Below are 71,472 nucleotides of genomic sequence, written 5' to 3'. Positions count from 1 at the left end.
ACGGCTTTCACACACACTTATCTCTCAGAACTGAGCATGTGGAGAGACGTTCGTTCATCCAGCACAAAGGGAACGGGTTGCAGGAGAAACCCTTACTCTGGTTTCTCAGTCTGTTTCCTAGTGCCGGTTTGAAGTGCCTGCCGTTTTCACTGTAAAACCGAGTTGGAGCTTGTTCCTCCCCATATATATGTATGGAGTGGAGTTGGCAACTGAAAAGAAACTTTGTGTTCCCTTCAAGCTAGGTGAAGGACGGCTTTCACACACACTTATCTCTCAGAACTGAGCATGTGGAGAGACGTTCGTTCATCCAGCACAAAGGGAACGGGTTGCAGGAGAAACCCTTACTCTGGTTTCTCAGTCTGTTTCCTAGTGCCGGTTTGAAGTGCCTGCCGTTTTCACTGTAAAACCGAGTTTGAGCTTCTACCTCCCCATATATATGTATGGAGTGGAGTTGGCAACTGAAAAGAAACTTTGTGTTCCCTTCAAGCTAGGTGAAGGACGGCTTTCACACACACTTATCTCTCAGAACTGAGCATGTGGAGAGACGTTCGTTCATCCAGCACAAAGGGAACGGGTTGCAGGAGAAACCCTTACTCTGGTTTCTCAGTCTGTTTCCTAGTGCCGGTTTGAAGTGCCTGCCGTTTTCACTGTAAAACTGAGTTGGAGCTTGTTCCTCCCCATATATATGTATGGAGTGGAGTTGGCAACTGAAAAGAAACTTTGTGTTCCCTTCAAGCTAGGTGCAGGACGGCTTTCACACACACTTATCTCTCAGAACTGAGCATGTGGAGAGACGTTCGTTCATCCAGCACAAAGGGAACGGGTTGCAGGAGAAACCCTTACTCTGGTTTCTCAGTCTGTTTCCTAGTGCCGGTTTGAAGTGCCTGCCGTTTTCACTGTAAAACCGAGTTGGAGCTTCTACCTCCCCATATATATGTATGGATTGGAGTTGGCAACTGAAAAGAAACTTTGTGTTCCCTTCAAGCTAGGTGAAGGACGGCTTTCACACACACTTATCTCTCAGAACTGAGCATGTGGAGAGACGTTCGTTCATCCAGCACAAAGGGAACGGGTTGCAGGAGAAACCCTTACTCTGGTTTCTCAGTCTGTTTCCTAGTGCCGGTTTGAAGTGCCTGCCGTTTTCACTGTAAAACCGAGTTGGAGCTTGTACCTCCCCATATATATGTATGGAGTGGAGTTGGCAACTGAAAAGAAACTTTGTGTTCCCTTCAAGCTAGGTGAAGGACGGCTTTCACACACACTTATCTCTCAGAACTGAGCATGTGGAGAGACGTTCGTTCATCCAGCACAAGGGAACGGGTTGCAGGAGAAACCCTTACTCTGGTTTCTCAGTCTGTTTCCTAGTGCCGGTTTGAAGTGCCTGCCGTTTTCACTGTAAAACTGAGTTGGAGCTTGTTCCTCCCCATATATATGTATGGAGTGGAGTTGGCAACTGAAAAGAAACTTTGTGTTCCCTTCAAGCTAGGTGCAGGACGGCTTTCACACACACTTATCTCTCAGAACTGAGCATGTGGAGAGACGTTCGTTCATCCAGCACAAAGGGAACGGGTTGCAGGAGAAACCCTTACTCTGGTTTCTCAGTCTGATTCCTAGTGCCGGTTTGAAGTGCCTGCCGTTTTCACTGTAAAACCGAGTTGGAGCTTGTACCTCCCCATATATATGTATGGAGTGGAGTTGGCAACTGAAAAGAAACTTTGTGTTCCCTTCAAGCTAGGTGAAGGACGGCTTTCACACACACTTATCTCTCAGAACTGAGCATGTGGAGAGACGTTCGTTCATCCAGCACAAAAGGAACAGGTTGCAGGAGAAACCCTTAGTCTGGTTTCTCAGTCTGTTTCCTAGTGCCGGTTTGAAGTGCCTGCCGTTTTCACTGTAAAACCGAGTTGGAGCTTGTACCTCCCCATATATATGTATGGAGTGGAGTTGGCAACTGAAAAGAAACTTTGTGTTCCCTTCAAGCTAGGTGAAGGACGGCTTTCACACACACTTATCTCTCAGAACTGAGCATGTGGAGAGACGTTCGTTCATCCAGCACAAAGGGAACGGGTTGCAGGAGAAACCCTTACTCTGGTTTCTCAGTCTGTTTCCTAGTGCCGGTTTGAAGTGCCTGCCGTTTTCACTGTAAAACTGAGTTGGAGCTTGTTCCTCCCCATATATATGTATGGAGTGGAGTTGGCAACTGAAAAGAAACTTTGTGTTCCCTTCAAGCTAGGTGAAGGACGGCTTTCACACACACTTATCTCTCAGAACTGAGCATGTGGAGAGACGTTCGTTCATCCAGCACAAAGGGAACGGGTTGCAGGAGAAACCCTTACTCTGGTTTCTCAGTCTGTTTCCTAGTGCCGGTTTGAAGTGCCTGCCGTTTTCACTGTAAAACCGAGTTGGAGCTTGTTCCTCCCCATATATATGTATGGAGTGGAGTTGGCAACTGAAAAGAAACTTTGTGTTCCCTTCAAGCTAGGTGAAGGACGGCTTTCACACACACTTATCTCTCAGAACTGAGCATGTGGAGAGACGTTCGTTCATCCAGCACAAAGGGAACGGGTTGCAGGAGAAACCCTTACTCTGGTTTCTCAGTCTGTTTCCTAGTGCCGGTTTGAAGTGCCTGCCGTTTTCACTGTAAATCCGAGTTGGAGCTTCTACCTCCCCATATATATGTATGGAGTGGAGTTGGCAACTGAAAAGAAACTTTGTGTTCCCTTCAAGCTAGGTGAAGGACGGCTTTCACACACACTTATCTCTCAGAACTGAGCATGTGGAGAGACGTTCGTTCATCCAGCACAAAGGGAACGGGTTGCAGGAGAAACCCTTACTCTGGTTTCTCAGTCTGTTTCCTAGTGCCGGTTTGAAGTGCCTGCCGTTTTCACTGTAAAACTGAGTTGGAGCTTGTTCCTCCCCATATATATGTATGGAGTGGAGTTGGCAACTGAAAAGAAACTTTGTGTTCCCTTCAAGCTAGGTGCAGGACGGCTTTCACACACACTTATCTCTCAGAACTGAGCATGTGGAGAGACGTTCGTTCATCCAGCACAAAGGGAACGGGTTGCAGGAGAAACCCTTACTCTGGTTTCTCAGTCTGTTTCCTAGTGCCGGTTTGAAGTGCCTGCCGTTTTCACTGTAAAACCGAGTTGGAGCTTGTACCTCCCCATATATATGTATGGATTGGAGTTGGCAACTGAAAAGAAACTTTGTGTTCCCTTCAAGCTAGGTGAAGGACGGCTTTCACACACACTTATCTCTCAGAACTGAGCATGTGGAGAGACGTTCGTTCATCCAGCACAAAGGGAACGGGTTGCAGGAGAAACCCTTACTCTGGTTTCTCAGTCTGTTTCCTAGTGCCGGTTTGAAGTGCCTGCCGTTTTCACTGTAAAACCGAGTTGGAGCTTGTACCTCCCCATATATATGTATGGAGTGGAGTTGGCAACTGAAAAGAAACTTTGTGTTCCCTTCAAGCTAGGTGAAGGACGGCTTTCACACACACTTATCTCTCAGAACTGAGCATGTGGAGAGACGTTCGTTCATCCAGCACAAGGGAACGGGTTGCAGGAGAAACCCTTACTCTGGTTTCTCAGTCTGTTTCCTAGTGCCGGTTTGAAGTGCCTGCCGTTTTCACTGTAAAACTGAGTTGGAGCTTGTTCCTCCCCATATATATGTATGGAGTGGAGTTGGCAACTGAAAAGAAACTTTGTGTTCCCTTCAAGCTAGGTGCAGGACGGCTTTCACACACACTTATCTCTCAGAACTGAGCATGTGGAGAGACGTTCGTTCATCCAGCACAAAGGGAACGGGTTGCAGGAGAAACCCTTACTCTGGTTTCTCAGTCTGTTTCCTAGTGCCGGTTTGAAGTGCCTGCCGTTTTCACTGTAAAACCGAGTTGGAGCTTGTACCTCCCCATATATATGTATGGAGTGGAGTTGGCAACTGAAAAGAAACTTTGTGTTCCCTTCAAGCTAGGTGAAGGACGGCTTTCACACACACTTATCTCTCAGAACTGAGCATGTGGAGAGACGTTCGTTCATCCAGCACAAAAGGAACAGGTTGCAGGAGAAACCCTTACTCTGGTTTCTCAGTCTGTTTCCTAGTGCCGGTTTGAAGTGCCTGCCGTTTTCACTGTAAAACCGAGTTGGAGCTTGTACCTCCCCATATATATGTATGGAGTGGAGTTGGCAACTGAAAAGAAACTTTGTGTTCCCTTCAAGCTAGGTGAAGGACGGATTTCACACACACTTATCTCTCAGAACTGAGCATGTGGAGAGACGTTCGTTCATCCAGCACAAGGGAACGGGTTGCAGGAGAAACCCTTACTCTGGTTTCTCAGTCTGTTTCCTAGTGCCGGTTTGAAGTGCCTGCCGTTTTCACTGTAAAACCGAGTTGGAGCTTCTACCTCCCCATATATATGTATGGAGTGGAGTTTGCAACTGAAAAGAAACTTTGTGTTCCCTTCAAGCTAGGTGAAGGACGGCTTTCACACACACTTATCCCTCAGAACTGAGCATGTGGAGAGACGTTCGTTCATCCAGCACAAAGGGAGCGGGTTGCAGGAGAAACCCTTACTCTGGTTTCTCAGTCTGTTTCCTAGTGCCGGTTTGAAGTGCCTGCCGTTTTCACTGTAAAACCGAGTTGGAGCTAGTACCTCCCCATATATATGTATGGAGTGGAGTTGGCAACTGAAAAGAAACTTTGTGTTCCCTTCAAGCTAGGTGAAGGACGGCTTTCACACACACTTATCTCTCAGAACTGAGCATGTGGAGAGACGTTCGTTCATCCAGCACAAAGGGAACGGGTTGCAGGAGAAACCCTTACTCTGGTTTCTCAGTCTGTTTCCTAGTGCCGGTTTGAAGTGCCTGCCGTTTTCACTGTAAAACCGAGTTGGAGCTTCTACCTCCCCATATATATGTATGGAGTGGAGTTGGCAACTGAAAAGAAACTTTGTGTTCCCTTCAAGGTAGGTGAAGGACGGCTTTCACACACACTTATCTCTCAGAACTGAGCATGTGGAGAGACGTTCGTTCATCCAGCACAAAGGGAACGGGTTGCAGGAGAAACCCTTACTCTGGTTTCTCAGTCTGTTTCCTAGTGCCGGTTTGAAGTGCCTGCCGTTTTCACTGTAAAACCGAGTTGGAGCTTGTACCTCCCCATATATATGTATGGAGTGGATTTGGCAACTGAAAAGAAACTTTGTGTTCCCTTCAAGCTAGGTGAAGGACGGCTTTCACACACACTTATCTCTCAGAACTCAGCATGTGGAGAGACGTTCGTTCATCCAGCACAAAGGGAACGGGTTGCAGGAGAAACCCTTACTCTGGTTTCTCAGTCTGTTTCCTAGTGCCGGTTTGAAGTGCCTGCCGTTTTCACTGTAAAACCGAGTTGGAGCTCGTACCTCCCCATATATATGTATGGAGTGGAGTTTGCAACTGTAAAGAAACTTTGTGTTCCCTTCAAGCTAGGTGAAGGACGGCTTTCACACACACTTATCTCTCAGAACTGAGCATGTGGAGAGACGTTCGTTCATCCAGCACAAAGGGAACGGGTTGCAGGAGAAACCCTTACTCTGGTTTCTCAGTCTGTTTCCTAGTGCCGGTTTGAAGTGCCTGCCGTTTTCACTGTAAAACCGAGTTGGAGCTTGTACCTCCCCATATATATGTATGGAGTGGAGTTGGCAACTGAAAAGAAACTTTGTGTTCCCTTCAAGCTAGGTGAAGGACGGCTTTCACACACACTTATCTCTCAGAACTGAGCATGTGGAGAGACGTTCGTTCATCCAGCACAAAGGGAACGGGTTGCAGGAGAAACCCTTACTCTGGTTTCTCAGTCTGTTTCCTAGTGCCGGTTTGAAGTGCCTGCCGTTTTCACTGTAAAACCGAGTTGGAGCTTGTACCTCCCCATATATATGTATGGATTGGGGTTGGCAACTGAAAAGAAACTTTGTGTTCCCTTCAAGCTAGGTGAAGGACGGCTTTCACACACACTTATCTCTCAGAACTGAGCATGTGGAGAGACGTTCGTTCATCCAGCACAAAGGGAACGGGTTGCAGGAGAAACCCTTACTCTGGTTTCTCAGTCTGTTTCCTAGTGCCGGTTTGAAGTGCCTGCCGTTTTCACTGTAAAACCGAGTTGGAGCTTGTACCTCCCCATATATATGTATGGAGTGGAGTTGGCAACTGAAAAGAAACTTTGTGTTCCCTTCAAGCTAGGTGAAGGACGGCTTTCACACACACTTATCTCTCAGAACTGAGCATGTGGAGAGACGTTCGTTCATCCAGCACAAAGGGAACGGGTTGCAGGAGAAACCCTTACTCTGGTTTCTCAGTCTGTTTCCTAGTGCCGGTTTGAAGTGCCTGCCGTTTTCACTGTAAAACTGAGTTGGAGCTTGTTCCTCCCTATATATATGTATGGAGTGGAGTTGGCAACTGAAAAGAAACTTTGTGTTCCCTTCAAGCTAGGTGAAGGACGGCTTTCACACACACTTATCTCTCAGAATTGAGCATGTGGAGAGACGTTCGTTCATCCAGCACAAAGGGAACGGGTTGCAGGAGAAACCCTTACTCTGGTTTCTCAGTCTGTTTCCTAGTGCCGGTTTGAAGTGCCTGCCGTTTTCACTGTAAAACCGAGTTGGAGCTTGTACCTCCCCATATATATGTATGGAGTGGAGTTGGCAACTGAAAAGAAACTTTGTGTTCCCTTCAAGCTAGGTGAAGGACGGCTTTCACACACACTTATCTCTCAGAACTGAGCATGTGGAGAGACGTTCGTTCATCCAGCACAAAGGGAACGGGTTGCAGGAGAAACCCTTACTCTGGTTTCTCAGTCTGTTTCCTAGTGCCGGTTTGAAGTGCCTGCCGTTTTCACTGTAAAACCGAGTTGGAGCTTGTACCTCCCCATATATATGTATGGAGTGGAGTTGGCAACTGAAAAGAAACTTTGTGTTCCCTTCAAGCTAGGTGAAGGACGGCTTTCACACACACTTATCTCTCAGAACTGAGCATGTGGAGAGACGTTCGTTCATCCAGCACAAAAGGAACGGGTTGCAGGAGAAACCCTTACTCTGGTTTCTCAGTCTGTTTCCTAGTGCCGGTTTGAAGTGCCTGCCGTTTTCACTGTAAAACCGAGTTGGAGCTTGTACCTCCCCATATATATGTATGGAGTGGAGTTGGCAACTGAAAAGAAACTTTGTGTTCCCTTCAAGCTAGGTGAAGGACGGCTTTCACACACACTTATCTCTCAGAACGGAGCATGTGGAGAGACGTTCGTTCATCCAGCACAAAGGGAACGGGTTGCAGGAGAATCCCTTACTCTGGTTTCTCAGTCTGTTTCCTAGTGCCGGTTTGAAGTGCCTGCCGTTTTCACTGTAAAACCGAGTTGGAGCTTGTACCTCCCCATATATATGTATGGAGTGGATTTGGCAACTGAAAAGAAACTTTGTGTTCCCTTCAAGCTAGGTGAAGGACGGCTTTCACACACATTTATCTCTCAGAACTGAGCATGTGGAGAGACGTTCGTTCATCCAGCACAAAGGGAACGGGTTGCAGGAGAAACCCTTTCTCTGGTTTCTCAGTCTGTTTCCTAGTGCCGGTTTGAAGTGCCTGCCGTTTTCACTGTAAAACCGAGTTGGAGCTTGTACCTCCCCATATATATGTATGGAGTGGAGTTGGCAACTGAAAAGAAACTTTGTGTTCCCTTCAAGCTAGGTGAAGGGCGGCTTTCACACACACTTATCTCTCAGAACTGAGCATGTGGAGAGACGTTCGTTCATCCAGCACAAAGGGAACGGGTTGCAGGAAAAACCCTTACTCTGGTTACTCAGTCTGTTTCCTAGTGCCGGTTTGAAGTGCCTGCCGTTTTCCCTGTAAAACCGAGTTGGAGCTTGTACCTCTCCATATATATTTATGGAGTGGATTTTGCAACTGAAAAGAAACATTGTGTTCCCTTCAAGCTAGGTGAAGAACGGCTTTCACACACACTTATCTCTCAGAACTGAGCATGTGGAGAGACGTTCGTTCATCCAGCACAAAGGGAACGGGTTGCAGGAGAAACCCTTACTCTGGTTTCTCAGTCTGTTTCCTAGTGCCGGTTTGAAGTGCCTGCCGTTTTCACTGTAAAACCGAGTTGGAGCTCGTACCTCCCCATATATATGTATGGATTGGAGTTGGCAACTGAAAAGAATCTTTGTGTTCCCTTCAAGCTAGGTGAAGGACGGCTTTCACACACACTTATCTCTCAGAACTGAGCATGTGGAGAGACGTTCGTTCATCCAGCACAAAGGGAACGGGTTGCAGGAGAAACCCTTACTCTGGTTTCTCAGTCTGTTTCCTAGTGCCGGTTTGAAGTGCCTACCGTTTTCACTGTAAAACCGAGTTGGAGCTTGTACCTCCCCATATATATGTATGGAGTGGAGTTGGCAACTGAAAAGAAACTTTGTGTTCCCTTCAAGCTAGGTGAAGGACGGCTTTCACACACACTTATCTCTCAGAACTGAGCATGTGGAGAGACGTTCGTTCATCCAGCACAAAGGGAACGGGTTGCAGGAGAAACCCTTACTCTGGTTTCTCAGTCTGTTTCCTAGTGCCGGTTTGAAGTGCCTGCCGTTTTCACTGTAAAACCGAGTTGGAGCTTGTACCTCCCCATATATATGTATGGAGTGGAGTTGGCAACTGAAAAGAAACTTTGTGTTCCCTTCAAGCTAGGTGAAGGACGGCTTTCACACACACTTATCTCTCAGAACTGAGCATGTGGAGAGACGTTCGTTCATCCAGCACAAAGGGAACGGGTTGCAGGAGAAACCCTTACTCTGGTTTCTCAGTCTGTTTCCTAGTGCCGGTTTGAAGTGCCTGCCGTTTTCACTGTAAAACCGAGTTGGAGCTTGTACCTCCCCATATATATGTATGGAGTGGAGTTGGCAACTGAAAAGAAACTTTGTGTTCCCTTCAAGCTAGGTGAAGGACGGCTTTCACACACACTTATCTCTCAGAACTGAGCATGTGGAGAGACGTTCGTTCATCCAGTACAAAGGGAATGGGTTGCAGGAGAAACCCTTACTCTGGTTTCTCAGTCTGTTTCCTAGTGCCGGTTTGAAGTGCCTGCCGTTTTCACTGTAAAACCGAGTTGGAGCTTGTTCCTCCCCATATATATGTATGGAGTGGAGTTGGCAACTGAAAAGAAACTTTGTGTTCCCTTCAAGCTAGGTGAAGGACGGCTTTCACACACACTTATCTCTCAGAACTGAGCATGTGGAGAGACGTTCGTTCATCCAGCACAAGGGAACGGGTTGCAGGAGAAACCCTTACTCTGGTTTCTCAGTCTGTTTCCTAGTGCCGGTTTGAAGTGCCTGCCGTTTTCACTGTAAAACCGAGTTGGAGCTTGTACCTCCCCATATATATGTATGGAGTGGAGTTGGCAACTGAAAATAAACTTTGTGTTCCCTTCAAGCTAGGTGAAGGACGGCTTTCACACACACTTATCTCTCAGAACTGAGCATGTGGAGAGACGTTCATTCATCCAGCACAAAGGGAACGGGTTGCAGGAGAAACCCTTACTCTGGTTTCTCAGTCTGTTTCCTAGTGCCGGTTTGAAGTGCCTGCCGTTTTCACTGTAAAACCGAGTTGGAGCTAGTACCTCCCCATATATATGTATGGAGTGGAGTTGGCAACTGAAAAGAAACTTTGTGTTCCCTTCAAGCTAGGTGAAGGACGGCTTTCACACACACTTATCTCTCAGAACTGAGCATGTGGAGAGACGTTCGTTCATCCAGCACAAAGGGAACGGGTTGCAGGAGAAACCCTTACTCTGGTTTCTCAGTCTGTTTCCTAGTGCCGGTTTGAAGTGCCTGCCGTTTTCACTGTAAAACCGAGTTGGAGCTTGTACCTCCCCATATATATGTATGGAGTGGAGTTGGCAACTGAAAAGAAACTTTGTGTTCCCTTCAAGCTAGGTGAAGGACGGCTTTCACACACACTTATCTCTCAGAACTGAGCATGTGGAGAGACGTTCGTTCATCCAGCACAAAGGGAACGGGTTGCAGGAGAAACCCTTACTCTGGTTTCTCAGTCTGTTTCCTAGTGCCGGTTTGAAGTGCCTGCCGTTTTCACTGTAAAACCGAGTTGGAGCTTGTACCTCCCCATATATATGTATGGAGTGGAGTTGGCAACTGAAAAGAAACTTTGTGTTCCCTTCAAGCTAGGTGAAGGACGGCTTTCACACACACTTATCTCTCAGAACTGAGCATGTGGAGAGACGTTCGTTCATCCAGTACAAAGGGAATGGGTTGCAGGAGAAACCCTTACTCTGGTTTCTCAGTCTGTTTCCTAGTGCCGGTTTGAAGTGCCTGCCGTTTTCACTGTAAAACCGAGTTGGAGCTTGTTCCTCCCCATATATATGTATGGAGTGGAGTTGGCAACTGAAAAGAAACTTTGTGTTCCCTTCAAGCTAGGTGAAGGACGGCTTTCACACACACTTATCTCTCAGAACTGAGCATGTGGAGAGACGTTCGTTCATCCAGCACAAGGGAACGGGTTGCAGGAGAAACCCTTACTCTGGTTTCTCAGTCTGTTTCCTAGTGCCGGTTTGAAGTGCCTGCCGTTTTCACTGTAAAACCGAGTTGGAGCTTGTACCTCCCCATATATATGTATGGAGTGGAGTTGGCAACTGAAAATAAACTTTGTGTTCCCTTCAAGCTAGGTGAAGGACGGCTTTCACACACACTTATCTCTCAGAACTGAGCATGTGGAGAGACGTTCATTCATCCAGCACAAAGGGAACGGGTTGCAGGAGAAACCCTTACTCTGGTTTCTCAGTCTGTTTCCTAGTGCCGGTTTGAAGTGCCTGCCGTTTTCACTGTAAAACCGAGTTGGAGCTAGTACCTCCCCATATATATGTATGGAGTGGAGTTGGCAACTGAAAAGAAACTTTGTGTTCCCTTCAAGCTAGGTGAAGGACGGCTTTCACACACACTTATCTCTCAGAACTGAGCATGTGGAGAGACGTTCGTTCATCCAGCACAAAGGGAACGGGTTGCAGGAGAAACCCTTACTCTGGTTTCTCAGTCTGTTTCCTAGTGCCGGTTTGAAGTGCCTGCCGTTTTCACTGTAAAACCGAGTTGGAGCTTCTACCTCCCCATATATATGTATGGAGTGGAGTTGGCAACTGAAAAGAAACTTTGTGTTCCCTTCAAGCTAGGTGAAGTACGGCTTTCACACACACTTATCTCTCAGAACTGAGCATGTGGAGAGACGTTCGTTCATCCAGCACAAAGGGAACGGGTTGCAGGAGAAACCCTTACTCTGGTTTCTCAGTCTGTTTCCTAGTGCCGGTTTGAAGTGCCTGCCGTTTTCACTGTAAAACCGAGTTGGAGCTTGTACCTCCCCATATATATGTATGGATTGGAGTTGGCAACTGAAAAGAAACTTTGTGTTCCCTTCAAGCTAGGTGAAGGACGGCTTTCACACACACTTATCTCTCAGAACTGAGCATGTGGAGAGACGTTCGTTCATCCAGCACAAAGGGAACGGGTTGCAGGAGAAACCCTTACTCTGGTTTCTCAGTCTGTTTCCTAGTGCCGGTTTGAAGTGCCTGCCGTTTTCACTGTAAAACCGAGTTGGAGCTTCTACCTCCCCATATATATGTATGGAGTGGAGTTGGCAACTGAAAAGAAACTTTGTGTTCCCTTCAAGCTAGGTGAAGGACGGCTTTCACACACACTTATCTCTCAGAACTGAGCATGTGGAGAGACGTTCGTTCATCCAGCACAAAGGGAACGGGTTGCAGGAGAAACCCTTACTCTGGTTTCTCAGTCTGTTTCCTAGTGCCGGTTTGAAGTGCCTGCCGTTTTCACTGTAAAACTGAGTTGGAGCTTGTTCCTCCCCATATATATGTATGGAGTGGAGTTGGCAACTGAAAAGAAACTTTGTGTTCCCTTCAAGCTAGGTGAAGGACGGCTTTCACACACACTTATCTCTCAGAACTGAGCATGTGGAGAGACGTTCGTTCATCCAGCACAAAGGGAACGGGTTGCAGGAGAAACCCTTACTCTGGTTTCTCAGTCTGTTTCCTAGTGCCGGTTTGAAGTGCCTGCCGTTTTCACTGTAAATCCGAGTTGGAGCTTGTACCTCCCCATATATATGTATGGAGTGGAGTTGGCAACTGAAAAGAAACTTTGTGTTCCCTTCAAGCTAGGTGAAGGACGGCTTTCACACACACTTATCTCTCAGAACTGAGCATGTGGAGAGACGTTCGTTCATCCAGCACAAAGGGAACGGGTTGCAGGAGAAACCCTTACTCTGGTTTCTCAGTCTGTTTCCTAGTGCCGGTTTGAAGTGCCTGCCGTTTTCACTTTAAAACCGAGTTGGAGCTTGTACCTCCCCATATATATGTATGGAGTGGAGTTGGCAACTGAAAAGAAACTTTGTGTTCCCTTCAAGCTAGGTGAAGGACGGCTTTCACACACACTTATCTCTCAGAACTGAGCATGTGGAGAGACGTTCGTTCATCCAGCACAAAAGGAACGGGTTGCAGGAGAAACCCTTACTCTGGTTTCTCAGTCTGTTTCCTAGTGCCGGTTTGAAGTGCCTGCCGTTTTCACTGTAAAACCGAGTTGGAGCTTGTACCTCCCCATATATATGTATGGAGTGGAGTTGGCAACTGAAAAGAAACTTTGTGTTCCCTTCAAGCTAGGTGAAGGACGGCTTTCACACACACTTATCTCTCAGAAGGGAGCATGTGGAGAGACGTTCGTTCATCCAGCACAAAGGGAACGGGTTGCAGGAGAAACCCTTACTCTGGTTTCTCAGTCTGTTTCCTAGTGCCGGTTTGAAGTGCCTGCCGTTTTCACTGTAAAACCGAGTTGGAGCTTGTACCTCCCCATATATATGTATGGAGTGGATTTGGCAACTGAAAAGAAACTTTGTGTTCCCTTCAAGCTAGGTGAAGGACGGCTTTCACACACATTTATCTCTCAGAACTGAGCATGTGGAGAGACGTTCGTTCATCCAGCACAAAGGGAACGGGTTGCAGGAGAAACCCTTTCTCTGGTTTCTCAGTCTGTTTCCTAGTGCCGGTTTGAAGTGCCTGCCGTTTTCACTGTAAAACCGAGTTGGAGCTTGTACCTCCCCATATATATGTATGGAGTGGAGTTGGCAACTGAAAAGAAACTTTGTGTTCCCTTCAAGCTAGGTGAAGGACGGCTTTCACACACACTTATCTCTCAGAACTGAGCATGTGGAGAGACGTTCGTTCATCCAGCACAAAGGGAACGGGTTGCAGGAGAAACCCTTACTCTGGTTACTCAGTCTGTTTCCTAGTGCCGGTTTGAAGTGCCTGCCGTTTTCCCTGTAAAACCGAGTTGGAGCTTGTACCTCTCCATATATATTTATGGAGTGGATTTTGCAACTGAAAAGAAACATTGTGTTCCCTTCAAGCTAGGTGAAGAACGGCTTTCACACACACTTATCTCTCAGAACTGAGCATGTGGAGAGACGTTCGTTCATCCAGCACAAAGGGAACGGGTTGCAGGAGAAACCCTTACTCTGGTTTCTCAGTCTGTTTCCTAGTGCCGGTTTGAAGTGCCTGCCGTTTTCACTGTAAAACCGAGTTGGAGCTCGTACCTCCCCATATATATGTATGGAGTGGAGTTGGCAACTGAAAAGAATCTTTGTGTTCCCTTCAAGCTAGGTGAAGGACGGCTTTCACACACACTTATCTCTCAGAACTGAGCATGTGGAGAGACGTTCGTTCATCCAGCACAAAGGGAACGGGTTGCAGGAGAAACCCTTACTCTGGTTTCTCAGTCTGTTTCCTAGTGCCGGTTTGAAGTGCCTGCCGTTTTCACTGTAAAACCGAGTTGGAGCTTGTACCTCCCCATATATATGTATGGAGTGGAGTTGGCTACTGAAAAGAAACTTTGTGTTCCCTTCAAGCTAGGTGAAGGACGGCTTTCACACACACTTATCTCTCAGAACTGAGCATGTGGAGAGACGTTCGTTCATCCAGCACAAAGGGAACGGGTTGCAGGAAAACCCTTACTCTGGTTTCTCAGTCTGTTTCCTAGTGCCGGTTTGAAGTGCCTGCCGTTTTCACTGTAAAACCGAGTTGGAGCTTGTACCTCCCCATATATATGTATGGAGTGGAGTTGGCAACTGAAAAGAAACTTTGTGTTCCATTCAAGCTAGGTGAAGGACGGCTTTCACACACACTTATCTCTCAGAACTGAGCATGTGGAGAGACGTTCGTTCATCCAGCACAAAGGGAACGGGTTGCAGGAGAAACCCTTACTCTGGTTTCTCAGTCTGTTTCCTAGTGCCGGTTTGAAGTGCCTGCCGTTTTCACTGTAAAACCGAGTTGGAGCTTGTACCTCCCCATATATATGTATGGAGTGGAGTTGGCAACTGAAAAGAAACTTTGTGTTCCCTTCAAGCTAGGTGAAGGACGGCTTTCACACACACTTATCTCTCAAAACTGAGCATGTGGAGAGACGTTCGTTCATCCAGTACAAAGGGAATGGGTTGCAGGAGAAACCCTTACTCTGGTTTCTCAGTCTGTTTCCTAGTGCCGGTTTGAAGTGCCTGCCGTTTTCACTGTAAAACCGAGTTGGAGCATGTTCCTCCCCATATATATGTATGGAGTGGAGTTGGCAACTGAAAAGAAACTTTGTGTTCCCTTCAAGCTAGGTGAAGGACGGCTTTCACACACACTTATCTCTCAGAACTGAGCATGTGGAGAGACGTTCGTTCATCCAGCACAAGGGAACGGGTTGCAGGAGAAACCCTTACTCTGGTTTCTCAGTCTGTTTCCTATTGCCGGTTTGAAGTGCCTGCCGTTTTCACTGTAAAACCGAGTTGGAGCTTGTACCTCCCCATATATATGTATGGAGTGGAGTTGGCAACTGAAAAGAAACTTTGTGTTCCCTTCAAGCTAGGTGAAGGACGGCTTTCACACACACTTATCTCTCAGAACTGAGCATGTGGAGAGACGTTCATTCATCCAGCACAAAGGGAACGGGTTGCAGGAGAAACCCTTACTCTGGTTTCTCAGTCTGTTTCCTAGTGCCGGTTTGAAGTGCCTGCCGTTTTCACTGTAAAACCGAGTTGGAGCTAGTACCTCCCCATATATATGTATGGAGTGGAGTTGGCAACTGAAAAGAAACTTTGTGTTCCCTTCAAGCTAGGTGAAGGACGGCTTTCACACACACTTATCTCTCAGAACTGAGCATGTGGAGAGACGTTCGTTCATCCAGCACAAAGGGAACGGGTTGCAGGAGAAACCCTTACTCTGGTTTCTCAGTCTGTTTCCTAGTGCCGGTTTGAAGTGCCTGCCGTTTTCACTGTAAAACCGAGTTGGAGCTTGTACCTCCCCATATATATGTATGGAGTGGAGTTGGCAACTGAAAAGAAACTTTGTGTTCCCTTCAAGCTAGGTGAAGGACGGCTTTCACACACACTTATCTCTCAGAACTGAGCATGTGGAGAGACGTTCGTTCATCCAGCACAAAGGGAACGGGTTGCAGGAGAAACCCTTACTCTGGTTTCTCAGTCTGTTTCCTAGTGCCGGTTTGAAGTGCCTGCCGTTTTCACTGTAAAACTGAGTTGGAGCTTGTTCCTCCCCATATATATGTATGGAGTGGAGTTGGCAACTGAAAAGAAACTTTGTGTTCCCTTCAAGCTAGGTGAAGGACGGCTTTCACACACACTTATCTCTCAGAACTGAGCATGTGGAGAGACGTTCGTTCATCCAGCACAAAGGGAACGGGTTGCAGGAGAAACCCTTACTCTGGTTTCTCAGTCTGTTTCCTAGTGCCGGTTTGAAGTGCCTGCCGTTTTCACTGTAAAACCGAGTTGGAGCTTGTACCTCCCCATATATATGTATGGAGTGGAGTTGGCAACTGAAAAGAAACTTTGTGTTCCCTTCAAGCTAGGTGAAGGACGGCTTTCACACACACTTATCTCTCAGAACTGAGCATGTGGAGAGACGTTCGTTCATCCAGCACAAAGGGAACGGGTTGCAGGAGAAACCCTTACTCTGGTTTCTCAGTCTGTTTCCTAGTGCCGGTTTGAAGTGCCTGCCGTTTTCACTGTAAAACTGAGTTGGAGCTTGTTCCTCCCCATATATATGTATGGAGTGGAGTTGGCAACTGAAAAGAAACTTTGTGTTCCCTTCAAGCTAGGTGAAGGACGGCTTTCACACACACTTATCTCTCAGAACTGAGCATGTGGAGAGACGTTCGTTCATCCAGCACAAAGGGAACGGGTTGCAGGAGAAACCCTTACTCTGGTTTCTCAGTCTGTTTCCTAGTGCCGGTTTGAAGTGCCTGCCGTTTTCACTGTAAAACCGAGTTGGAGCTCGTACCTCCCCATATATATGTATGGAGTGGAGTTGGCAACTGAAAAGAAACTTTGTGTTCCCTTCAAGCTAGGTGAAGGACGGCTTTCACACACACTTATCTCTCAGAACTGAGCATGTGGAGAGACGTTCGTTCATCCAGCACAAAGGGAACGGGTTGCAGGAGAAACCCTTACTCTGGTTTCTCAGTCTGTTTCCTAGTGCCGGTTTGAAGTGCCTGCCGTTTTCACTGTAAAACCGAGTTGGAGCTTGTACCTCCCCATATATATGTATGGATTGGAGTTGGCAACTGAAAAGAAACTTTGTGTTCCCTTCAAGCTAGGTGAAGGACGGCTTTCACACACACTTATCTCTCAGAACTGAGCATGTGGAGAGACGTTCGTTCATCCAGCACAAAGGGAACGGGTTGCAGGAGAAACCCTTACTCTGGTTTCTCAGTCTGTTTCCTAGTGCCGGTTGGAAGTGCCTGCCGTTTTCACTGTAAAACCGAGTTGGAGCTTCTACCTCCCCATATATATGTATGGAGTGGAGTTGGCAACTGAAAAGAAACTTTGTGTTCCCTTCAAGCTAGGTGAAGGACGGCTTTCACACACACTTATCTCTCAGAACTGAGCATGTGGAGAGACGTTCGTTCATCCAGCACAAAGGGAACGGGTTGCAGGAGAAACCCTTACTCTGGTTTCTCAGTCTGTTTCCTAGTGCCGGTTTGAAGTGCCTGTCGTTTTCACTGTAAAACCGAGTTGGAGCTCGTACCTCCCCATATATATGTATGGAGTGGAGTTGGCAACTGAAAAGAAACTTTGTGTTCCCTTCAAGCTAGGTGAAGGACGGCTTTCACACACACTTATCTCTCAGAACTGAGCATGTGGAGAGACGTTCGTTCATCCAGCACAAAGGGAACGGGTTGCAGGAGAAACCCTTACTCTGGTTTCTCAGTCTGTTTCCTAGTGCCTGTTTGAAGTGCCTGCCGTTTTCACTGTAAAACCGAGTTGGAGCTTGTACCTCCCCATATATATGTATGGAGTGGAGTTGGCAACTGAAAAGAAACTTTGTGTTCCCTTCAAGCTAGGTGAAGGACGGCTTTCACACACACTTATCTCTCAGAACTGAGCATGTGGAGAGACGTTCGTTCATCCAGCACAAAAGGAACGGGTTGCAGGAGAAACCCTTACTCTGGTTTCTCAGTCTGTTTCCTAGTGCCGGTTTGAAGTGCCTGCCGTTTTCACTGTAAAACCGAGTTGGAGCTTGTACCTCCCCATATATATGTATGGAGTGGAGTTGGCAACTGAAAAGAAACTTTGTGTTCCCTTCAAGCTAGGTGAAGGACGGCTTTCACACACACTTATCTCTCAGAACTGAGCATGTGGAGAGACGTTCGTTCATCCAGCACAAGGGAACGGGTTCCAGGAGAAACCCTTACTCTGGTTTCTCAGTCTGTTTCCTAGTGCCGGTTTGAAGTGCCTGCCGTTTTCACTGTAAAACCGAGTTGGAGCTTGTACCTCCCCATATATATGTATGGAGTGGAGTTGGCAACTGAAAAGAAACTTTGTGTTCCCTTCAAGCTAGGTGAAGGACGGCTTTCACACACACTTATCTCTCAGAACTGAGCATGTGGAGAGACGTTCGTTCATCCAGCACAAAGGGAACGGGTTGCAGGAGAAACCCTTACTCTGGTTTCTCAGTCTGTTTCCTAGTGCCGGTTTGAAGTGCCTGCCGTTTTCACTGTAAAACCGAGTTGGAGCTAGTACCTCCCCATATATATGTATGGAGTGGAGTTGGCAACTGAAAAGAAACTTTGTGTTCCCTTCAAGCTAGGTGAAGGACGGCTTTCACACACACTTATCTCTCAGAACTGAGCATGTGGAGAGACGTTCGTTCATCCAGCACAAAGGGAACGGGTTGCAGGAGAAACCCTTACTCTGGTTTCTCAGTCTGTTTCCTAGTGCCGGTTTGAAGTGCCTGCCGTTTTCACTGTAAAACCGAGTTGGAGCTTGTACCTCCCCATATATATGTATGGAGTGGGGTTGTCAACTGAAAAGAAACTTTGTGTTCCCTTCAAGCTAGGTGAAGGACGGCATTCACACACACTTATCTCTCAGAACTGAGCATGTGGAGAGACGTTCGTTCATCCAGCACAAAGGGAACGTGTTGCAGGAGAAACCCTTACTCTGGTTTCTCAGTCTGTTTCCTAGTGCCGGTTTGAAGTGCCTGCCGTTTTCCCTGTAAAACCGAGTTGGAGCTTGTACCTCTCCATATATATGTATGGAGTGGATTTTGCAACTGAAAAGAAACATTGTGTTCCCTTCAAGCTAGGTGAAGAATGGCTTTCACACACACTTATCTCTCATAACTGAGCATATGGACAGACGTTCGTTCATCCAGCACAAAGGGAACGGGTTGCAGGAGAAACCCTTACTCTGGTTTCTCAGTCTGTTTCCTAGTGCCGGTTTGAAGTGCCTGCCGTTTTCACTGTAAAACCGAGTTGGAGCTCGTACCTCCCCATATATATGTATGGAGTGGAGTTTGCAACTGTAAAGAAACTTTGTGTTCCCTTCAAGCTAGGTGAAGGACGGCTTTCACACACACTTATCTCTCAGAACTGAGCATGTGGAGAGACGTTCGTTCATCCAGCACAAAGGGAACGGGTTGCAGGAGAAACCCTTACTCTGGTTTCTCAGTCTGTTTCCTAGTGCCGGTTTGAAGTGCCTGCCGTTTTCACTGTAAAACCGAGTTGGAGCTTGTACCTCCCCATATATATGTATGGAGTGGAGTTGGCAACTGAAAAGAAACTTTGTGTTCCCTTCAAGCTAGGTGAAGGACGGCTTTCACACACACTTATCTCTCAGAACTGAGCATGTGGAGAGACGTTCGTTCATCCAGCACAAAGGGAACGGGTTGCAGGAGAAACCCTTACTCTGGTTTCTCAGTCTGTTTCCTAGTGCCGGTTTGAAGTGCCTGCCGTTTTCACTGTAAAACCGAGTTGGAGCTTGTACCTCCCCATATATATGTATGGAGTGGAGTTGGCAACTGAAAAGAAACTTTGTGTTCCCTTCAAGCTAGGTGAAGGACGGCTTTCACACACACTTATCTCTCAGAACTGAGCATGTGGAGAGACGTTCGTTCATCCAGCACAAAGGGAACGGGTTGCAGGAGAAACCCTTACTCTGGTTTCTCAGTCTGTTTCCTAGTGCCGGTTTGAAGTGCCTGCCGTTTTCACTGTAAAACCGAGTTGGAGCTTGTACCTCCCCATATATATGTATGGAGTGGAGTTGGCAACTGAAAAGAAACTTTGTGTTCCCTTCAAGCTAGGTGAAGGACGGCTTTCACACACACTTATCTCTCAGAACTGAGCATGTGGAGAGACGTTCGTTCATCCAGCACAAAGGGAACGGGTTGCAGGAGAAACCCTTACTCTGGTTTCTCAGTCTGTTTCCTAGTGCCGGTTTGAAGTGCCTGCCGTTTTCACTGTAAAACCGAGTTGGAGCTCGTACCTCCCCATATATATGTATGGAGTGGAGTTGGCAACTGAAAAGAAACTTTGTGTTCCCTTCAAGCTAGGTGAAGGACGGCTTTCACACACACTTATCTCTCAGAACTGAGCATGTGGAGAGACGTTCGTTCATCCAGCACAAAGTGAACGGGTTGCAGGAGAAACCCTTACTCTGGTTTCTCAGTCTGTTTCCTAGTGCCTGTTTGAAGTGCCTGCCGTTTTCACTGTAAAACCGAGTTGGAGCCTGTACCTCCCCATATATATGTATGGAGTGGAGTTGGCAACTGAAAAGAAACTTTGTGTTCCCTTCAAGCTAGGTGAAGGACGGCTTTCACACACACTTATCTCTCAGAACTGAGCATGTGGAGAGACGTTCGTTCATCCAGCACAAAAGGAACGGGTTGCAGGAGAAACCCTTACTCTGGTTTCTCAGTCTGTTTCCTAGTGCCGGTTTGAAGTGCCTGCCGTTTTCACTGTAAAACCGAGTTGGAGCTTCTACCTCCCCATATATATGTATGGAGTGGAGTTGGCAACTGAAAAGAAACTTTGTGTTCCCTTCAAGCTAGGTGAAGGACGGCTTTCACACACACTTATCTCTCAGAACTGAGCATGTGGAGAGACGTTCGTTCTTCCAGCCCAAAGGGAACGGGTTGCAGGTGAAACCCTTTCTCTGGTTTCTCAGTCTGTTTCCTAGTGCCGGTTTGAAGTGCCTGCCGTTTTCACTGTAAAACCGAGTTGGAGCTTGTACCTCCCCATATATATGTATGGAGTGGAGTTGGCAACTGAAAAGAAACTTTGTGTTCCCTTCAAGCTAGGTGAAGGACGGCATTCACACACACTTATCTCTCAGAACTGAGCATGTGGAGAGACGTTCGTTCATCCAGCACAAAGGGAACGGGTTGCAGGAGAAACCCTTTCTCTGGTTTCTCAGTCTGTTTCCTAGTGCCGGTTTGAAGTGCCTGCCGTTTTCCCTGTAAAACCGAGTTGGAGCTCGTACTTCCCCATATATATGTATGGAGTGGAGTTTGCAACTGTAAAGAAACTTTGTGTTCCCTTCAAGCTAGGTGAAGGACGGCTTTCACACACACTTATCTCTCAGAACTGAGCATGTGGAGAGACGTTCGTTCATCCAGCACAAAGGGAACGGGTTGCAGGAGAAACCCTTACTCTGGTTTCTCAGTCTGTTTCCTAGTGCCGGTTTGAAGTGCCTGCCGTTTTCACTGTAAAACCTTGTTGGAGCTTGTACCTCCCCATATATATGTATGGATTGGAGCTGGCAACTGAAAAGAAACTTTGTGTTCCCTTCAAGCTAGGTGAAGGACGGCTTTCACACACACTTATCTCTCAGAACTGAGCATGTGGAGAGACGTTCGTTCATCCAGCACAAAGGGAACGGGTTGCAGGAGAAACCCTTACTCTGGTTTCTCAGTCTGTTTCCTAGTGCCGGTTTGAAGTGCCTGCCGTTTTCACTGTAAAACCGAGTTGGAGCTTGTACCTCCCCATATATATGTATGGAGTGGAGTTGGCAACTGAAAAGAAACTTTGTGTTCCCTTCAAGCTAGGTGAAGGACGGCTTTCACACACACTTATCTCTCAGAACTGAGCATGTGGAGAGACGTTCGTTCATCCAGCACAAAGGGAACGGGTTGCAGGAGAAACCCTTACTCTGGTTTCTCAGTCTGTTTCCTAGTGCCGGTTTGAAGTGCCTGCCGTTTTCACTGTAAAATCGAGTTGGAGCTTCTACCTCCCCATATATATGTATGGAGTGGAGTTGGCAACTGAAAAGAAACTTTGTGTTCCCTTCAAGCTAGGTGAAGGACGGCTTTCACACACACTTATCTCTCAGAACTGAGCATGTGGAGAGACGTTCGTTCATCCAGCACAAAGGGAACGGGTTGCAGGAGAAACCCTTACTCTGGTTTCTCAGTCTGTTTCCTAGTGCCGGTTTGAAGTGCCTGCCGTTTTCACTGTAAAACCGAGTTGGAGCTTCTACCTCCCCATATATATGTATGGAGTGGAGTTGGCAACTGAAAAGAAACTTTGTGTTCCCTTCAAGCTAGGTGAAGGACGGCTTTCACACACACTTATCTCTCAGAACTGAGCATGTGGAGAGACGTTCGTTCTTCCAGCCCAAAGGGAACGGGTTGCAGGTGAAACCCTTTCTCTGGTTTCTCAGTCTGTTTCCTAGTGCCGGTTTGAAGTGCCTGCCGTTTTCACTGTAAAACCGAGTTGGAGCTTGTACCTCCCCATATATATGTATGGAGTGGAGTTGGCAACTGAAAAGAAACTTTGTGTTCCCTTCAAGCTAGGTGAAGGACGGCATTCACACACACTTATCTCTCAGAACTGAGCATGTGGAGAGACGTTCGTTCATCCAGCACAAAGGGAACGGGTTGCAGGAGAAACCCTTTCTCTGGTTTCTCAGTCTGTTTCCTAGTGCCGGTTTGAAGTGCCTGCCGTTTTCCCTGTAAAACCGAGTTGGAGCTCGTACTTCCCCATATATATGTATGGAGTGGAGTTTGCAACTGTAAAGAAACTTTGTGTTCCCTTCAAGCTAGGTGAAGGACGGCTTTCACACACACTTATCTCTCAGAACTGAGCATGTGGAGAGACGTTCGTTCATCCAGCACAAAGGGAACGGGTTGCAGGAGAAACCCTTACTCTGGTTTCTCAGTCTGTTTCCTAGTGCCGGTTTGAAGTGCCTGCCGTTTTCACTGTAAAACCTTGTTGGAGCTTGTACCTCCCCATATATATGTATGGATTGGAGCTGGCAACTGAAAAGAAACTTTGTGTTCCCTTCAAGCTAGGTGAAGGACGGCTTTCACACACACTTATCTCTCAGAACTGAGCATGTGGAGAGACGTTCGTTCATCCAGCACAAAGGGAACGGGTTGCAGGAGAAACCCTTACTCTGGTTTCTCAGTCTGTTTCCTAGTGCCGGTTTGAAGTGCCTGCCGTTTTCACTGTAAAACCGAGTTGGAGCTTGTACCTCCCCATATATATGTATGGAGTGGAGTTGGCAACTGAAAAGAAACTTTGTGTTCCCTTCAAGCTAGGTGAAGGACGGCTTTCACACACACTTATCTCTCAGAACTGAGCATGTGGAGAGACGTTCGTTCATCCAGCACAAAGGGAACGGGTTGCAGGAGAAACCCTTACTCTGGTTTCTCAGTCTGTTTCCTAGTGCCGGTTTGAAGTACCTGCCGTTTTCACTGTAAAACCGAGTTGGAGCTTCTACCTCCCCATATATATGTATGGAGTGGAGTTGGCAACTGAAAAGATACTTTGTGTTCCCTTCAAGCTAGGTGAAGGACGGCTTTCACACACACTTATCTCTCAGAACTGAGCATGTGGAGAGACGTTCGTTCATCCAGCACAAAGGGAACGGGTTGCAGGAGAAACCCTTACTCTGGTTTCTCAGTCTGTTTCCTAGTGCCGGTTTGAAGTGCCTGCCGTTTTCACTGTAAAACCGAGTTGGAGCTCGTACCTCCCCATATATATGTATGGAGTGGAGTTGGCAACTGAAAAGAAACTTTGTGTTCCCTTCAAGCTAGGTGAAGGACGGCTTTCACACACACTTATCTCTCAGAACTGAGCATGTGGAGAGACGTTCGTTCATCCAGCACAAAGGGAACGGGTTGCAGGAGAAACCCTTACTCTGGTTTCTCAGTCTGTTTCCTAGTGCCTGTTTGAAGTGCCTGCCGTTTTCACTGTAAAACCGAGTTGGAGCTTGTACCTCCCCATATATATGTATGGAGTGGAGTTGGCAACTGAAAAGAAACTTTGTGTTCCCTTCAAGCTAGGTGAAGGACGGCTTTCACACACACTTATCTCTCAGAACTGAGCATGTGGAGAGACGTTCGTTCATCCAGCACATAAGGAACGGGTTGCAGGAGAAACCTTTACTCTGGTTTCTCAGTCTGTTTCCTAGTGCCGGTTTGAAGTGCCTGCCGTTTTCACTGTAAAACCGAGTTGGAGCTTGTACCTCCCCATATATATGTATGGAGTGGAGTTGGCAACTGAAAAGAAACTTTGTGTTCCCTTCAAGCTAGGTAAAGGACGGCTTTCACACACACTTATCTCTCAGAACTGAGCATGTGGAGAGACGTTCGTTCATCCAGCACAAGGGAACGGGTTGCAGGAGAAACCCTTACTCTGGTTTCTCAGTCTGTTTCGTAGTGCCGGTTTGAAGTGCCTGCCGTTTTCACTGTAAAACCGAGTTGGAGCTTGTACCTCCCCATATATATGTATGGAGTGGAGTTGGCAACTGAAAAGAAACTTTGTGTTCCCTTCAAGCTAGGTGAAGGACGGCTTTCACACACACTTATCTCTCAGAACTGAGCATGTGGAGAGACGTTCGTTCATCCAGCACAAAGGGAACGGGTTGCAGGAGAAACCCTTACTCTGGTTTCTCAGTCTGTTTCCTAGTGCCGGTTTGAAGTGCCTGCCGTTTTCACTGTAAAACCGAGTTGGAGCTTGTACCTCCCCATATATATGTATGGAGTGGAGTTGGCAACTGAAAAGAAACTTTGTGTTCCCTTCATGCTAGGTGAAGGACGGCTTTCACACACACTTATCTCTCAGAACTGAGCATGTGGAGAGACGTTCGTTCATCCAGCACAAAGGGAACGGGTTGCAGGAGAAACCCTTACTCTGGTTTCTCAGTCTGTTTCCTAGTGCCGGTTTGAAGTGCCTGCCGTTTTCACTGTAAAACCGAGTTGGAGCTTGTACCTCCCCATATATATGTATGGAGTGGAGTTGGCAACTGAAAAGAAACTTTGTGTTCCCTTCAAGCTAGGTGAAGGACGGCTTTCACACACACTTATCTCTCAGAACTGAGCATGTGGAGAGACGTTCGTTCATCCAGCACAAGGGAACGGGTTGCAGGAGAAACCCTTACTCTGGTTTCTCAGTCTGTTTCCTAGTGCCGGTTTGAAGTGCCTGCCGTTTTCACTGTAAAACCGAGTTGGAGCTTGTACCTCCCCATATATATGTGTGGAGTGGAGTTGGCAACTGAAAAGAAACTTTGTGTTCCCTTCAAGCTAGGTGAAGGACGGCTTTCACACACACTTATCTCTCAGAACTGAGCATGTGGAGAGACGTACGTTCATCCAGCACAAAGGGAACGGGTTGCAGGAGAAACCCTTACTCTGGTTTCTCAGTCTGTTTCCTAGTGCCGGTTTGAAGTGCCTGCCGTTTTCACTGTAAAACCGAGTTGGAGCTTGTACCTCCCCATATATATGTATGGAGTGGAGTTGGCAACTGAAAAGAAACTTTGTGTTCCCTTCAAGCTAGGTGAAGGACGGCTTTCACACACACTTATCTCTCAGAACTGAGCATGTGGAGAGACGTTCGTTCATCCAGCACAAAGGGAACGGGTTGCAGGAGAAACCCTTACTCTGGTTTCTCAGTCTGTTTCCTAGTGCCGGTTTGAAGTGCCTGCCGTTTTCCCTGTAAAACCGTGTTGGAGCTTGTACCTCCCCATATATATGTATGGAGTGGAGTTGGCAACTGAAAAGAAACTTTGTGTTCCCTTCAAGCTAGGTGAAGGACGGCTTTCACACACACTTATCTCTCAGAACTGAGCATGTGGAGAGACGTTCGTTCATCCAGCACAAAGGGAACGGGTTGCAGGAGAAACCCTTACTCTGGTTTCTCAGTCTGTTTCCTAGTGCCGGTTTGAAGTGCCTGCCGTTTTCACTGTAAAACCGAGTTGCAGCTTGTACCTCCCCATATATATGTATGGAGTGGAGTTGGCAACTGAAAAGAAACTTTGTGTTCCCTTCAAGCTAGGTGAAGGACGGCTTTCACACACACTTATCTCTCAGAACTGAGCATGTGGAGAGACGTTCGTTCATCCAGCACAAAGGGAACGGGTTGCAGGAGAAACCCTTACTCTGGTTTCTCAGTCTGTTTCCTAGTGCCGGTTTGAAGTGCCTGCCGTTTTCACTGTAAAACCGAGTTGGAGCTTGTACCTCCCCATATATATGTATGGAGTGGAGTTGGCAACTGAAAAGAAACTTTGTGTTCCCTTCAAGCTAGGTGAAGGACGGCTTTCACACACACTTATCTCTCAGAACTGAGCATGTGGAGAGACGTTCGTTCATCCAGCACAAAGGGAACGGGTTGCAGGAGAAACCCTTTCTCTGGTTTCTCAGTCTGTTTCCTAGTGCCGGTTTGAAGTACCTGCCGTTTTCACTGTAAAACCGAGTTGGAGCTTGTACCTCCCTATATATATGTATGGAGTGGATTTGGCAACTGAAAAGAAACTTTGTGTTCCCTTCATGCTAGGTGAAGGACGGCTTTCACACACACTTATCTCTCAGAACTGAGCATGTGGAGAGACGTTCGTTCATCCAGCACAAAGGGAACGGGTTGCAGGAGAAACCCTTACTCTGGTTTCTCAGTCTGTTTCCTAGTGCCGGTTTGAAGTGCCTGCCGTTTTCACTGTAAAACCGAGTTGGAGCTTCTACCTCCCCATATATATGTATGGAGTGGAGTTGGCAACTGAAAAGAAACTTTGTGTTCCCTTCAAGCTAGGTGAAGGACGGCTTTCACACACACTTATCTCTCAGAACTGAGCATGTGGAGAGACGTTCGTTCATCCAGCACAAAGGGAACGGGTTGCAGGAGAAACCCTTACTCTGGTTTCTCAGTCTGTTTCCTAGTGCCGGTTTGAAGTGCCTGCCGTTTTCACTGTAAAACCGAGTTGGAGCTCGTACCTCCCCATATATATGTATGGAGTGGAGTTGGCAACTGAAAAGAAACTTTGTGTTCCCTTCAAGCTAGGTGAAGGACGGCTTTCACACACACTTATCTCTCAGAACTGAGCATGTGGAGAGACGTTCGTTCATCCAGCACAAAGGGAACGGGTTGCAGGAGAAACCCTTACTCTGGTTTCTCAGTCTGTTTCCTAGTGCCTGTTTGAAGTGCCTGCCGTTTTCACTGTAAAACCGAGTTGGAGCTTGTACCTCCCCATATATATGTATGGAGTGGAGTTGGCAACTGAAAAGAAACTTTGTGTTCCCTTCAAGCTAGGTGAAGGACGGCTTTCACACACACTTATCTCTCAGAACTGAGCATGTGGAGAGACGTTCGTTCATCCAGCACAAGGGAACGGGTTGCAGGAGAAACCCTTACTCTGGTTTCTCAGTCTGTTTCCTAGTGCCGGTTTGAAGTGCCTGCCGTTTTCACTGTAAAACCGAGTTGGAGCTTGTACCTCCCCATATATATGTATGGAGTGGAGTTGGCAACTGAAAAGAAACTTTGTGTTCCCTTCAAGCTAGGTGAAGGACGGCTTTCACACACACTTATCTCTCAGAACTGAGCATGTGGAGAGACGTTCGTTCATCCAGCACAAAGGGAACGGGTTGCAGGAGAAACCCTTACTCTGGTTTCTCAGTCTGTTTCCTAGTGCCGGTTTGAAGTGCCTGCCGTTTTCACTGTAAAACCGAGTTGGAGCTTGTACCTCCCCATATATATGTATGGAGTGGAGTTGGCAACTGAAAAGAAACTTTGTGTTCCCTTCATGCTAGGTGAAGGACGGCTTTCACACACACTTATCTCTCAGAACTGAGCATGTGGAGAGACGTTCGTTCATCCAGCACAAAGGGAACGGGTTGCAGGAGAAACCCTTACTCTGGTTTCTCAGTCTGTTTCCTAGTGCCGGTTTGAAGTGCCTGCCGTTTTCACTGTAAAACCGAGTTGGAGCTTGTACCTCCCCATATATATGTATGGAGTGGAGTTGGCAACTGAAAAGAAACTTTGTGTTCCCTTCAAGCTAGGTGAAGGACGGCTTTCACACACACTTATCTCTCAGAACTGAGCATGTGGAGAGACGTTCGTTCATCCAGCACAAGGGAACGGGTTGCAGGAGAAACCCTTACTCTGGTTTCTCAGTCTGTTTCCTAGTGCCGGTTTGAAGTGCCTGCCGTTTTCACTGTAAAACCGAGTTGGAGCTTGTACCTCCCCATATATATGTGTGGAGTGGAGTTGGCAACTGAAAAGAAACTTTGTGTTCCCTTCAAGCTAGGTGAAGGACGGCTTTCACACACACTTATCTCTCAGAACTGAGCATGTGGAGAGACGTACGTTCATCCAGCACAAAGGGAACGGGTTGCAGGAGAAACCCTTACTCTGGTTTCTCAGTCTGTTTCCTAGTGCCGGTTTGAAGTGCCTGCCGTTTTCACTGTAAAACCGAGTTGGAGCTTGTACCTCCCCATATATATGTATGGAGTGGAGTTGGCAACTGAAAAGAAACTTTGTGTTCCCTTCAAGCTAGGTGAAGGACGGCTTTCACACACACTTATCTCTCAGAACTGAGCATGTGGAGAGACGTTCGTTCATCCAGCACAAAGGGAACGGGTTGCAGGAGAAACCCTTACTCTGGTTTCTCAGTCTGTTTCCTAGTGCCGGTTTGAAGTGCCTGCCGTTTTCCCTGTAAAACCGTGTTGGAGCTTGTACCTCCCCATATATATGTATGGAGTGGAGTTGGCAACTGAAAAGAAACTTTGTGTTCCCTTCAAGCTAGGTGAAGGACGGCTTTCACACACACTTATCTCTCAGAACTGAGCATGTGGAGAGACGTTCGTTCATCCAGCACAAAGGGAACGGGTTGCAGGAGAAACCCTTACTCTGGTTTCTCAGTCTGTTTCCTAGTGCCGGTTTGAAGTGCCTGCCGTTTTCACTGTAAAACCGAGTTGCAGCTTGTACCTCCCCATATATATGTATGGAGTGGAGTTGGCAACTGAAAAGAAACTTTGTGTTCCCTTCAAGCTAGGTGAAGGACGGCTTTCACACACACTTATCTCTCAGAACTGAGCATGTGGAGAGACGTTCGTTCATCCAGCACAAAGGGAAAGGGTTGCAGGAGAAACCCTTACTCTGGTTTCTCAGTCTGTTTCCTAGTGCCGGTTTGAAGTGCCTGCCGTTTTCACTGTAAAACCGAGTTGGAGCTTGTACCTCCCCATATATATGTATGGAGTGGAGTTGGCAACTGAAAAGAAACTTTGTGTTCCCTTCAAGCTAGGTGAAGGACGGCTTTCACACACACTTATCTCTCAGAACTGAGCATGTGGAGAGACGTTCGTTCATCCAGCACAAAGGGAACGGGTTGCAGGAGAAACCCTTTCTCTGGTTTCTCAGTCTGTTTCCTAGTGCCGGTTTGAAGTACCTGCCGTTTTCACTGTAAAACCGAGTTGGAGCTTTTACCTCCCTATATATATGTATGGAGTGGATTTGGCAACTGAAAAGAAACTTTGTGTTCCCTTCATGCTAGGTGAAGGACGGCTTTCACACACACTTATCTCTCAGAACTGAGCATGTGGAGAGACGTTCGTTCATCCAGCACAAAGGGAACGGGTTGCAGGAGAAACCCTTACTCTGGTTTCTCAGTCTGTTTCCTAGTGCCGGTTTGAAGTGCCTGCCGTTTTCACTGTAAAACCGAGTTGGAGCTTGTACCTCCCCATATATATGTATGGAGTGGAGTTGGCAACTGAAAAGAAACTTTGTGTTCCCTTCAAGCTAGGTGAAGGACGGCTTTCACACACACTTATCTCTCAGAACTGAGCATGTGGAGAGACGTTCGTTCATCCAGCACAAGGGAACGGGTTGCAGGAGAAACCCTTACTCTGGTTTCTCAGTCTGTTTCCTAGTGCCGGTTTGAAGTGCCTGCCGTTTTCACTGTAAAACCGAGTTGGAGCTTGTACCTCCCCATATATATGTATGGAGTGGAGTTGGCAACTGAAAAGAAACTTTGTGTTCCCTTCAAGCTAGGTGAAGGACGGCTTTCACACACACTTATCTCTCAGAACTGAGCAAGTGGAGAGACGTACGTTCATCCAGCACAAAGGGAACGGGTTGCAGGAGAAACCCTTACTCTGGTTTCTCAGTCTGTTTCCTAGTGCCGGTTTGAAGTGCCTGCCGTTTTCACTGTAAAACCGAGTTGGAGCTTGTACCTCCCCATATATATGTATGGAGTGGAGTTGGCAACTGGAAAGAAACTTTGTGTTCCCTTCAAGCTAGGTGAAGGACGGCTTTCACACACACTTATCTCTCAGAACTGAGCATGTGGAGAGACGTTCGTTCATCCAGCACAAAGGGAACGGGTTGCAGGAGAAACCCTTACTCTGGTTTCTCAGTCTGTTTCCTAGTGCCGGTTTGAAGTGCCTGCCGTTTTCCCTATAAAACCGAGTTGGAGCTTGTACCTCCCCATATATATGTATGGAGTGGAGTTGGCAACTGAAAAGAAACTTTGTGTTCCCTTCAAGCTAGGTGAAGGACGGCTTTCACACACACTTATCTCTCAGAACTGAGCATGTGGAGAGACGTTCGTTCATCCAGCACAAAGGGAACGGGTTGCAGGAGAAACCCTTACTCTGGTTTCTCAGTCTGTTTCCTAGTGCCGGTTTGCAGTGCCTGCCGTTTTCACTGTAAAACCGAGTTGGAGCTTGTACCTCCCCATATATATGTATGGAGTGGAGTTGGCAACTGAAAAGAAACTTTGTGTTCCCTTCAAGCTAGGTGAAGGACGGCTTTCACACACACTTATCTCTCAGAACTGAGCATGTGGAGAGACGTTCGTTCATCCAGCACAAAGGGAACGGGTTGCAGGAGAAACCCTTACTCTGGTTTCTCAGTCTGTTTCCTAGTGCCGGTTTGAAGTGCCTGCCGTTATCACTGTAAAACCGAGTTGGAGCTTGTACCTCTCCATATATATGTATGGAGTGGATTTTGCAACTGAAAAGAAACATTGTGTTCCCTTCAAGCTAGGTGAAAAACGGCTTTCACACACACTTATCTCTCAGAACTGAGCATGTGGAGAGACGTTCGTTCATCCAGCACAAAGGGAACGGGTTGCAGGAGAAACCCTTACTCTGGTTTCTCAGTCTGTTTCCTAGTGCCGGTTTGAAGTGCCTGCCGTTTTCACTGTAAAACCGAGTTGGAGCTCGTACCTCCCCATATATATGTATGGAGTGGAGTTAGCAACTGAAAAGAAACTTTGTGTTCCCTTCAAGCTAGGTGAAGGACGGCTTTCACACACACTTATCTCTCAGAACTGAGCATGTGGAGAGACGTTCGTTCATCCAGCACAAAGAGAACGGGTTGCAGGAGAAACCCTTACTCTGGTTTCTCAGTCTGTTTCCTAGTGCCGGTTTGAAGTGCCTGCCGTTTTCACTGTAAAACCGAGTTGGAGCTCGTTCCTCCCCATATATATGTATGGAGTGGAGTTAGCAACTGAAAAGAAACTTTGTGTTCCCTTCAAGCTAGGTGAAGGACGGCTTTCACACACACTTATCTCTCAGAACTGAGCATGTGGAGAGACGTTCGTTCATCCAGCACAAAGGGAACGGGTTGCAGGAGAAACCCTTACTCTGGTTTCTCAGTCTGTTTCCTAGTGCCGGTTTGAAGTGCCTGCCGTTTTCACTGTAAAACCGAGTTGGAGCTTCTACCTCCCCATATATATGTATGGAGTGGAGTTGGCAACTGAAAAGAAACTTTGTGTTCCCTTCAAGCTAGGTGAAGGACGGCTTTCACACACACTTATCTCTCAGAACTGAGCATGTGGAGAGACGTTCGTTCATCCAGCACAAGGGAACGGGTTGCAGGAGAAACCCTTACTCTGGTTTCTCAGTCTGTTTCCTAGTGCCGGTTTGAAGTGCCTGCCGTTTTCACTGTAAAACCGAGTTGGAGCTTGTACCTCCCCATATATATGTATGGAGTGGAGTTGGCAACTGAAAAGAAACTTTGTGTTCCCTTCAAGCTAGGTGAAGGACGGCTTTCACACACACTTATCTCTCAGAACTGAGCATGTGGAGAGACGTTCGTTCATCCAGCACAAAGGGAACGGGTTGCAGGAGAAACCCTTACTCTGGTTTCTCAGTCTGTTTCCTAGTGCCGGTTTGAAGTGCCTGCCGTTTTCACTGTAAAACCGAGTTGGAGCTTGTACCTCCCCATATATATGTATGGAGTGGAGTTGGCAACTGAAAAGAAACTTTGTGTTCCCTTCAAGCTAGGTGAAGGACGGCTTTCACACACACTTATCTCTCAGAACTGAGCATGTGGAGAGACGTTCGTTCATCCAGCACAAAGGGAACGGGTTGCAGGAGAAACCCTTACTCTGGTTTCTCAGTCTGTTTCCTAGTGCCGGTTTGAAGTGCCTGCCGTTTTCACTGTAAAACCGAGTTGGAGCTTCTACCTCCCCATATATATGTATGGAGTGGAGTTGGCAACTGAAAAGAAACTTTGTGTTCCCTTCAAGCTAGGTGAAGGACGGCTTTCACACACACTTATCTCTCAGAACTGAGCATGTGGAGAGACGTTCGTTCATCCAGCACAAAAGGAACGGGTTGCAGGAGAAACCCTTACTCTGGTTTCTCAGTCTGTTTCCTAGTGCCGGTTTGAAGTGCCTGCCGTTTTCACTGTAAAACCGAGTTGGAGCTTGTACCTCCCCATATATATGTATGGAGTGGAGTTGGCAACTGAAAAGAAACTTTGTGTTCCCTTCAAGCTAGGTGAAGGACGGCTTTCACACACACTTTTCTCTCAGAACTGAGCATGTGGAGAGACGTTCGTTCATCCAGCACAAGGGAACGGGTTGCAGGAGAAACCCTTACTCTGGTTTCTCAGTCTGTTTCCTAGTGCCGGTTTGAAGTGCCTGCCGTTTTCACTGTAAAACCGAGTTGGAGCTTGTACCTCCCCATATATATGTATGGAGTGGAGTTGGCAACTGAAAAGAAACTTTGTGTTCCCTTCAAGCTAGGTGAAGGACGGCTTTCACACACACTTATCTCTCAGAACTGAGCATGTGGAGAGACGTTCGTTCATCCAGCACAAAGGGAACGGGTTGCAGGAGAAACCCTTACTCTGGTTTCTCAGTCTGTTTCCTAGTGCCGGTTTGAAGTGCCTGCCGTTTTCACTGTAAAACCGAGTTGGAGCTTGTACCTCCCCATATATATGTATGGAGTGGAGTTGGCAACTGAAAAGAAACTTTGTGTTCCCTTCAAGCTAGGTGAAGGACGGCTTTCACACACACTTATCTCTCAGAACTGAGCATGTGGAGAGACGTTCGTTCATCCAGCACAAAGGGAACGGGTTGCAGGAGAAACCCTTACTCTGGTTTCTCAGTCTGTTTCCTAGTGCCGGTTTGAAGTGCCTGCCGTTTTCACTGTAAAACCGAGTTGGAGCTTGTACCTCCCCATATATATGTATGGAGTGGAGTTGGCAACTGAAAAGAAACTTTGTGTTCCCTTCAAGCTAGGTGAAGGACGGCTTTCACACACACTTATCTCTCAGAACTGAGCATGTGGAGAGACGTTCGTTCATCCAGCACAAAAGGAACGGGTTGCAGGAGAAACCCTTACTCTGGTTTCTCAGTCTGTTTCCTAGTGCCGGATTGAAGTGCCTGCCGTTTTCACTGTAAAACCGAGTTGGAGCTTGTACCTCCCCATATATATGTATGGAGTGGAGTTGGCAACTGAAAAGAAACTTTGTGTTCCCTTCAAGCTAGGAGAAGGACGGCTTTCACACACACTTATCTCTCAGAACTGAGCATGTGGAGAGACGTTCGTTCATCCAGCACAAGGGAACGGGTTGCAGGAGAAACCCTTACTCTGGTTTCTCAGTCTGTTTCCTAGTGCCGGTTTGAAGTGCCTGCCGTTTTCACTGTAAAACCGAGTTGGAGCTTGTACCTTCCCATATATATGTATGGAGTGGAGTTGGCAACTGAAAAGAAACTTTGTGTTCCCTTCAAGCTAGGTGAAGGACGGCTTTCACACACACTTATCTCTCAGAACTGAGCATGTGGAGAGACGTTCGTTCATCCAGCACAAAGGGAACGGGTTGCAGGAGAAACCCTTACTCTGGTTTCTCAGTCTGTTTCCTAGTGCCGGTTTGAAGTGCCTGCCGTTTTCACTGTAAAACCGAGTTGGAGCTTGTACCTCCCCATATATATGTATGGAGTGGAGTTGGCAACTGAAAAGAAACTTTGTGTTCCCTTCAAGCTAGGTGAAGGACGGCTTTCACACACACTTATCTCTCAGAACTGAGCATGTGGAGAGACGTTCGTTCATCCAGCACAAAGGGAACGGGTTGCAGGAGAAACCCTTACTCTGGTTTCTCAGTCTGTTTCCTAGTGCCGGTTTGAAGTGCCTGCCGTTTTCACTGTAAAACCGAGTTGGAGCTTGTACCTCCCCATATATATGTATGGAGTGGAGTTGGCAACTGAAAAGAAACTTTGTGTTCCCTTCAAGCTAGGAGAAGGACGGCTTTCACACACACTTATCTCTCAGAACTGAGCATGTGGAGAGACGTTCGTTCATCCAGCACAAAGGGAACGGGTTGCAGGAGAAACCCTTACTCTGGTTTCTCAGTCTGTTTCCTAGTGCCGGTTTGAAGTGCCTGCCGTTTTCACTGTAAAACCGAGTTGGAGCTTGTACCTCCCCATATATATGTATGGAGTGGAGTTGGCAACTGAAAAGAAACTTTGTGTTCCCTTCAAGCTAGGTGAAGGACGGCTTTCACACACACTTATCTCTCAGAACTGAGCATGTGGAGAGACGTTCGTTCATCCAGCACAAAGGGAACGGGTTGCAGGAGAAACCCTTACTCTGGTTTCTCAGTCTGTTTCCTAGTGCCGGTTTGAAGTGCCTGCCGTTTTCACTGTAAAACCGAGTTGGAGCTTGTACCTCCCCATATATATGTATGGAGTGGAGTTGGCAAATGAAAAGAAACTTTGTGTTCCCTTCAAGCTAGGTGAAGGACGGCTTTCACACACACTTATCTCTCAGAACTGAGCATGTGGAGAGACGTTCGTTCATCCAGCACAAAGGGAACGGTTTGCAGGAGAAACCCTTACTCTGGTTTCTCAGTCTGTTTCCTAGTGCCGGTTTGAAGTGCCTGCCGTTTTCCCTGTAAAACCGAGTTGGAGCTTGTACCTCTCCATATATATGTATGGAGTGGATTTTGCAACTGAAAAGAAACATTGTGTTCCCTTCAAGCTAGGTGAAGAACGGCTTTCACACACACTTATCTCTCAGAACTGAGCATGTGGAGAGACGTTCGTTCATCCAGCACAAAGGGAACGGGTTGCAGGAGAAACCCTTACTCTGGTTTCTCAGTCTGTTTCCTAGTGCCGGTTTGAAGTGCCTGCCGTTTTCACTGTAAAACCGAGTTGGAGCTCGTACCTCCCCATATATATGTATGGAGTGGAGTTAGCAACTGAAAAGAAACTTTGTGTTCCCTTCAAGCTAGGTGAAGGACAGCTTTCACACACACTTATCTCTCAGAACTGAGCATGTGGAGAGACGTTCGTTCATCCAGCACAAAGGGAACGGGTTGCAGGAGAAACCCTTACTCTGGTTTCTCAGTCTGTTTCCTAGTGCCGGTTTGAAGTGCCTGCCGTTTTCACTGTAAAACCGAGTTGGAGCTTGTACCTCCCCATATATATGTATGGAGTGGAGATGGCAACTGAAAAGAAACTTTGTGTTCCCTTCAAGCTAGGTGAAGGACGGCTTTCACACACACTTTTCTCTCAGAACTGAGCATGTGGAGAGACGTTCGTTCATCCAGCACAAGGGAACGGGTTGCAGGAGAAACCCTTACTCTGGTTTCTCAGTCTGTTTCCTAGTGCCGGTTTGAAGTGCCTGCCGTTTTCACTGTAAAACCGAGTTGGAGCTTGTACTTCCCCATATATATGTATGGAGTGGAGTTGGCAACTGAAAAGAAACTTTGTGTTCCCTTCAAGCTAGGTGAAGGACGGCTTTCACACACACTTTTCTCTCATAACTGAGCATGTGGAGAGACGTTCGTTCATCCAGCACAAAGGGAACGGGTTGCAGGAGAAACCCTTACTCTGGTTTCTCAGTCTGTTTCCTAGTGCCGGTTTGAAGTGCCTGCCGTTTTCACTGTAAAACCGAGTTGGAGCTTGTACCTCCCCATATATATGTATGGAGTGGAGTTGGCAACTGAAAAGAAACTTTGTGTTCCCTTCAAGCTAGGTGAAGGACGGCTTTCACACACACTTATCTCTCAGAACTGAGCATGTGGAGAGACGTTCGTTCATCCAGCACAAAGGGAACGGGTTGCAGGAGAAACCCTTACTCTGGTTTCTCAGTCTGTTTCCTAGTGCCGGTTTGAAGTGCCTGCCGTTTTCACTGTAAAACCGAGTTGGAGCTTGTACCTCCCCATATATATGTATGGAGTGGAGTTGGCAACTGAAAAGAAACTTTGTGTTCCCTTCAAGCTAGGTGAAGGACGGCTTTCACACACACTTATCTCTCAGAACTGAGCATGTGGAGAGACGTTCGTTCATCCAGCACAAAAGGAACGGGTTGCAGGAGAAACCCTTACTCTGGTTTCTCAGTCTGTTTCCTAGTGCCGGATTGAAGTGCCTGCCGTTTTCACTGTAAAACCGAGTTGGAGCTTGTACCTCCCCATATATATGTATGGAGTGGAGTTGGCAACTGAAAAGAAACTTTGTGTTCCCTTCAAGCTAGGTGAAGGACGGCTTTCACACACACTTATCTCTCAGAACTGAGCATGTGGAGAGACGTTCGTTCATCCAGCACAAGGGAACGGGTTGCAGGAGAAACCCTTACTCTGGTTTCTCAGTCTGTTTCCTAGTGCCGGTTTGAAGTGCCTGCCGTTTTCACTGTAAAACCGAGTTGGAGCTTGTACCTCCCCATATATATGTATGGAGTGGAGTTGGCAACTGAAAAGAAACTTTGTGTTCCCTTCAAGCTAGGTGAAGGACGGCTTTCACACACACTTATCTCTCAGAACTGAGCATGTGGAGAGACGTTCGTTCATCCAGCACAAAGGGAAAGGGTTGCAGGAGAAACCCTTACTCTGGTATCTCAGTCTGTTTCCTAGTGCCGGTTTGAAGTGCCTGCCGTTTTCACTGTAAAACCGAGTTGGAGCTTGTACCTCCCCATATATATGTATGGAGTGGAGTTGGCAACTGAAAAGAAACTTTGTGTTCCCTTCAAGCTAGGTGAAGGACGGCTTTCACACACACTTATCTCTCAGAACTGAGCATGTGGAGAGACGTTCGTTCATCCAGCACAAAGGGAACGGGTTGCAGGAGAAACCCTTACTCTGGTTTCTCAGTCTGTTTCCTAGTGCCGGTTTGAAGTGCCTGCCGTTTTCACTGTAAAACCGAGTTGGAGCTTGTACCTCCCCATATATATGTATGGAGTGGAGTTGGCAACTGAAAAGAAACTTTGTGTTCCCTTCAAGCTAGGAGAAGGACGGCTTTCACACACACTTATCTCTCAGAACTGAGCATGTGGAGAGACGTTCGTTCATCCAGCACAAAGGGAACGGGTTGCAGGAGAAACCCTTACTCTGGTTTCTCAGTCTGTTTCCTAGTGCCGGTTTGAAGTGCCTGCCGTTTTCACTGTAAAACCGAGTTGGAGCTTGTACCTCCCCATATATATGTATGGAGTGGATTGGGCAACTGAAAAGAAACTTTGTGTTCCCTTCAAGCTAGGTGAAGGACGGCTTTCACACACACTTATCTCTCAGAACTGAGCATGTGGAGAGACGTTCGTTCATCCAGCACAAAGGGAACGGTTTGCAGGAGAAACCATTTCTCTGGTTTCTCAGTCTGTTTCCTAGTGCCGGTTAGAAGTGCCTGCCGTTTTCACTGTAAAACCGAGTTGGAGCTTGTACCTCCCCATATATATGTATGGAGTGGAGTTGGCAACTGAAAAGAAACTTTGTGTTCCCTTCAAGCTAGGTGAAGGACGGCTTTCACACACACTTATCTCTCAGAACTGAGCATGTGGAAAGACGTTCGTTCATCCAGCACAAAAGGAACGGGTTGCAGGAGAAACCCTTACTCTGGTTTCTCAGTCTGTTTCCTAGTGCCGGTTTGAAGTGCCTGCCGTTTTCACTGTAAAACCGAGTTGGAGCTTGTACCTCCCCATATATATGTATGGAGTGGAGTTGGCAACTGAAAAGAAACTTTGTGTTCCCTTCAAGCTAGGTGAAGGACGGCTTTCACACACACTTATCTCTCAGAACTGAGCGTGTGGAGAGACGTTCGTTCATCCAGCACAAAAGGAACGGGTTGCAGGAGAAACCCTTACTCTGGTTTCTCAGTCTGTTTCCTAGTGCCGGATTGAAGTGCCTGCCGTTTTCACTGTAAAACCGAGTTGGAGCTTGTACCTCCCCATATATATGTATGGAGTGGAGTTGGCAACTGAAAAGAAACTTTGTGTTCCCTTCAAGCTAGGTGAAGGACGGCTTTCACACACACTTATCTCTCAGAACTGAGCATGTGGAGAGACGTTCGTTCATACAGCACAAGGGAACGGGTTGCAGGAGAAACCCTTACTCTGGTTTCTCAGTCTGTTTCCTAGTGCCGGTTTGAAGTGCCTGCCGTTTTCACTGTAAAACCGAGTTGGAGCTTGTACCTCCCCATATATATGTATGGAGTGGAGTTGGCAACTGAAAAGAAACTTTGTGTTCCCTTCAAGCTAGGAGAAGGACGGCTTTCACACACACTTATCTCTCAGAACTGAGCATGTGGAGAGACGTTCGTTCATCCAGCACAAAGGGAACGGGTTGCAGGAGAAACCCTTACTCTGGTTTCTCAGTCTGTTTCCTAGTGCCGGTTTGAAGTGCCTGCCGTTTTCACTGTAAAACCGAGTTGGAGCTTGTACCTCCCCATATATATGTATGGAGTGGATTTGGCAACTGAAAAGAAACTTTGTGTTCCCTTCAAGCTAGGTGAAGGACGGCTTTCACACACACTTATCTCTCAGAACTGAGCATGTGGAGAGACGTTCGTTCATCCAGCACAAAGGGAACGGGTTGCAGGAGAAACCCTTTCTCTGGTTTCTCAGTCTGTTTCCTAGTGCCGGTTTGAAGTGCCTGCCGTTTTCACTGTAAAACCGAGTTGGAGCTTGTTCCTCCCCATATATATGTATGGAGTGGAGTTGGCAACTGAAAAGAAACTTTGTGTTCCCTTCAAGCTAGGTGAAGGACGGCTTTCACACACACTTATCTCTCAGAACTGAGCATGTGGAGAGACGTTCGTTCATCCAGCACAAAGGGAACGGGTTGCAGGAGAAACCCTTACTCTGGTTTCTCAGTCTGTTTCCTAGTGCCGGTTTGAAGTGCCTGCCGTTTTCCCTGTAAAACCGAGTTGGAGCTTGTACCTCTCCATATATATGTATGGAGTGGATTTTGCAACTGAAAAGAAACATTGTGTTCCCTTCAAGCTAGGTGAAGAACGGCTTTCACACACACTTATCTCTCAGAACTGAGCATGTGGAGAGACGTTCGTTCATCCAGCACAAAGGGAACGGGTTGCAGGAGAAACCCTTACTCTGGTTTCTCAGTCTGTTTCCTAGTGCCGGTTTGAAGTGCCTGCCGTTTTCACTGTAAAACCGAGTTGGAGCTCGTACCTCCCCATATATATGTATGGAGTGGAGTTAGCAACTGAAAAGAAACTTTGTGTTCCCTTCAAGCTAGGTGAAGGACAGCTTTCACACACACTTATCTCTCAGAACTGAGCATGTGGAGAGACGTTCGTTCATCCAGCACAAAGGGAACGGGTTGCAGGAGAAACCCTTACTCTGGTTTCTCAGTCTGTTTCCTAGTGCCGGTTTGAAGTGCCTGCCGTTTTCACTGTAAAACCGAGTTGGAGCTTGTACCTCCCCATATATATGTATGGAGTGGAGTTGGCAACTGAAAAGAAACTTTGTGTTCCCTTCAAGCTAGGTGAAGGACGGCTTTCACACACACTTATCTCTCAGAACTGAGCATGTGGAGAGACGTTCGCTCATCCAGCACAAAAGGAACGGGTTGCAGGAGAAACCCTTACTCTGGTTTCTCAGTCTGTTTCCTAGTGCCGGATTGAAGTGCCTGCCGTTTTCACTGTAAAACCGAGTTGGAGCTTGTACCTCCCCATATATATGTATGGAGTGGAGTTGGCAACTGAAAAGAAACTTTGTGTTCCCTTCAAGCTAGGTGAAGGACGGCTTTCACACACACTTATCTCTCAGAACTGAGCATGTGGAGAGACGTTCGTTCATCCAGCACAAGGGAACGGGTTGCAGGAGAAACCCTTACTCTGGTTTCTCAGTCTGTTTCCTAGTGCCGGTTTGAAGTGCCTGCCGTTTTCACTGTAAAACCGAGTTGGAGCTTGTACCTCCCCATATATATGTATGGAGTGGAGTTGGCAACTGAAAAGAAACTTTGTGTTCCCTTCAAGCTAGGTGAAGGACGGCTTTCACACACACTTATCTCTCAGAACTGAGCATGTGGAGAGACGTTCGTTCATCCAGCACAAAGGGAACGGGTTGCAGGAGAAACCCTTACTCTGGTTTCTCAGTCTGTTTCCTAGTGCCGGTTTGAAGTGCCTGCCGTTTTCACTGTAACACCGAGTTGGAGCTTGTACCTCCCCATATATATGTATGGAGTGGAGTTGGCAACTGAAAAGAAACTTTGTGTTCCCTTCAAGCTAGGTGAAGGACGGCTTTCACACACACTTATCTCTCAGAACTGAGCATGTGGAGAGACGTTCGTTCATCCAGCACAAAGGGAACGGGTTGCAGGAGAAACCCTTACTCTGGTTTCTCAGTCTGTTTCCTTGTGCCGGATTGAAGTGCCTGCCGTTTTCACTGTAAAACAGAGTTGGAGCTTGTACCACCCCATATATATGTATGGAGTGGGGTTGGCAACTGAAAAGAAACTTTGTGTTCCCTTCAAGCTAGGTGAAGGACGGCTTTCACACACACTTATCTCTCAGAACTGAGCATGTGGAGAGACGTTCGTTCATCCAGCACAAAGGGAACGGGTTGCAGGAGAAACCCTAACTCAGGTTTCTCAGTCTGTTTCCTAGTGCCGGTTTGAAGTGCCTGCCGTTTTCACTGTAACACCGAGTTGGAGCTTGTACCTCCCCATATATATGTATGGAGTGGAGTTGGCAACTGAAAAGAAACTTTGTGTTCCCTTCAAGCTAGGTGAAGGACGGCTTTCACACACACTTATCTCTCAGAACTGAGCATGTGGAGAGACGTTCGTTCATCCAGCACAAAGGGAACGGGTTGCAGGAGAAACCCTTACTCTGGTTTCTCAGTCTGTTTCCTAGTGCCGGATTGAAGTGCCTGCCGTTTTCACTGTAAAACCGAGTTGGAGCTTGTACCACCCCATATATATGTATGGAGTGGGGTTGGCAACTGAAAAGAAACTTTGTGTTCCCTTCAAGCTAGGTGAAGGACGGCTTTCACACACACTTATCTCTCAGAACTGAGCATGTGGAGAGACGTTCGTTCATCCAGCACAAAGGGAACGGGTTGCAGGAGAAACCCTAACTCAGGTTTCTCAGTCTGTTTCCTAGTGCCGGTTTGAAGTGCCTGCCGTTTTCACTGTAAAACCGAGTTGGGGCTTGTACCTCCCCATATATATGTATGGAGTGGATTTGGCAACTGAAAAGAAACTTTGTGTTCCCTTCAAGCTAGGTGAAGGACGGCTTTCACACACACTTATCTCTCAGAACTGAGCATGTGGAGAGACGTTCCTTCATCCAGCACAAAGGGAACGGGTTGCAGGAGAAACCCTTAATCTGGTTTCTCAGTCTGTTTCCTAGTACCGGTTTGAAGTGCCTGCCGTTTTCCCTGTAAAACCGAGTTGGAGCTTGTACCTCCCCATATATATGTATGGAGTGGAGTTGGCAACTGAAAAGAAACTTTGTGTTCCCTTCAAGCTAGGTGAAGGACGGCTTTCACACACACTTATCTCTCAGAACTGAGCATGTGGAGAGACGTTCGTTCATCCAGCACAAAGGGAACGGGTTGCAGGAGAAACCCTTACTCTGGTTTCTCAGTCTGTTTCCTAGTGCCGGTTTGAAGTGCCTGCCGTTTTCACTGTAAAACCGAGTTGGAGCTTGTACCTCCCCATATATATGTATGGAGTGGAGTTGGCAACTGAAAAGAAACTTTGTGTTCCCTTCAAGCTAGGTGAAGGACGGCTTTCACACACACTTTTCTCTCAGAACTGAGCATGTGGAGAGACGTTCGTTCATCCAGCACAAGGGAACGGGTTGCAGGAGAAACCCTTACTCTGGTTTCTCAGTCTGTTTCCTAGTGCCGGTTTGAAGTGCCTGCCGTTTTCACTGTAAAACCGAGTTGGAGCTCGTACCTCCCCATATATATGTATGGAGTGGAGTTGGCAACTGAAAAGAAACTTTGTGTTCCCTTCAAGCTAGGTGAAGGACGGCTTTCACACACACTTATCTCTCAGAACTGAGCATGTGGAGAGACGTTCGTTCATCCAGCACAAAGGGAACGGGTTGCAGGAGAAACCCTTACTCTGGTTTCTCAGTCTGTTTCCTAGTGCCGGTTTGAAGTGCCTGCCGTTTTCACTGTAAAACCGAGTTGGAGCTTGTACCTCCCCATATATATGTATGGAGTGGAGTTGGCAACTGAAAAGAAACTTTGTGTTCCCTTCAAGCTAGGTGAAGGACGGCTTTCACACACACTTATCTCTCAGAACTGAGCATGTGGAGAGACGTTCGTTCATCCAGCACAAAAGGAACGGGTTGCAGGAGAAACCCTTACTCTGGTTTCTCAGTCTGTTTCCTAGTGCCGAATTGAAGTGCCTGCCGTTTTCACTGTAAAACCGAGTTGGAGCTTGTACCTCCCCATATATATGTATGGAGTGGAGTTGGCAACTGAAAAGAAACTTTGTGTTCCCTTCAAGCTAGGTGAAGGACGGCTTTCACACACACTTATCTCTCAGAACTGAGCATGTGGAGAGACGTTCGTTCATCCAGCACAAAGGGAACGGGTTGCAGGAGAAACCCTTACTCTGGTTTCTCAGTCTGTTTCCTAGTGCCGGTTTGCAGTGCCTGCCGTTTTCACTGTAAAACCGAGTTGGAGCTTGTACCTCCCCATATATATGTATGGAGTGGATTTGGCAACTGAAAAGAAACTTTGTGTTCCCTTCAAGCTAGGTGAAGGACGGCTTTCACACACACTTATCTCTCAGAACTGAGCATGTGGAGAGACGTTCGTTCATCCAGCACAAAGGGAACGGGTTGCAGGAGAAACCCTTACTCTGGTTTCTCAGTCTGTTTCCTAGTGCCGGTTTGAAGTGCCTGCCGTTTTCACTGTAAAACCGAGTTGGAGCTTGTACCTCCCCATATATATGTATGGAGTGGATTTGGCAACTGAAAAGAAACTTTGTGTTCCCTTCAAGCTAGGTGAAGGACGGCTTTCACACACACTTATCTCTCAGAACTGAGCATGTGGAGAGACGTTCGTTCATCCAGCACAAAGGGAACGGGTTGCAGGAGAAACCCTTACTCTGGTTTCTCAGTCTGTTTCCTAGTGCCGGTTTGAAGTGCCTGCCGTTTTCACTGTAAAACCGAGTTGGAGCTTGTACCTCTCCATATATATGTATGGAGTGGATTTTGCAACTGAAAAGAAACATTGTGTTCCCTTCAAGCTAGGTGAAGAACGGCTTTCACACACACTTATCTCTCAGAACTGAGCATGTGGAGAGACGTTCGTTCATCCAGCACAAAGGGAACGGGTTGCAAGAGAAACCCTTACTCTGGTTTCTCAGTCTGTTTCCTAGTGCCGGTTTGAAGTTCCTGCCGTTTTCACTGTAAAACCGAGTTGGAGCTCGTACCTCCCCATATATATGTATGGAGTGGAGTTAGCAACTGAAAAGAAACTTTGTGTTCCCTTCAAGCTAGGTGAAGGACGGCTTTCACACACACTTATCTCTCAGAACTGAGCATGTGGAGAGACGTTCGTTCATCCAGCACAAAGGGAACGGGTTGCAGGAGAAACCCTTACTCTGGTTTCTCAGTCTGTTTCCTAGTGCCGGTTTGAAGTGCCTGCCGTTTTCACTGTAAAACCGAGTTGGAGCTTCTACCTCCCCATATATATGTATGGAGTGGAGTTGGCAACTGAAAAGAAACTTTGTGTTCCCTTCAAGCTAGGTGAAGGACGGCTTTCACACACACTTATCTCTCAGAACTGAGCATGTGGAGAGACGTTCGTTCATCCAGCACAAGGGAACGGGTTGCAGGAGAAACCCTTACTCTGGTTTCTCAGTCTGTTTCCTAGTGCCGGTTTGAAGTGCCTGCCGTTTTCACTGTAAAACCGAGTTGGAGCTTGTACCTCCCCATATATATGTATGGAGTGGAGTTGGCAACTGAAAAGAAACTTTGTGTTCCCTTCAAGCTAGGTGAAGGACGGCTTTCACACACACTTATCTCTCAGAACTGAGCATGTGGAGAGACGTTCGTTCATCCAGCACAAAGGGAACGGGTTGCAGGAGAAACCCTTACTCTGGTTTCTCAGTCTGTTTCCTAGTGCCGGTTTGAAGTGCCTGCCGTTTTCACTGTAAAACCGAGTTGGAGCTTGTACCTCCCCATATATATGTATGGAGTGGAGTTGGCAACTGAAAAGAAACTTTGTGTTCCCTTCAAGCTAGGTGAAGGACGGCTTTCACACACACTTATCTCTCAGAACTGAGCATGTGGAGAGACGTTCGTTCATCCAGCACAAAGGGAACGGGTTGCAGGAGAAACCCTTACTCTGGTTTCTCAGTCTGTTTCCTAGTGCCGGTTTGAAGTGCCTGCCGTTTTCACTGTAAATCCGAGTTGGAGCTTCTACCTCCCCATATATATGTATGGAGTGGAGTTGGCAACTGAAAAGAAACTTTGTGTTCCCTTCAAGCTAGGTGAAGGACGGCTTTCACACACACTTATCTCTCAGAACTGAGCATGTGGAGAGACGTTCGTTCATCCAGCACAAAGGGAACGGGTTGCAGGAGAAACCCTTACTCTGGTTTCTCAGTCTGTTTCCTAGTGCCGGTTTGAAGTGCCTGCCGTTTTCACTGTAAAACCGAGTTTGAGCTTGTACCTCCCCATATATATGTATGGAGTGGAGTTGGCAACTGAAAAGAAACTTGGTGTTCCCTTCAAGCTAGGTGAAGGACGGCTTTCACACACACTTATCTCTCAGAACTGAGCATGTGGAGAGACGTTCGTTCATCCAGCACAAAAGGAACGGGTTGCAGGAGAAACCCTTACTCTGGTTTCTCAGTCTGTTTCCTAGTGCCGGTTTGAAGTGCCTGCCGTTTTCACTGTAAAACCGAGTTGGAGCTTGTACCTCCCCATATATATGTATGGAGTGGAGTTGGCAACTGAAAAGAAACTTTGTGTTCCCTTCAAGCTAGGTGAAGGACGGCTTTCACACACACTTTTCTCTCAGAACTGAGCATGTGGAGAGACGTTCGTTCATCCAGCACAAGGGAACGGGTTGCAGGAGAAACCCTTACTCTGGTTTCTCAGTCTGTTTCCTAGTGCCGGTTTGAAGTGCCTGCCGTTTTCACTGTAAAACCGAGTTGGAGCTTGTACCTCCCCATATATATGTATGGAGTGGAGTTGGCAACTGAAAAGAAACTTTGTGTTCCCTTCAAGCTAGGTGAAGGACGGCTTTCACACACACTTATCTCTCAGAACTGAGCATGTGGAGAGACGTTCGTTCATCCAGCACAAAGGGAACGGGTTGCAGGAGAAACCCTTACTCTGGTTTCTCAGTCTGTTTCCTAGTGCCGGTTTGAAGTGCCTGCCGTTTTCACTGTAAATCCGAGTTGGAGCTTGTACCTCCCCATATATATGTATGGAGTGGAGTTGGCAACTGAAAAGAAACTTTGTGTTCCCTTCAAGCTAGGTGAAGGACGGCTTTCACACACACTTATCTCTCAGAACTGAGCATGTGGAGAGACGTTCGTTCATCCAGCACAAAGGGAACGGGTTGCAGGAGAAACCCTTACTCTGGTTTCTCAGTCTGTTTCCTAGTGCCGGTTTGAAGTGCCTGCCGTTTTCACTGTAAAACCGAGTTGGAGCTTGTACCTCCCCATATATATGTATGGAGTGGAGTTGGCAACTGAAAAGAAACTTTGTGTTCCCTTCAAGCTAGGTGAAGGACGGCTTTCACACACACTTATCTCTCAGAACTGAGCATGTGGAGAGACGTTCGTTCATCCAGCACAAAGGGAACGGGTTGCAGGAGAAACCCTTACTCTGGTTTCTCAGTCTGTTTCCTAGTGCCGGTTTGAAGTGCCTGACGTTTTCACTGTAACACCGAGTTGGAGCTTGTACCTCCCCATATATATGTATGGAGTGGAGTTGGCAACTGAAAAGAAACTTTGTGTTCCCTTCAAGCTAGGTGAAGGACGGCTTTCACACACACTTATCTCTCAGAACTGAGCATGTGGAGAGACGTTCGTTCATCCAGCACAAAGGGAACGGGTTGCAGGAGAAACCCTTACTCTGGTTTCTCAGTCTGTTTCCTAGTGCCGGATTGAAGTGCCTGCCGTTTTCACTGTAAAACCGAGTTGGAGCTTGTACCTCCCCATATATATGTATGGAGTGGGGTTTGCAACTGAAAAGAAACTTTGTGTTCCCTTCAAGCTAGGTGAAGGACGGCTTTCACACACACTTATCTCTCAGAACTGAGCATGTGGAGAGACGTTCGTTCATCCAGCACAAAGGGAACGGGTTGCAGGAGAAACCCTAACTCAGGTTTCTCAGTCTGTTTCCTAGTGCCGGTTTGAAGTGCCTGCCGTTTTCACTGTAAAACCGAGTTGGGGCTTGTACCTCCCCATATATATGTATGGAGTGGATTTGGCAACTGAAAAGAAACTTTGTGTTCCCTTCAAGCTAGGTGAAGGACGGCTTTCACACACACTTATCTCTCAGAACTGAGCATGTGGAGAGACGTTCGTTCATCCAGCACAAAGGGAACGGGTTGTAGGAGAAACCCTTAATCTGGTTTCTCAGTCTGTTTCCTAGTGCCGGTTTGAAGTGCCTGCCGTTTTCCCTGTAAAACCGAGTTGGAGCTTGTACCTCCCCATATATATGTATGGAGTGGATTTGGCAACTGAAAAGAAACTTTGTGTTCCCTTCAAGCTAGGTGAAGGACGGCTTTCACACACACTTATCTCTCAGAACTGAGCATGTGGAGAGACGTTCGTTCATCCAGCACAAAGGGAACGGGTTGCAGGAGAAACCCTTACTCTGGTTTCTCAGTCTGTTTCCTAGTGCCGGTTTGAAGTGCCTGCCGTTTTCACTGTAAAACCGAGTTGGAGCTTGTACCTCCCCATATATATGTATGGAGTGGAGTTGGCAACTGAAAAGAAACTTTGTGTTCCCTTCAAGCTAGGTGAAGGACGGCTTTCACACACACTTTTCTCTCAGAACTGAGCATGTGGAGAGACGTTCGTTCATCCAGCACAAGGGAACGGGTTGCAGGAGAAACCCTTACTCTGGTTTCTCAGTCTGTTTCCTAGTGCCGGTTAGAAGTGCCTGCCGTTTTCACTGTAAAACCGAGTTGGAGCTCGTACCTCCCCATATATATGTATGGAGTGGAGTTGGCAACTGAAAAGAAACTTTGTGTTCCCTTCAAGCTAGGTGAAGGACGGCTTTCACACACACTTATCTCTCAGAACTGAGCATGTGGAGAGACGTTCGTTCATCCAGCACAAAGGGAACGGGTTGCAGGAGAAACCCTTACTCTGGTTTCTCAGTCTGTTTCCTAGTGCCGGTTTGAAGTGCCTGCCGTTTTCACTGTAAAACCGAGTTGGAGCTTGTACCTCCCCATATATATGTATGGAGTGGAGTTGGCAACTGAAAAGAAACTTTGTGTTCCCTTCAAGCTAGGTGAAGGACGGCTTTCACACACACTTATCTCTCAGAACTGAGCATGTGGAGAGACGTTCGTTCATCCAGCACAAAAGGAACGGGTTGCAGGAGAAACCCTTACTCTGGTTTCTCAGTCTGTTTCCTAGTGCCGGATTGAAGTGCCTGCCGTTTTCACTGTAAAACCGAGTTGGAGCTTGTACCTCCCCATATATATGTATGGAGTGGAGTTGGCAACTGAAAAGAAACTTTGTGTTCCCTTCAAGCTAGGTGAAGGACGGCTTTCACACACACTTATCTCTCAGAACTGAGCATGTGGAGAGACGTTCGTTCATCCAGCACAAAGGGAACGGGTTGCAGGAGAAACCCTTACTCTGGTTTCTCAGTCTGTTTCCTAGTGCCGGTTTGCAGTGCCTGCCGTTTTCACTGTAAAACCGAGTTGGAGCTTGTACCTCCCCATATATATGTATGGAGTGGATTTGGCAACTGAAAAGAAACTTTGTGTTCCCTTCAAGCTAGGTGAAGGACGGCTTTCACACACACTTATCTCTCAGAACTGAGCATGTGGAGAGACGTTCGTTCATCCAGCACAAAGGGAACGGGTTGCAGGAGAAACCCTTACTCTGGTTTCTCAGTCTGTTTCCTAGTGCCGGTTTGCAGTGCCTGCCGTTTTCACTGTAAAACCGAGTTGGAGCTTGTACCTCCCCATATATATGTATGGAGTGGATTTGGCAACTGAAAAGAAACTTTGTGTTCCCTTCAAGCTAGGTGAAGGACGGCTTTCACACACACTTATCTCTCAGAACTGAGCATGAGGAGAGACGTTCGTTCATCCAGCACAAAGGGAACGGGTTGCAGGAGAAACCCTTACTCTGGTTTCTCAGTCTGTTTCCTAGTGCCGGTTTGAAGTGCCTGCCGTTTTCACTGTAAAACCGAGTTGGAGCTTGTACCTCTCCATATATATGTATGGAGTGGATTTTGCAACTGAAAAGAAACATTGTGTTCCCTTCAAGCTAGGTGAAGAACGGCTTTCACACACACTTATCTCTCAGAACTGAGCATGTGGAGAGACGTTCGTTCATCCAGCACAAAGGGAACGGGTTGCAAGAGAAACCCTTACTCTGGTTTCTCAGTCTGTTTCCTAGTGCCGGTTTGAAGTTCCTGCCGTTTTCACTGTAAAACCGAGTTGGAGCTCGTACCTCCCCATATATATGTATGGAGTGGAGTTAGCAACTGAAAAGAAACTTTGTGTTCCCTTCAAGCTAGGTGAAGGACGGCTTTCACACACACTTATCTCTCAGAACTGAGCATGTGGAGAGACGTTCGTTCATCCAGCACAAAGGGAACGGGTTGCAGGAGAAACCCTTACTCTGGTTTCTCAGTCTGTTTCCTAGTGCCGGTTTGAAGTGCCTGCCGTTTTCACTGTAAAACCGAGTTGGAGCTTCTACCTCCCCATATATATGTATGGAGTGGAGTTGGCAACTGAAAAGAAACTTTGTGTTCCCTTCAAGCTAGGTGAAGGACGGCTTTCACACACACTTATCTCTCAGAACTGAGCATGTGGAGAGACGTTCGTTCATCCAGCACAAGGGAACGGGTTGCAGGAGAAACCCTTACTCTGGTTTCTCAGTCTGTTTCCTAGTGCCGGTTTGAAGTGCCTGCCGTTTTCACTGTAAAACAGAGTTGGAGCTTGTACCTCCCCATATATATGTATGGAGTGGAGTTGGCAACTGAAAAGAAACTTTGTGTTCCCTTCAAGCTAGGTGAAAGACGGCTTTCACACACACTTATCTCTCAGAACTGAGCATGTGGAGAGACGTTCGTTCATCCAGCACAAAGGGAACGGGTTGCAGGAGAAACCCTTACTCTGGTTTCTCAGTCTGTTTCCTAGTGCCGGTTTGAAGTGCCTGCCGTTTTCACTGTAAAACCGAGTTGGAGCTTGTACCTCCCCATATATATGTATGGAGTGGAGTTGGCAACTGAAAAGAAACTTTGTGTTCCCTTCAAGCTAGGTGAAGGACGGCTTTCACACACACTTATCTCTCAGAACTGAGCATGTGGAGAGACGTTCGTTCATCCAGCACAAAGGGAACGGGTTGCAGGAGAAACCCTACTCTGGTTTCTCAGTCTGTTTCCTAGTGCCGGTTTGAAGTGCCTGCCGTTTTCACTGTAAATCCGAGTTGGAGCTTCTACCTCCCCATATATATGTATGGAGTGGAGTTGGCAACTGAAAAGAAACTTTGTGTTCCCTTCAAGCTAGGTGAAGGACGGCTTTCACACACACTTATCTCTCAGAACTGAGCATGTGGAGAGACGTTCGTTCATCCAGCACAAAGGGAACGGGTTGCAGGAGAAACCCTTACTCTGGTTTCTCAGTCTGTTTCCTAGTGCCGGTTTGAAGTGCCTGCCGTTTTCACTGTAAAACCGAGTTGGAGCTTGTACCTCCCCATATATATGTATGGAGTGGAGTTGGCAACTGAAAAGAAACTTTGTGTTCCCTTCAAGCTAGGTGAAGGACGGCTTTCACACACACTTATCTCTCAGAACTGAGCATGTGGAGAGACGTTCGTTCATCCAGCACAAAGGGAACGGGTTGCAGGAGAAACCCTTACTCTGGTTTCTCAGTCTGTTTCCTAGTGCCGGTTTGAAGTGCCTGCCGTTTTCACTGTAAAACCGAGTTGGAGCTTGTACCTCCCCATATATATGTATGGAGTGGAGTTGGCAACTGAAAAGAAACTTTGTGTTCCCTTCAAGCTAGGTGAAGGACGGCTTTCACACACACTTATCTCTCAGAACTGAGCATGTGGAGAGACGTTCGTTCATCCAGCACAAAGGGAACGGGTTGCAGGAGAAACCCTTACTCTGGTTTCTCAGTCTGTTTCCTAGTGCCGGTTTGAAGTGCCTGCCGTTTTCACTGTAAAACCGAGTTGGAGCTTGTACCTCCCCATATATATGTATGGAGTGGAGTTGGCAACTGAAAAGAAACTTTGTGTTCCCTTCAAGCTAGGTGAAGGACGGCTTTCACACACACTTATCTCTCAGAACTGAGCATGTGGAGAGACGTTCGTTCATCCAGCACAAAGGGAACGGGTTGCAGGAGAAACCCTTACTCTGGTTTCTCAGTCTGTTTCCTAGTGCCGGTTTGAAGTGCCTGCCGTTTTCACTGTAAAACCGAGTTGGAGCTTGTACCTCCCCATATATATGTATGGAGTGGAGTTGGCAACTGAAAAGAAACTTTGTGTTCCCTTCAAGCTAGGTGAAGGACGGCTTTCACACACACTTATCTCTCAGAACTGAGCATGTGGAGAGACGTTCGTTCATCCAGCACAAAAGGAACGGGTTGCAGGAGAAACCCTTACTCTGGTTTCTCAGTCTGTTTCCTAGTGCCGGATTGAAGTGCCTGCCGTTTTCACTGTAAAACCGAGTTGGAGCTTGTACCTCCCCATATATATGTATGGAGTGGAGTTGGCAACTGAAAAGAAACTTTGTGTTCCCTTCAAGCTAGGTGAAGGACGGCTTTCACACACACTTATCTCTCAGAACTGAGCATGTGGAGAGACGTTCGTTCATCCAGCACAAGGGAACGGGTTGCAGGAGAAACCCTTACTCTGGTTTCTCAGTCTGTTTCCTAGTGCCGGTTTGAAGTGCCTGCCGTTTTCACTGTAAAACCGAGTTGGAGCTTGTACCTCCCCATATATATGTATGGAGTGGAGTTGGCAACTGAAAAGAAACTTTGTGTTCCCTTCAAGCTAGGTGAAGGACGGCTTTCACACACACTTATCTCTCAGAACTGAGCATGTGGAGAGACGTACGTTCATCCAGCACAAAGGGAACGGGTTGCAGGAGAAACCCTTACTCTGGTTTCTCAGTCTGTTTCCTAGTGCCGGTTTGAAGTGCCTGCCGTTTTCACTGTAAAACCGAGTTGGAGCTTGTACCTCCCCATATATATGTATGGAGTGGAGTTGGCAACTGAAAAGAAACTTTGTGTTCCCTTCAAGCTAGGTGAAGGACGGCTTTCACACACACTTATCTCTCAGAACTGAGCATGTGGAGAGACGTTCGTTCATCCAGCACAAAGGGAACGGGTTGCAGGAGAAACCCTTACTCTGGTTTCTCAGTCTGTTTCCTAGTGCCGGTTTGAAGTGCCTGCCGTTTTCACTGTAAAACCGAGTTGGAGCTTGTACCTCCCCATATATATGTATGGAGTGGAGTTGGCAACTGAAAAGAAACTATGTGTTCCCTTCAAGCTAGGAGAAGGACGGCTTTCACACACACTTATCTCTCAGAACTGAGCATGTGGAGAGACGTTCGTTCATCCAGCACAAAGGGAACGGGTTGCAGGAGAAACCATTACTCTGGTTTCTCAGTCTGTTTCCTAGTGCCGGTTTGAAGTGCCTGCCGTTTTCACTGTAAAACCGAGTTGGAGCTTGTACCTCCCCATATATATGTATGGAGTGGATTTGGCAACTGAAAAGAAACTTTGTGTTCCCTTCAAGCTAGGTGAAGGACGGCTTTCACACACACTTATCTCTCAGAACTGAGCATGTGGAGAGACGTTCGTTCATCCAGCACAAAGGGAACGGGTTGTAGGAGAAACCCTTTCTCTGGTTTCTCAGTCTGTTTCCTAGTGCCGGTTTGAAGTGCCTGCCGTTTTCACTGTAAAACCGAGTTGGAGCTTGTACCTCCCCATATATATGTATGGAGTGGAGTTGGCAACTGAAAAGAAACTTTGTGTTCCCTTCAAGCTAGGTGAAGGACGGCATTCACACACACTTATCTCTCAGAACTGAGCATGTGGAGAGACGTTCGTTCATCCAGCACAAAGGGAACGGGTTGCAGGAGAAACCCTTACTCTGGTTTCTCAGTCTGTTTCCTAGTGCCGGTTTGAAGTGCCTGCCGTTTTCCCTGTAAAACCGAGTTGGAGCTTGTACCTCTCCATATATATGTATGGAGTGGATTTTGCAACTGAAAAGAAACATTGTGTTCCCTTCAAGCTAGGTGAAGAACGGTTTTCACACACACTTATCTCTCAGAACTGAGCATGTGGAGAGACGTTCGTTCATCCAGCACAAAGGGAACGGGTTGCAGGAGAAACCCTTACTCTGGTTTCTCAGTCTGATTCCTAGTGCCGGTATGAAGTGCCTGCCGTTTTCACTGTAAAACCGAGTTGTAGCTCGTACCTCCCCATATATATGTATGGAGTGGAGTTAGCAACTGAAAAGAAACTTTGTGTTCCCTTCAAGCTAGGTGAAGGACAGCTTTCACACACACTTATCTCTCAGAACTGAGCATGTGGAGAGACGTTCGTTCATCCAGCACAAAGGGAACGGGTTGCAGGGGAAACCCTTACTCTGGTTTCTCAGTCTGTTTCCTAGTGCCGGTTTGAAGTGCCTGCCGTTTTCACTGTAAAACCGAGTTGGAGCTTGTACCTCCCCATATATATGTATGGAGTGGAGTTGGCAACTGAAAAGAAACTTTGTGTTCCCTTCAAGCTAGGAGAAGGACGGCTTTCACACACACTTATCTCTCAGAACTGAGCATGTGGAGAGACGTTCGTTCATCCAGCACAAAAGGAACGGGTTGCAGGAGAAACCCTTATCTGGTTTCTCAGTCTGTTTCCTAGTGCCGGATTGAAGTGCCTGCCGTTTTCACTGTAAAACCGAGTTGGAGCTTGTACCTCCCCATATATATGTATGGAGTGGAGTTGGCAACTGAAAAGAAACTTTGTGTTCCCTTCAAGCTAGGTGAAGGACGGCTTTCACACACACTTATCTCTCAGAACTGAGCATGTGGAGAGACGTTCGTTCATCCAGCACAAGGGAACGGGTTGCAGGATAAACCCTTACTCTGGTTTCTCAGTCTGTTTCCTAGTGCCGGTTTGAAGTGCCTGCCGTTTTCACTGTAAAACCGAGTTGGAGCTTGTACCTCCCCATATATATGTATGGAGTGGAGTTGGCAACTGAAAAGAAACTTTGTGTTCCCTTCAAGCTAGGTGAATGACGGCTTTCACACACACTTATCTCTCAGAACTGAGCATGTGGAGAGACGTTCGTTCATCCAGCACAAAGGGAACGGGTTGCAGGAGAAACCCTTACTCTGGTTTCTCAGTCTGTTTCCTAGTGCCGGTTTGAAGTGCCTGCCGTTTTCACTGTAACTCCGAGTGGGAGCTTGTACCTCCCCATATATATGTATGGAGTGGAGTTGGCAACTGAAAAGAAACTTTGTGTTCCCTTCAAGCTAGGTGAAGGACGGCTTTCACACACACTTATCTCTCAGAACTGAGCATGTGGAAAGACGTTCGTTCATCCAGCACAAAGGGAACGGGTTGCAGGAGAAACCCTTACTCTGGTTTCTCAGTCTGTTTCCTAGTGCCGGATTGAAGTGCCTGCCGTTTTCACTGTAAAACCGAGTTGGAGCTTGTACCTCCCCATATATATATATGGAGTGGAGTTGGCAACTGAAAAGAAACTTTGTGTTCCCTTCAAGCTAGGTGAAGGACGGCTTTCACACACACTTATCTCTCAGAACTGAGCATGTGGAGAGACGTTCGTTCATCCAGCACAAAGGGAACGGGTTGCAGGAGAAACCCTAACTCTGGTTTCTCAGTCTGTTTCCTAGTGCCGGTTTGAAGTGCCTGCCGTTTTCACTGTAAAACCGAGTTGGGGCTTGTACCTCCCCATATATATGTATGGAGTGGAGTTGGCAACTGAAAAGAAACTTTGTGTTCCCTTCAAGCTAGGTGAAGGACGGCTTTCACACACACTTATCTCTCAGAACTGAGCATGTGGAGAGACGTTCGTTCATCCAGCACAAAGGGAACGGGTTGCAGGAGAAACCCTTACTCTGGTTTCTCAGTCTGTTTCCTAGTGCCGGTTTGAAGTGCCTGCCGTTTTCACTGTAAAACCGAGTTGGAGCTTGTACCTCCCCATATATATGTATGGAGTGGAGTTGGCAACTGAAAAGAAACTTTGTGTTCCCTTCAAGCTAGGTGAAGGACGGCTTTCACACACACTTATCTCTCAGAACTGAGCATGTGGAGAGACGTTCGTTCATCCAGCACAAATGGAACGGGTTGTAGGAGAAACCCTTACTCTGGTTTCTCAGTCTGTTTCCAAGTGCCGGATAGAAGTGCCTGCCGTTTTCACTGTAAAACCGAGTTGGAGCTTGTACCTCCCCATATATATGTATGGAGTGGAGTTGGCAACTGAAAAGAAATTTTGTGTTCCCTTCAAGCTAGGTGAAGGACGGCTTTCACACACACTTATCTCTCAGAACTGAGCATGTGGAGAGACGTTCGTTCATCCAGCACAAAGGGAACGGGTTGCAGGAGAAACCCTTACTCTGGTTTCTCAGTCTGTTTCCTAGTGCCGGTTTGAAGTGCCTGCCGTTTTCACTGTAACACCGAGTTGGAGCTTGTACCTCCCCATATATATGTATGGAGTGGAGTTGGCAACTGAAAAGAAACTTTGTGTTCCCTTCAAGCTAGGTGAAGGACGGCTTTCACACACACTTATCTCTCAGAACTGAGCATGTGGAGAGACGTTCGTTCATCCAGCACAAAGGGAACGGGTTGCAGGAGAAACCCTTACTCTGGTTTCTCAGTCTGTTTCCTAGTGCCTGTTTGAAGTGCCTGCCGTTTTCACTGTAAAACCGAGTTGGAGCTTGTACCTCCCCATATATATGTATGGAGTGGAGTTGGCAACTGAAAAGAAACTTTGTGTTCCCTTCAAGCTAGGTGAAGGACGGCTTTCACACACACTTATCTCTCAGAACTGAGCATGTGGAGAGACTTTCGTTCATCCAGCACAAAGGGAAAGGGTTGCAGGAGAAACCCTAACTCTGGTTTCTCAGTCTGTTTCCTAGTGCCGGTTTGAAGTGCCTGCCGTTTTCACTGTAAATCCGAGTTGGAGCTTGTACCTCCCCATATATATGTATGGAGTGGAGTTGGCAACTGAAAAGAAACTTTGTGTTCCCTTCAAGCTAGGTGAAGGACGGCTTTCACACACACTTATCTCTCAGAACTGAGCATGTGGAGAGACGTTCGTTCATCCAGCACAAAGGGAACGGGTTGCAGGAGAAACCCTTACTCTGGTTTCTCAGTCTGTTTCCTAGTGCCGGTTTGAAGTGCCTGCCGTTTTCCCTGTAAAACCGAGTTGGAGCTTGTACCTCTCCATATATATGTATGGAGTGGATTTTGCAACTGAAAAGAAACATTGTGTTCCCTTCAAGCTAGGTGAAGAACGGCTTTCACACACACTTATCTCTCAGAACTGAGCATGTGGAGAGACGTTCGTTCATCCAGCACAAAGGGAACGGGTTGCAAGAGAAACCCTTACTCTGGTTTCTCAGTCTGTTTCCTAGTGCCGGTTTGAAGTTCCTGCCGTTTTCACTGTAAAACCGAGTTGGAGCTCGTACCTCCCCATATATATGTATGGAGTGGAGTTAGCAACTGAAAAGAAACTTTGTGTTCCCTTCAAGCTAGGTGAAGGACGGCTTTCACACACACTTATCTCTCAGAACTGAGCATGTGGAGAGACGTTCGTTCATCCAGCACAAAGGGAACGGGTTGCAGGAGAAACCCTTACTCTGGTTTCTCAGTCTGTTTCCTAGTGCCGGTTTGAAGTGCCTGCCGTTTTCACTGTAAAACCGAGTTGGAGCTTCTACCTCCCCATATATATGTATGGAGTGGAGTTGGCAACTGAAAAGAAACTTTGTGTTCCCTTCAAGCTAGGTGAAGGACGGCTTTCACACACACTTATCTCTCAGAACTGAGCATGTGGAGAGACGTTCGTTCATCCAGCACAAAGGGAACGGGTTGCAGGAGAAACCCTTACTCTGGTTTCTCAGTCTGTTTCCTAGTGCCGGTTTGAAGTGCCTGCCGTTTTCACTGTAAAACCGAGTTGGAGCTTGTACCTCCCCATATATATGTATGGAGTGGAGTTGGCAACTGAAAAGAAACTTTGTGTTCCCTTCAAGCTAGGTGAAGGACGGCTTTCACACACACTTATCTCTCAGAACTGAGCATGTGGAGAGACGTTCGTTCATCCAGCACAAAGGGAACGGGTTGCAGGAGAAACCCTTACTCTGGTTTCTCAGTCTGTTTCCTAGTGCCGGTTTGAAGTGCCTGCCGTTTTCACTGTAAATCCGAGTTGGAGCTTCTACCTCCCCATATATATGTATGGAGTGGAGTTGGCAACTGAAAAGAAACTTTGTGTTCCCTTCAAGCTAGGTGAAGGACGGCTTTCACACACACTTATCTCTCAGAACTGAGCATGTGGAGAGACGTTCGTTCATCCAGCACAAAGGGAACGGGTTGCAGGAGAAACCCTTACTCTGGTTTCTCAGTCTGTTTCCTAGTGCCGGTTTGAAGTGCCTGCCGTTTTCACTGTAAAACCGAGTTGGAGCTTGTACCTCCCCATATATATGTATGGAGTGGAGTTGGCAACTGAAAAGAAACTTTGTGTTCCCTTCAAGCTAGGTGAAGGACGGCTTTCACACACACTTATCTCTCAGAACTGAGCATGTGGAGAGACGTTCGTTCATCCAGCACAAAAGGAACGGGTTGCAGGAGAAACCCTTACTCTGGTTTCTCAGTCTGTTTCCTAGTGCCGGTTTGAAGTGCCTGCCGTTTTCACTGTAAAACCGAGTTGGAGCTTGTACCTCCCCATATATATGTATGGAGTGGAGTTGGCAACTGAAAAGAAACTTTGTGTTCCCTTCAAGCTAGGTGAAGGACGGCTTTCACACACACTTTTCCCTCAGAACTGAGCATGTGGAGAGACGTTCGTTCATCCAGCACAAAGGGAACGGGTTGCAGGAGAAACCCTTACTCTGGTTTCTCAGTCTGTTTCCTAGTGCCGGTTTGAAGTGCCTGCCGTTTTCACTGTAAAACCGAGTTGGAGCTTGTACCTCCCCATATATATGTATGGAGTGGAGTTGGCAACTGAAAAGAAACTTTGTGTTCCCTTCAAGCTAGGTGAAGGACGGCTTTCACACACACTTATCTCTCAGAACTGAGCATGTGGAGAGACGTTCGTTCATCCAGCACAAAGGGAACGGGTTGCAGGAGAAACCCTTACTCTGGTTTCTCAGTCTGTTTCCTAGTGCCGGTTTGAAGTGCCTGCCGTTTTCACTGTAAATCCGAGTTGGAGCTTGTACCTCCCCATATATATGTATGGAGTGGAGTTGGCAACTGAAAAGAAACTTTGTGTTCCCTTCAAGCTAGGTGAAGGACGGCTTTCACACACACTTATCTCTCAGAACTGAGCATGTGGAGAGACGTTCGTTCATCCAGCACAAAGGGAACGGGTTGCAGGAGAAACCCTTACTCTGGTTTCTCAGTCTGTTTCCTAGTGCCGGTTTGAAGTGCCTGCCGTTTTCACTGTAAAACCGAGTTGGAGCTTGTACCTCCCCATATATATGTATGGAGTGGAGTTGGCAACTGAAAAGAAACTTTGTGTTCCCTTCAAGCTAGGTGAAGGACGGCTTTCACACACACTTATCTCTCAGAACTGAGCATGTGGAGAGACGTTCGTTCATCCAGCACAAAGGGAACGGGTTGCAGGAGAAACCCTTACTCTGGTTTCTCAGTCTGTTTCCTAGTGCCGGTTTGAAGTGCCTGCCGTTTTCACTGTAAAACCGAGTTGGAGCTTGTACCTCCCCATATATATGTATGGAGTGGATTTGGCAACTGAAAAGAAACTTTGTGTTCCCTTCAAGCTAGGTGAAGGACGGCTTTCACACACACTTATCTCTCAGAACTGAGCATGTGGAGAGACGTTCGTTCATCCAGCACAAAAGGAACGGGTTGCAGGAGAAACCCTTACTCTGGTTTCTCAGTCTGTTTCCTAGTGCCGGATTGAAGTGCCTGCCGTTTTCACTGTAAAACCGAGTTGGAGCTTGTACCTCCCCATATATATGTATGGAGTGGAGTTGGCAACTGAAAAGAAACTTTGTGTTCCCTTCAAGCTAGGTGAAGGACGGCTTTCACACACACTTATCTCTCAGAACTGAGCATGTGGAGAGACGTTCGTTCATCCAGCACAAGGGAACGGGTTGCAGGAGAAACCCTTACTCTGGTTTCTCAGTCTGTTTCCTAGTGCCGGTTTGAAGTGCCTGCCGTTTTCACTGTAAAACCGAGTTGGAGCTTGTACCTCCCCATATATATGTATGGAGTGGAGTTGGCAACTGAAAAGAAACTTTGTGATCCCTTCAAGCTAGGTGAAGGACGGCTTTCACACACACTTATCTCTCAGAACTGAGCATGTGGAGAGACGTACGTTCATCCAGCACAAAGGGAACGGGTTGCAGGAGAAACCCTTACTCTGGTTTCTCAGTCTGTTTCCTAGTGCCGGTTTGAAGTGCCTGCCGTTTTCACTGTAAAACCGAGTTGGAGCTTGTACCTCCCCATATATATGTATGGAGTGGAGTTGGCAACTGAAAAGAAACTTTGTGTTCCCTTCAAGCTAGGTGAAGGACGGCTTTCACACACACTTATCTCTCAGAACTGAGCATGTGGAGAGACGTTCGTTCATCCAGCACAAAGGGAACGGGTTGTAGGAGAAACCCTTTCTCTGGTTTCTCAGTCTGTTTCCTAGTGCCGGTTTGAAGTGCCTGCCGTTTTCACTGTAAAACCGAGTTGGAGCTTGTACCTCCCCATATATATGTATGGAGTGGAGTTGGCAACTGAAAAGAAACTTTGTGTTCCCTTCAAGCTAGGTGAAGGACGGCATTCACACACACTTATCTCTCAGAACTGAGCATGTGGAGAGACGTTCGTTCATCCAGCACAAAGGGAACGGGTTGCAGGAGAAACCCTTACTCTGGTTTCTCAGTCTGTTTCCTAGTGCCGGTTTGAAGTGCCTGCCGTTTTCCCTGTAAAACCGAGTTGGAGCTTGTACCTCTCCATATATATGTATGGAGTGGATTTTGCAACTGAAAAGAAACATTGTGTTCCCTTCAAGCTAGGTGAAGAACGGTTTTCACACACACTTATCTCTCAGAACTGAGCATGTGGAGAGACGTTCGTTCATCCAGCACAAAGGGAACGGGTTGCAGGAGAAACCCTTACTCTGGTTTCTCAGTCTGATTCCTAGTGCCGGTTTGAAGTGCCTGCCGTTTTCACTGTAAAACCGAGTTGGAGCTTGTACCTCCCCATATATATGTATGGAGTGGAGTTGGCAACTGAAAAGAAACTTAGTGTTCCCTTCAAGCTAGGTGAAGGACGGCTTTCACACACACTTATCTCTCAGAACTGAGCATGTGGAGAGACGTTCGTTCATCCAGCACAAAAGGAACGGGTTGCAGGAGAAACCCTTATCTGGTTTCTCAGTCTGTTTCCTAGTGCCGGATTGAAGTGCCTGCCGTTTTCACTGTAAAACCGAGTTGGAGCTTGTACCTCCCCATATATATGTATGGAGTGGAGTTGGCAACTGAAAAGAAACTTTGTGTTCCCTTCAAGCTAGGTGAAGGACGGCTTTCACACACACTTATCTCGCAGAACTGAGCATGTGGAGAGACGTTCGTTCATCCAGCACAAGGGAACGGGTTGCAGGAGAAACCCTTACTCTGGTTTCTCAGTCTGTTTCCTAGTGCCGGTTTGAAGTGCCTGCCGTTTTCACTGTAAAACCGAGTTGGAGCTTGTACCTCCCCATATATATGTATGGAGTGGAGTTGGCAACTGAAAAGAAACTTTGTGTTCCCTTCAAGCTAGGTGAATGACGGCTTTCACACACACTTATCTCTCAGAACTGAGCATGTGGAGAGACGTTCGTTCATCCAGCACAAAGGGAACGGGTTGCAGGAGAAACCCTTACTCTGGTTTCTCAGTCTGTTTCCTAGTGCCGGTTTGAAGTGCCTGCCGTTTTCACTGTAACTCCGAGTTGGAGCTTGTACCTCCCCATATATATGTATGGAGTGGAGTTGGCAACTGAAAAGAAACTTTGTGTTCCCTTCAAGCTAGGTGAAGGACGGCTTTCACACACACTTATCTCTCAGAACTGAGCATGTGGAAAGACGTTCGTTCATCCAGCACAAAGGGAACGGGTTGCAGGAGAAACCCTTACTCTGGTTTCTCAGTCTGTTTCCTAGTGCCGGATTGAAGTGCCTGCCGTTTTCACTGTAAAACCGAGTTGGAGCTTGTACCTCCCCATATATATATATGGAGTGGAGTTGGCAACTGAAAAGAAACTTTGTGTTCCCTTCAAGCTAGGTGAAGGACGGCTTTCACACACACTTATCTCTCAGAACTGAGCATGTGGAGAGACGTTCGTTCATCCAGCACAAAGGGAACGGGTTGCAGGAGAAACCCTAACTCTGGTTTCTCAGTCTGTTTCCTAGTGCCAGTTTGAAGTGCCTGCCGTTTTCACTGTAAAACCGAGTTGGGGCTTGCACCTCCCCATATATATGTATGGAGTGGAGTTGGCAACTGAAAAGAAACTTTGTGTTCCCTTCAAGCTAGGTGAAGGACGGCTTTCACACACACTTATCTCTCAGAACTGAGCATGTGGAGAGACGTTCGTTCATCCAGCACAAAGGGAACGGGTTGCAGGAGAAACCCTAACTCTGGTTTCTCAGTCTGTTTCCTAGTGCCGGTTTGAAGTGCCTGCCGTTTTCACTGTAAAACCGAGTTGGGGCTTGTACCTCCCCATATATATGTATGGAGTGGAGTTGGCAACTGAAAAGAAACTTTGTGTTCCCTTCAAGCTAGGTGAAGGACGGCTTTCACACACACTTATCTCTCAGAACTGAGCATGTGGAGAGACGTTCGTTCATCCAGCACAAAGGGAACGGGTTGCAGGAGAAACCCTTACTCTGGTTTCTCAGTCTGTTTCCTAGTGCCGGTTTGAAGTGCCTGCCGTTTTCACTGTAAAACCGAGTTGGAGCTTGTACCTCCCCATATATATGTATGGAGTGGAGTTGGCAACTGAAAAGAAACTTTGTGTTCCCTTCAAGCTAGGTGAAGGACGGCTTTCACACACACTTATCTCTCAGAACTGAGCATGTGGAGAGACGTTCGTTCATCCAGCACAAATGGAACGGGTTGTAGGAGAAACCCTTACTCTGGTTTCTCAGTCTGTTTCCTAGTGCCGGATAGAAGTGCCTGCCGTTTTCACTGTAAAACCGAGTTGGAGCTTGTACCTCCCCATATATATGTATGGAGTGGAGTTGGCAACTGAAAAGAAATTTTGTGTTCCCTTCAAGCTAGGTGAAGGACGGCTTTCACACACACTTATCTCTCAGAACTGAGCATGTGGAGAGACGTTCGTTCATCCAGCACAAAGGGAACGGGTTGCAGGAGAAACCCTTACTCTGGTTTCTCAGTCTGTTTCCTAGTGCCGGTTTGAAGTGCCTGCCGTTTTCACTGTAACACCGAGTTGGAGCTTGTACCTCCCCATATATATGTATGGAGTGGAGTTGGCAACTGAAAAGAAACTTTGTGTTCCCTTCAAGCTAGGTGAAGGACGGCTTTCACACACACTTATCTCTCAGAACTGAGCATGTGGAGAGACGTTCGTTCATCCAGCACAAAGGGAACGGGTTGCAGGAGAAACCCTTACTCTGGTTTCTCAGTCTGTTTCCTAGTGCCGGTTTGAAGTGCCTGCCGTTTTCCCTGTAAAACCGAGTTGGAGCTTGTACCTCTCCATATATATGTATGGAGTGGATTTTGCAACTGAAAAGAAACATTGTGTTCCCTTCAAGCTAGGTGAAGAACGGCTTTCACACACACTTATCTCTCAGAACTGAGCATGTGGAGAGACGTTCGTTCATCCAGCACAAAGGGAACGGGTTGCAAGAGAAACCCTTACTCTGGTTTCTCAGTCTGTTTCCTAGTGCCGGTTTGAAGTGCCTGCCGTTTTCACTGTAAAACCGAGTTGGAGCTCGTACCTCCCCATATATATGTATGGAGTGGAGTTAGCAACTGAAAAGAAACTTTGTGTTCCCTTCAAGCTAGGTGAAGGACGGCTTTCACACACACTTATCTCTCAGAACTGAGCATGTGGAGAGACGTTCGTTCATCCAGCACAAAGGGAACGGGTTGCAGGAGAAACCCTTACTCTGGTTTCTCAGTCTGTTTCCTAGTGCCGGTTTGAAGTGCCTGCCGTTTTCACTGTAAAACCGAGTTGGAGCTTCTACCTCCCCATATATATGTATGGAGTGGAGTTGGCAACTGAAAAGAAACTTTGTGTTCCCTTCAAGCTAGGTGAAGGACGGCTTTCACACACACTTATCTCTCAGAACTGAGCATGTGGAGAGACGTTCGTTCATCCAGCACAAGGGAACGGGTTGCAGGAGAAACCCTTACTCTGGTTTCTCAGTCTGTTTCCTAGTGCCGGTTTGAAGTGCCTGCCGTTTTCACTGTAAAACAGAGTTGGAGCTTGTACCTCCCCATATATATGTATGGAGTGGAGTTGGCAACTGAAAAGAAACTTTGTGTTCCCTTCAAGCTAGGTGAAGGACGGCTTTCACACACACTTATCTCTCAGAACTGAGCATGTGGAGAGACGTTCGTTCATCCAGCACAAAGGGAACGGGTTGCAGGAGAAACCCTTACTCTGGTTTCTCAGTCTGTTTCCTAGTGCCGGTTTGAAGTGCCTGCCGTTTTCACTGTAAAACCGAGTTGGAGCTTGTACCTCCCCATATATATGTATGGAGTGGAGTTGGCAACTGAAAAGAAACTTTGTGTTCCCTTCAAGCTAGGTGAAGGACGGCTTTCACACACACTTATCTCTCAGAACTGAGCATGTGGAGAGACGTTCGTTCATCCAGCACAAAGGGAACGGGTTGCAGGAGAAACCCTTACTCTGGTTTCTCAGTCTGTTTCCTAGTGCCGGTTTGAAGTGCCTGCCGTTTTCACTGTAAATCCGAGTTGGAGCTTCTACCTCCCCATATATATGTATGGAGTGGAGTTGGCAACTGAAAAGAAACTTTGTGTTCCCTTCAAGCTAGGTGAAGGACGGCTTTCACACACACTTATCTCTCAGAACTGAGCATGTGGAGAGACGTTCGTTCATCCAGCACAAAGGGAACGGGTTGCAGGAGAAACCCTTACTCTGGTTTCTCAGTCTGTTTCCTAGTGCCGGTTTGAAGTGCCTGCCGTTTTCACTGTAAAACCGAGTTGGAGCTTGTACCTCCCCATATATATGTATGGAGTGGAGTTGGCAACTGAAAAGAAACTTTGTGTTCCCTTCAAGCTAGGTGAAGGACGGCTTTCACACACACTTATCTCTCAGAACTGAGCATGTGGAGAGACGTTCGTTCATCCAGCACAAAAGGAACGGGTTGCAGGAGAAACCCTTACTCTGGTTTCTCAGTCTGTTTCCTAGTGCCGGTTTGAAGTGCCTGCCGTTTTCACTGTAAAACCGAGTTGGAGCTTGTACCTCCCCATATATATGTATGGAGTGGAGTTGGCAACTGAAAAGAAACTTTGTGTTCCCTTCAAGCTAGGTGAAGGACGGCTTTCACACACACTTTTCCCTCAGAACTGAGCATGTGGAGAGACGTTCGTTCATCCAGCACAAAGGGAACGGGTTGCAGGAGAAACCCTTACTCTGGTTTCTCAGTCTGTTTCCTAGTGCCGGTTTGAAGTGCCTGCCGTTTTCACTGTAAAACCGAGTTGGAGCTTGTACCTCCCCATATATATGTATGGAGTGGAGTTGGCAACTGAAAAGAAACTTTGTGTTCCCTTCAAGCTAGGTGAAGGACGGCTTTCACACACACTTATCTCTCAGAACTGAGCATGTGGAGAGACGTTCGTTCATCCAGCACAAAGGGAACGGGTTGCAGGAGAAACCCTTACTCTGGTTTCTCAGTCTGTTTCCTAGTGCCGGTTTGAAGTGCCTGCCGTTTTCACTGTAAATCCGAGTTGGAGCTTGTACCTCCCCATATATATGTATGGAGTGGAGTTGGCAACTGAAAAGAAACTTTGTGTTCCCTTCAAGCTAGGTGAAGGACGGCTTTCACACACACTTATCTCTCAGAACTGAGCATGTGGAGAGACGTTCGTTCATCCAGCACAAAGGGAACGGGTTGCAGGAGAAACCCTTACTCTGGTTTCTCAGTCTGTTTCCTAGTGCCGGTTTGAAGTGCCTGCCGTTTTCACTGTAAAACCGAGTTGGAGCTTGTACCTCCCCATATATATGTATGGAGTGGAGTTGGCAACTGAAAAGAAACTTTGTGTTCCCTTCAAGCTAGGTGAAGGACGGCTTTCACACACACTTATCTCTCAGAACTGAGCATGTGGAGAGACGTTCGTTCATCCAGCACAAAGGGAACGGGTTGCAGGAGAAACCCTTACTCTGGTTTCTCAGTCTGTTTCCTAGTGCCGGTTTGAAGTGCCTGCCGTTTTCACTGTAAAACCGAGTTGGAGCTTGTACCTCCCCATATATATGTATGGAGTGAAGTTGGCAACTGAAAAGAAACTTTGTGTTCCCTTCAAGCTAGGTGAAGGACGGCTTTCACACACACTTATCTCTCAGAACTGAGCATGTGGAGAGACGTTCGTTCATCCAGCACAAAAGGAACGGGTTGCAGGAGAAACCCTTACTCTGGTTTCTCAGTCTGTTTCCTAGTGCCGGATTGAAGTGCCTGCCGTTTTCACTGTAAAACCGAGTTGGAGCTTGTACCTCCCCATATATATGTATGGAGTGGAGTTGGCAACTGAAAAGAAACTTTGTGTTCCCTTCAAGCTAGGTGAAGGACGGCTTTCACACACACTTATCTCTCAGAACTGAGCATGTGGAGAGACGTTCGTTCATCCAGCACAAGGGAACGGGTTGCAGGAGAAACCCTTACTCTGGTTTCTCAGTCTGTTTCCTAGTGCCGGTTTGAAGTGCCTGCCGTTTTCACTGTAAAACCGAGTTGGAGCTTGTACCTCCCCATATATATGTATGGAGTGGAGTTGGCAACTGAAAAGAAACTTTGTGATCCCTTCAAGCTAGGTGAAGGACGGCTTTCACACACACTTATCTCTCAGAACTGAGCATGTGGAGAGACGTACGTTCATCCAGCACAAAGGGAACGGGTTGCAGGAGAAACCCTTACTCTGGTTTCTCAGTCTGTTTCCTAGTGCCGGTTTGAAGTGCCTGCCGTTTTCACTGTAAAACCGAGTTGGAGCTTGTACCTCCCCATATATATGTATGGAGTGGAGTTGGCAACTGAAAAGAAACTTTGTGTTCCCTTCAAGCTAGGTGAAGGACGGCTTTCACACACACTTATCTCTCAGAACTGAGCATGTGGAGAGACGTTCGTTCATCCAGCACAAAGGGAACGGGTTGCAGGAGAAACCCTTACTCTGGTTTCTCAGTCTGTTTCCTAGTGCCGGTTTGAAGTGCCTGCCGTTTTCACTGTAAATCCGAGTTGGAGCTTCTACCTCCCCATATATATGTATGGAGTGGAGTTGGCAACTGAAAAGAAACTTTGTGTTCCCTTCAAGCTAGGTGAAGGACGGCTTTCACACACACTTATCTCTCAGAACTGAGCATGTGGAGAGACGTTCGTTCATCCAGCACAAAGGGAACGGGTTGCAGGAGAAACCCTTACTCTGGTTTCTCAGTCTGTTTCCTAGTGCCGGTTTGAAGTGCCTGCCGTTTTCACTGTAAAACCGAGTTGGAGCTTGTACCTCCCCATATATATGTATGGAGTGGAGTTGGCAACTGAAAAGAAACTTTGTGTTCCCTTCAAGCTAGGTGAAGGACGGCTTTCACACACACTTATCTCTCAGAACTGAGCATGTGGAGAGACGTTCGTTCATCCAGCACAAAAGGAACGGGTTGCAGGAGAAACCCTTACTCTGGTTTCTCAGTCTGTTTCCTAGTGCCGGTTTGAAGTGCCTGCCGTTTTCACTGTAAAACCGAGTTGGAGCTTGTACCTCCCCATATATATGTATGGAGTGGAGTTGGCAACTGAAAAGAAACTTTGTGTTCCCTTCAAGCTAGGTGAAGGACGGCTTTCACACACACTTTTCCCTCAGAACTGAGCATGTGGAGAGACGTTCGTTCATCCAGCACAAAGGGAACGGGTTGCAGGAGAAACCCTTACTCTGGTTTCTCAGTCTGTTTCCTAGTGCCGGTTTGAAGTGCCTGCCGTTTTCACTGTAAAACCGAGTTGGAGCTTGTACCTCCCCATATATATGTATGGAGTGGAGTTGGCAACTGAAAAGAAACTTTGTGTTCCCTTCAAGCTAGGTGAAGGACGGCTTTCACACACACTTATCTCTCAGAACTGAGCATGTGGAGAGACGTTCGTTCATCCAGCACAAAGGGAACGGGTTGCAGGAGAAACCCTTACTCTGGTTTCTCAGTCTGTTTCCTAGTGCCGGTTTGAAGTGCCTGCCGTTTTCACTGTAAATCCGAGTTGGAGCTTGTACCTCCCCATATATATGTATGGAGTGGAGTTGGCAACTGAAAAGAAACTTTGTGTTCCCTTCAAGCTAGGTGAAGGACGGCTTTCACACACACTTATCTCTCAGAACTGAGCATGTGGAGAGACGTTCGTTCATCCAGCACAAAGGGAACGGGTTGCAGGAGAAACCCTTACTCTGGTTTCTCAGTCTGTTTCCTAGTGCCGGTTTGAAGTGCCTGCCGTTTTCACTGTAAAACCGAGTTGGAGCTTGTACCTCCCCATATATATGTATGGAGTGGAGTTGGCAACTGAAAAGAAACTTTGTGTTCCCTTCAAGCTAGGTGAAGGACGGCTTTCACACACACGTATCTCTCAGAACTGAGCATGTGGAGAGACGTTCGTTCATCCAGCACAAAGGGAACGGGTTGCAGGAGAAACCCTTACTCTGGTTTCTCAGTCTGTTTCCTAGTGCCGGTTTGAAGTGCCTGCCGTTTTCACTGTAAAACCGAGTTGGAGCTTGTACCTCCCCATATATATGTATGGAGTGAAGTTGGCAACTGAAAAGAAACTTTGTGTTCCCTTCAAGCTAGGTGAAGGACGGCTTTCACACACACTTATCTCTCAGAACTGAGCATGTGGAGAGACGTTCGTTCATCCAGCACAAAAGGAACGGGTTGCAGGAGAAACCCTTACTCTGGTTTCTCAGTCTGTTTCCTAGTGCCGGATTGAAGTGCCTGCCGTTTTCACTGTAAAACCGAGTTGGAGCTTGTACCTCCCCATATATATGTATGGAGTGGAGTTGGCAACTGAAAAGAAACTTTGTGTTCCCTTCAAGCTAGGTGAAGGACGGCTTTCACACACACTTATCTCTCAGAACTGAGCATGTGGAGAGACGTTCGTTCATCCAGCACAAGGGAACGGGTTGCAGGAGAAACCCTTACTCTGGTTTCTCAGTCTGTTTCCTAGTGCCGGTTTGAAGTGCCTGCCGTTTTCACTGTAAAACCGAGTTGGAGCTTGTACCTCCCCATATATATGTATGGAGTGGAGTTGGCAACTGAAAAGAAACTTTGTGATCCCTTCAAGCTAGGTGAAGGACGGCTTTCACACACACTTATCTCTCAGAACTGAGCATGTGGAGAGACGTACGTTCATCCAGCACAAAGGGAACGGGTTGCAGGAGAAACCCTTACTCTGGTTTCTCAGTCTGTTTCCTAGTGCCGGTTTGAAGTGCCTGCCGTTTTCACTGTAAAACCGAGTTGGAGCTTGTACCTCCCCATATATATGTATGGAGTGGAGTTGGCAACTGAAAAGAAACTTTGTGTTCCCTTCAAGCTAGGTGAAGGACGGCTTTCACACACACTTATCTCTCAGAACTGAGCATGTGGAGAGACGTTCGTTCATCCAGCACAAAGGGAACGGGTTGTAGGAGAAACCCTTTCTCTGGTTTCTCAGTCTGTTTCCTAGTGCCGGTTTGAAGTGCCTGCCGTTTTCACTGTAAAACCGAGTTGGAGCTTGTACCTCCCCATATATATGTATGGAGTGGAGTTGGCAACTGAAAAGAAACTTTGTGTTCCCTTCAAGCTAGGTGAAGGACGGCATTCACACACACTTATCTCTCAGAACTGAGCATGTGGAGAGACGTTCGTTCATCCAGCACAAAGGGAACGGGTTGCAGGAGAAACCCTTACTCTGGTTTCTCAGTCTGTTTCCTAGTGCCGGTTTGAAGTGCCTGCCGTTTTCCCTGTAAAACCGAGTTGGAGCTTGTACCTCTCCATATATATGTATGGAGTGGATTTTGCAACTGAAAAGAAACATTGTGTTCCCTTCAAGCTAGGTGAAGAACGGTTTTCACACACACTTATCTCTCAGAACTGAGCATGTGGAGAGACGTTCGTTCATCCAGCACAAAGGGAACGGGTTGCAGGAGAAACCCTTACTCTGGTTTCTCAGTCTGATTCCTAGTGCCGGTTTGAAGTGCCTGCCGTTTTCACTGTAAAACCGAGTTGGAGCTTGTACCTCCCCATATATATGTATGGAGTGGAGTTGGCAACTGAAAAGAAACTTTGTGTTCCCTTCAAGCTAGGTGAAGGACGGCTTTCACACACACTTATCTCTCAGAACTGAGCATGTGGAGAGACGTTCGTTCATCCAGCACAAAAGGAACGGGTTGCAGGAGAAACCCTTATCTGGTTTCTCAGTCTGTTTCCTAGTGCCGGATTGAAGTGCCTGCCGTTTTCACTGTAAAACCGAGTTGGAGCTTGTACCTCCCCATATATATGTATGGAGTGGAGTTGGCAACTGAAAAGAAACTTTGTGTTCCCTTCAAGCTAGGTGAAGGACGGCTTTCACACACACTTATCTCTCAGAACTGAGCATGTGGAGAGACGTTCGTTCATCCAGCACAAGGGAACGGGTTGCAGGAGAAACCCTTACTCTGGTTTCTCAGTCTGTTTCCTAGTGCCGGTTTGAAGTGCCTGCCGTTTTCACTGTAAAACCGAGTTGGAGCTTGTACCTCCCCATATATATGTATGGAGTGGAGTTGGCAACTGAAAAGAAACTTTGTGTTCCCTTCAAGCTAGGTGAATGACGGCTTTCACACACACTTATCTCTCAGAACTGAGCATGTGGAGAGACGTTCGTTCATCCAGCACAAAGGGAACGGGTTGCAGGAGAAACCCTTACTCTGGTTTCTCAGTCTGTTTCCTAGTGCCGGTTTGAAGTGCCTGCCGTTTTCACTGTAACTCCGAGTTGGAGCTTGTACCTCCCCATATATATGTATGGAGTGGAGTTGGCAACTGAAAAGAAACTTTGTGTTCCCTTCAAGCTAGGTGAAGGACGGCTTTCACACACACTTATCTCTCAGAACTGAGCATGTGGAAAGACGTTCGTTCATCCAGCACAAAGGGAACGGGTTGCAGGAGAAACCCTTACTCTGGTTTCTCAGTCTGTTTCCTAGTGCCGGATTGAAGTGCCTGCCGTTTTCACTGTAAAACCGAGTTGGAGCTTGTACCTCCCCATATATATATATGGAGTGGAGTTGGCAACTGAAAAGAAACTTTGTGTTCCCTTCAAGCTAGGTGAAGGACGGCTTTCACACACACTTATCTCTCAGAACTGAGCATGTGGAGAGACGTTCGTTCATCCAGCACAAAGGGAACGGGTTGCAGGAGAAACCCTAACTCTGGTTTCTCAGTCTGTTTCCTAGTGCCAGTTTGAAGTGCCTGCCGTTTTCACTGTAAAACCGAGTTGGGGCTTGCACCTCCCCATATATATGTATGGAGTGGAGTTGGCAACTGAAAAGAAACTTTGTGTTCCCTTCAAGCTAGGTGAAGGACGGCTTTCACACACACTTATCTCTCAGAACTGAGCATGTGGAGAGACGTTCGTTCATCCAGCACAAAGGGAACGGGTTGCAGGAGAAACCCTTACTCTGGTTTCTCAGTCTGTTTCCTAGTGCCGGTTTGAAGTGCCTGCCGTTTTCACTGTAAAACCGAGTTGGAGCTTGTACCTCCCCATATATATGTATGGAGTGGAGTTGGCAACTGAAAAGAAACTTTGTGTTCCCTTCAAGCTAGGTGAAGGACGGCTTTCACACACACTTATCTCTCAGAACTGAGCATGTGGAGAGACGTTCGTTCATCCAGCACAAATGGAACGGGTTGTAGGAGAAACCCTTACTCTGGTTTCTCAGTCTGTTTCCTAGTGCCGGATAGAAGTGCCTGCCGTTTTCACTGTAAAACCGAGTTGGAGCTTGTACCTCCCCATATATATGTATGGAGTGGAGTTGGCAACTGAAAAGAAACTTTGTGTTCCCTTCAAGCTAGGTGAAGGACGGCTTTCACACACACTTATCTCTCAGAACTGAGCATGTGGAGAAACGTTCGTTCATCCAGCACAAAGGGAACGGGTTGCAGGAGAAACCCTTACTCTGGTTTCTCAGTCTGTTTCCTAGTGCCGGTTTGAAGTGCCTGCCGTTTTCACTGTAACACCGAGTTGGAGCTTGTACCTCCCCATATATATGTATGGAGTGGAGTTGGCAACTGAAAAGAAACTTTGTGTTCCCTTCAAGCTAGGTGAAGGACGGCTTTCACACACACTTATCTCTCAGAACTGAGCATGTGGAGAGACGTTCGTTCATCCAGCACAAAGGGAACGGGTTGCAGGAGAAACCCTTACTCTGGTTTCTCAGTCTGTTTCCTAGTGCCTGTTTGAAGTGCCTGCCGTTTTCACTGTAAAACCGAGTTGGAGCTTGTACCTCCCCATATATATGTATGGAGTGGAGTTGGCAACTGAAAAGAAACTTTGTGTTCCCTTCAAGCTAGGTGAAGGACGGCTTTCACACACACTTATCTCTCAGAACTGAGCATGTGGAGAGACGTTCGTTCATCCAGCACAAAGGGAACGGGTTGCAGGAGAAACACTAACTCTGGTTTCTCAGTCTGTTTCCTAGTGCCGGTTTGAAGTGCCTGCCGTTTTCACTGTAAAACCGAGTTGGGGCTTGTACCTCCCCATATATATGTATGGAGTGGAGTTGGCAACTGAAAAGAAACTTTGTGTTCCCTTCAAGCTAGGTGAAGGACGGCTTTCACACACACTTATCTCTCAGAACTGAGCATGTGGAGAG

The sequence above is a fragment of the Vicugna pacos genome, chromosome 22 (assembly GCF_048564905.1).
Source record: "Vicugna pacos chromosome 22, VicPac4, whole genome shotgun sequence".
Taxonomy (NCBI): Eukaryota; Metazoa; Chordata; class Mammalia; order Artiodactyla; family Camelidae; genus Vicugna; species Vicugna pacos.
The sequence above is the reverse complement of the archived record's forward strand: the minus strand, read 5'-3'. Positions refer to the sequence as shown.